The sequence below is a fragment of the Lupinus angustifolius genome, chromosome LG06 (assembly GCF_001865875.1).
Source record: "Lupinus angustifolius cultivar Tanjil chromosome LG06, LupAngTanjil_v1.0, whole genome shotgun sequence".
NCBI classification, from domain to species: Eukaryota; Viridiplantae; Streptophyta; class Magnoliopsida; order Fabales; family Fabaceae; genus Lupinus; species Lupinus angustifolius.
The window spans coordinates 4465375-4521751 of record NC_032014.1 but is presented as its reverse complement, the minus strand read 5'-3'; the positions used below and the strand labels follow the sequence as shown (position 1 = coordinate 4521751).

General features: G+C 32.2%; 1 protein-coding gene across 2 annotated transcripts; it reads right to left on the bottom strand.

Moving 5' to 3' along the window:
- On the bottom strand, positions 17001-23514 carry LOC109349120 (protein FIZZY-RELATED 2-like). Of its 2 annotated transcripts, XR_002107922.1 has the most exons (11): positions 22869-23514; positions 22538-22660; positions 22344-22448; positions 20122-20301; positions 19970-20032; positions 19680-19874; positions 18438-18539; positions 18289-18351; positions 18107-18175; positions 17518-17695; positions 17001-17365 (listed from the first exon to the last, which is right to left on the bottom strand). XR_002107922.1 is itself a non-coding variant. In XM_019589804.1 (10 exons), the coding sequence occupies exons 1-10, from the start codon at positions 23328-23330 to the stop codon at positions 17642-17644; spliced, it is 1416 nt and encodes a 471-aa protein (XP_019445349.1). In that variant the 5' UTR covers positions 23331-23514; the 3' UTR covers positions 17001-17641. The 2 variants fall into 2 exon arrangements, 1 of the variants encoding a protein (XP_019445349.1); XM_019589804.1 differs by having other exon boundaries at positions 17001-17695.

Here is a 56377-nt window from a genome sequence, read left to right as displayed (position 1 = left end):
GGTCTTTCCCAAGGGTAAATACACTTCACACTCAAGCTAGGGCTATTGCCTAAGCAATCAAACAATTGCAATCAGTCAAAAATATTGTTTGTCTTTCGCCCAAGCGAGAGATTGTCGCTCAAGCGACCAATTCATCAAAACAGACTCAATTTCATGCATGGTTCTCGCTCGAGCGAGGGGACTGTCGCTCAAGCTAAACATCCATAAAAAACTGGTCAAAATATCTGCTTGGACTTGCCCGAGCGAGGTACGGTTGCTCGGGCGCCAAAAACGCCCAAAACAGGCTGTTTGGCCCTCGCCCAAGCTCTACTTGGAACCATTCTTCTCTGTTTCTCCATCGCCCGGGCAAGGCTGGCTCACCCGGGGGAGGTGGTCCGGTTACCAAGACCATTTTCCTCTCCTTTTGGGCTACCAGATCGAAACTCTCTGCTGTTTTTGATCCCAATGCATTTTAGTTTCTCGAGTGGTGTTCCTTCATGGATAGCCGCCACAATACTTGATATTTTAAGCTATCCTAATCATACAAATTAAGAAAGTATCCGTAAAAAATCCAGGCACGCAAAATAATTGATTAAGTACTGGTTTTCTTAATACATAAATATAACTCCAAACTTTTGAGATAGTTTAGGAGATCCGGGTATCATATTCAGACACCACTATGTCACGATATATTCTCCCTCACCTTAGATTTTCGTGCTTGATTTTCTGTACGAGAGAATAGGTTGGTTGTCCGACTTTGAATGCTTCGAAACTAAACACACGAAAATAATTTAGTGTTTCACGAATTAGATTTTTACATGATAACCCTAAGGTAAAAACATTGTTTTAACTCATTTATGAACTCAAACACTTTCATCCATCTGGTCCAAGATTCATATTTTTGAACCATCATTTATCCTCGAAAGTCTCGTTCCCGATTTCCAACATTTTCAAGGTAAGATTTTCATAAAGTTTATACTTTTATCTCAACCTAAATTTATACTTTCATGAAGACTTTTTAAGCCATACTTCACCATTTCAAGGTAAGTTTCTTAATCAAAGTCCACACTTTTTAAATCAATATCTTCTAAGTTGATCTTACCACTTTAAAGTAAGTCATCTTAAGTAGAATCCATAATTTATACAATAGTTTCCCATGGTCATTTCAACACATTCTTGTTAGTGTTGATCTCATACTTAAACAACTTTTTAACTCAAAATTTCCTAAGCTACACTTTCTCACAACAACTCATCCACAAACATTTTGGATTTCAAAGTTAGAAACTAAACTTTTCCTAAACACATATATGTCATGATTTTGACCTAATGCTAAGGAAAGTTTTGATCTTTCAACTTATCATTAAACACTTTAAAGGTTCCTTTGATAACAAAATCATCCCCTTTGAAACACAACCAAACCTCATCATTAAAAATATACTATTCTAAACTTGTCCAATGCCATGGTTTTTCAAGCCAAAAACAAGTGAAAATAATCCAAACTTTGCATGGTTAGAAAACTCCTCAAAGGTTCCTTTGATGTAAATATCATCACTTTTAACTGTGTTCCACTACAACATTTATTTCTATCATCAAATCCAAAAAACAACTATTTTGCATTTGTTCAAGGCTATGGTTTCTCAAGCCAAAAACAAATGAAAAGTTTCAAACTTTACATGGTTCTAAACTTTTTAAAGGCTCCTTTCAAAATCATCACTTTTAACTCAAATCAACAAAAATACAACTTTTTAAACCTTAAAAACAGCCCCATGAACACAAAGAGTTCATGGTTTCAAAATAACTTTCTAAGCTCAAGAAAATATATATTTAGAGTTTTGAACATAACAAGAGTTAGCAAGATTTTTAGAACATTTCAACGGTTGAAAATGTTCATAACATACATATAAACATCATACTAAAATTTCATAAACATCTAATGGTTAGATCTTAAGAAGATGAAGAATCAAATGAAGAAGAAAATGAAGAACAAAGAAGAACTACATTAAGAGTTCTTAAAATTCTAAAGTGTGGAGAGAAAATGTCAAGGGTTTCCTCCTAAGCTAGGTGTTGGATTTTAAGGACAAGAAATCAAATTTGAGAGTGGGTAAAGACCAATGGGTTCTTCCAAAAAGTAGACGTGTAAGAGGTAGATGGGTGATTTAAGGAATTTTGTGTAAGAGGATATCTACTTTTGCTTGTTCCACAAGCAAGCCTCTTACTTGAAAGTGATGTGATCTTTTTTCAGAAACATTCAAAAATAAACCATGCTCGATTATTGTTGGCTAATACTCTGTCGGATATTAAAAATCTTCCGACTTCGGTTTACGGTTAGAACTTCGAAACACAGAATTCAGAGTGAAAAATACTTAGAAATGTGTTATGGACAAACTTTATGTCTATCTTGACTCGAAATAATATTTCGAAGCCAATGGCACATTCATAATTCGATTCTGAGTTACAGAACTCAAAAACACGTTATTGGGCCGAATACAGACGAATTTGGGTCCGCCAGCAGCTCAAAAACTTTCTGTCACAGAAAATTACGAAAATTTACCACAAAATAATAAATCACAAAACAAGACTAACACTCAACTACAGTTTAGTCTAATTCAATACCTATTAATTTATAAAATTAATCGTTGTTAAAATAAATAATTAATAAAACATACACATAAAATTCATGGTGTTACAATACCCTCTATGCGCTGGCCAATAGCCGAGTACCACATCAGCAGTCACCAGACTCTATAAATAGAGAGCCTCACATAAGGAGTATAATTAATTCTCATTCTCTCATTTATTGCTACACTTATTGCTTTTGCTCTAACTTCTCTCTTATTTACTTCCATTCTCTCTCTAAAAACACTTTAGTGACTTGATTGTTGGAGAATCTTTTCAGATACCTCCTTCAGCGGGTCCAGACGATATTCCGTCCAATACTTCCTACTATCTCCAATCTTTCGGGCATCCGATATCGACCATCCCCTTGGAATACCAAAGATCACCCACTATACAAGCTCATTCAAATAATTAATTGTATGATAGATAAATCACTACGCCAGAGTTGCCATTCAACAACACTTATTTTAGATGTATAACAATGCTTTCAGACACTTTCTGTTTGACCGCAGTAGTATATGGTCATCATTAATAACGCTTCACAAACGTTGTTGTATTGATTATATACCACAAAACAACACACAAAAAGCGCTGTCATATAGTGTAACAATACAACAACGCATCATCCACAAAGCGCGTCATATAGTGCATCAATACAACATCGCATCGTCCATAAAGCGCTGTCATATAATCTTACATAAACAACACATTTTATAGGTCTTATTAACAATGCGTATTTTTGCGCTGTTGGAGTTCATATATTTAACAATACAATGACAGAAAAGCATTGTTGTATTATTTATAAATTTTCTCAAACATCACCTTAATATAACAACGCATCACACATATAGTGCTGTTGTATTAATAATGTACAACAATGCTTTATATGAAAAGCGTTGTTGTAGTTATCTTTTACAATAGCGCATGTCAGGGCTTCCCCTAATATTCACTGTTAATTTGTATAAATTAATACATTAATTAGCAGAATAGACATTCTCAATAGAACATACATTTATACATTCTGAAAAACACATACACATCAATACAAGCTAGAAGTTTGTTTTATTACTAGTGAACAAATTCTTGCTAGTGAACCTTCCACAAGTACTGCACAACCATCTTCCATTCCTCTTCCATTTTTCTCCAAGAGCCATTCAAAGTAAGAGGATGGAAGAGGTAGACAAGGAAATGTTGGACACATTTAGAAAGATAGAGGTGAACATACCTTTACTTGATGCAATCAAATAAATTCCAAGATATGCTAAAATTCTAAAGGAGTTGTGCATTCACAAGAGGAGGCTCAAAGGTAATAAGAGGATCAGCTTGGGCAGATATGTTTTCGCACTAATAGGTAATCTAGTTCCTCACATTCCTGAAAAATGTAAGGACTCAGGTACATTTGTTGTACCTTGCATAATAGGTAATAGCAAATTTGAGAATGCCATGCTTGATCTAGGTGCTTCGATTAATGTTATACCTATGTATATTTTCATGCCTCTTTCACTTGGACCTATGCGACCCACTAGGATAGTGATTCAATTAGCAAACAGGAGTATTGCCTACCCTACTGGTTTGATAGAGGATGTATTGGTTCGGGTTGGTAAACTTATTTTTCCTGCTAATTTTTATATTCTTGATATGGAAGAGAGATCCTCTCGTAACACAGTTCCTATCATTTTGGGGAGGCCATTTTTTAGAACAGTCTGAACTAAGATAGATGTCCATGCTGGAACATTATCTATGGAGGTTGGTGATATTGTGATCCAGTATAATATTTTTGATCTATGAAGCATCTATATGAGGACCATTATGTGTTTCATATTGATTTACTTGATGAGTTAACTAATGAGCATATTTGTGATTTTCTTAATGATTTTGATTCTATGTCATTGATAGACTCATACACTTGTCATACATGCACTGATTCTAAAATGTGTAATTCTTGTATTGATGAGTTTCTACATATTTCTGTTGATTCAAATGTTGTAGAATCAGATTGCACTAACCCAATTGCTGCAGACATCATACAGCAATTTGATTTACTTGTCCAGGTGCAAGCTATAGAATCTATGTCTGCTACTTTGGTTCCACCTGTATTGGAGCTTAAACCTTTGCCTGAAAACCTCAAGAATACTTACTTAGAGGATGATGAGAAGCTTCTTGTTATTGTTTCCACCTCCATTGACGCTGATCAAGAGGAGAAGTTGTTGCAAGTACTGAAGAAGCATAAGAAGGCAATTGGTTGGACCTTAGCTGATATTCCTGGTATTAGGCCATCTATCTGCATGCATAGGATACTCTTGGAAGATGGAGCTAAACCAGTGAGACAACCACAAAGGAGACTCAATCCAGTCATCCTTGAGGTTGTGAAGAAAGAGGTCACAAAGCTTTTACAAGCTGGGATTATATATCCCATTTATGAGAGTCATTGGGTAAGCCCAGTTCAGGTGGTTCCAAAGAAGACAGGAATTATAGCGGTGAGATATGATAGAGTTGAGTTGATTCCTACGAGAGTGCAGAACAGTTGAAGAGTCTGCATTAATTATAGGAGGCTCAACCAAGCAACAAGAAATAATCACTTTCCTTTGCCATTTATTGATCAGATGTTTGAGTGCTTAGCAGGTAAATCTCATTACTATTTTCTTGATTCCAGATCCATATTGCTCCTGAGGATTAGGAGAAGACCATGTTCACCTACCCCTTTAGCACTTTTGCTTATAGGAGGATGCCTTTTGGCCTATGCAATGCCCCTGGTACATTCCAGCGGTGTGTGGTGAGCATTTGTCAGTGAATTTTTAGAGAATTGCATAGAGGTGTTTATGGGTGATTTTAAAGTTTATGGATCTTCATTGGATGCATATTTGGATAGTCTGGATAGAGTTCTTCATAAATGCATCGAAACTAACCTTGTTCTGAATTACGAAAAATGTCATTTCATGGTAGAGCAAGGCTTAGTTTTAGGGCATGTGATCTCAAATAGGGGAATCGGGGTAGACCTTGCCAAGATAGATGTTATTTCATAATTGCCTTACTCCTCTTGCATGCGAGAGGTTCGTTCTTTTCTTGGTCATGCAGGTTTTTATCGTAGTTTCATTAAAGATTTTAGCAAGAAGGCTCTTCCACTATCCAACCTGTTGCAAAAGGAGGTGGTCTTTGATTTTGATGAGAGATGTATGGAGGCATTTGATTGCCTCAAGACAGCCTTGATCATCACACCTATTATCCAGACACCTAATTGGACAGTCCCTTTTGAGCTGATGTGTGATGCTTCTAATTATGCATTAGGGGTTGTCCTTGCTCAAAAAGTGGACAAACTGCCTAGGGTAATTTATTATGCTTCTAGGATTTTAGATGTTGCACAAGCAAATTACACCATAACTGAAAAAGAGCTTTTAGATATTGTATTTGCTCAGGATAAGTTTAGGTCTTATTTGCTTGGTTCTAGAATTGTTGTTTTCACTGACCATGCAACTTTGAAGTTCCCATCGAAGAAAGCTGATTCCAAACCAAGGTTGATTAGATGGATGCTCTTGCTCCAAGATTTTGATTTGGAGATCCGTGACAGGAGTGGAGCATAATATTTGGTGTCTGAGCACTTGAGTAGGATTGAGGGAGTTGTTGATATGATGCCTATCAGAGATGATTTTCCTGATGAACAACTTTTGAATATTTTTGTTTCTTTCCTCACCCATTGGTTTGCCAATGTTGTAAATTATTTAGTTGTATCTGTTTTTCCTCCACTTGCATCTAGAGCTCAAAATGATAAACTTAAGAGTGATGCTAAATATTATGTTTGGGATGATCCCTATTTGTGGAGATTGTGTACTGACTAGGTTACTAGAAGATGCATTCCATATCATGAGATTGAGTCAGTCCTTCAGTTTTGCCATTTTTCTACAGTGGGTGGCCATTTTGGTACCCAAAGGACAACACGAAAAGTGTTTGACTCTGGATTTTATTGGCCCACCATCTTCAAAGATGCATGGAGGATTTGTAGCACTTGTGAGCAGTGTTAGTGAGCAGGTGGTACCCTTTCTTGGAGACAAGAGATGCCTCATCAACCTATGTTGTTTTGTGAGGTGTTTGATGTCTGGGGTATTGATTTCATGGGACCATTTCCTGTTTCTTTTGGCTTTTACTATATTCTGCTTTCTGTTGATTATGTTTCTAAATGGGTGGAAGCTTAGGCCACCAGGGCTAATGATGCTCGGGTTGTTATGGATTTTGTTATGTCTCACATTTTTTGCAGGTTTGGCATACCCAGAGCCATTGTTAGTGACCCAGGCACCCACTTTTGCAATAGATCCATGAAAGTTATGCTCAATAAATATGGGGTTGTTCATAGAGTTTCCATACCTTATCAGCCCCAATGTAATGGGCAAGCTGAGATTTCAAATAGAGAGATAAAGAGGATTTTGGAGAAGATGGTAAAGCCTAACAGAAAGAATTGGAGCAACAGACTTAAGGATGCTATTCGGGCACATAGGACTGCTTACAAGGAATCCATAGGGATGTCCCCTTATCAGGTTGTCTTTGGTAAAGCATGTCATCTTCCTGTGGAGATAGAACATCGTGCATATTGGGCTGTGAAAACTTGTAAGTTAGCTCTTGATCAAGCTGGTAAAGAAAGAAAGCTCCAATTGAATGAACACGATAAGATCCGCTTAGAAGCCTATGAGAACTCTAAGTTTTATAAAGAGAATACCAAAAGATTCCATGATAACTTGATTTCTAGAAAGGAATTGTTGGTTGGTCAAAAAATATTGTTGTACAACTCTAGGCTTGGACTCATGAGTGGTAAGCTTCGTTCTAGGTGGATTGATCATTTTGTTGTTACTAATTTGTTTTCTTATGGTGCTGTAGAAATCAAAAGTGAATCCACAGATAAGAGCTTCAAGTGTAATGGGCATCGCCTCATTGGTTGAACCCACTTTCCTCCCTCCACGAATCATGGAGTTTTCCTTTCTCTTCTCTACTTTTTATTGCACTTGTCCAATTCCATTGATTGATATGTACGTCTGGATTTTCTAATTGTGCTATATTGGGACAATGTGTAGTTTAAGATGTTGAAACAATTGTGATAGACTTGTCCATTGTGAGAATTTGAGCCTTAATTGTGGATGGATTGCTTTGGGCATTTTCTCCCATACTTTCATTCACTTAAGTCTTGATATCTTGTGGTGTGAGTCCATGCATTTCTGTATGTCAAGTTGCTTTTGAGAATTAAGAGGTTGAAACAATTGTGATAGACTTGTCCCTTGTGAGAATTTGAGCCTTAATTATGGACGGATTGTTGTATGCCATCTAATATTCTTTCACGTGTGATTGCATTTTTGATTACTTGCACTCTAGAACTTGACTTGTTTCTTGTTGATACTTGATATTCACATGCACATATTGAAGTGATCTAGGCATTTATTTTGAATAAGCCACTTAGTCATATAAGCCTACCTTGAACGAATTTATCCTTTGATAGCGCCTTTGAGACTTTTACCTCTTTCATTGTTATTTAGCTCATTACAAGCTTATAAGTGAAAAATCATGATTGTCCAAACCTTAGGGAATTTTGGAGCTTTGAAATTGTTTTGGAAATGAGTATTAAGTAAGAAATTGTGCATTGTTCTTCAAATCTTGTGGATTCTTGGTTACGTCTTAATGATGGTTAATACAATTGTATACATAAGTGTTCATAAAAAAAGAAAATAAAAAAGAAAAACAACAAAAAGAGAAATAAAAGTGATAAAAAAGGTTGAGTAAGGCAAAGAAGATTGGAATTAGAGATTTGGTCTTATTTTGGGTTGATTTTTGCTTACTTTTTTCTTATTCCCCATTGCTCCTCTATTCCATTTGGTTTTACCTATATATCCCATATTTATCCTACCTTGTCCTTGGCCCCATTACAACCTTGAAAAGTCATTTTGATCTTTATGTGCATGTGCTTATGATGTGGATGTTAGAGGCTTATCAAGCCTATGGTTGTGTTTGTTTTCATGAAGTGCTTTGAGTGTAAATACTTGCAACCTAAGATATATGAGTGTAAACACTTTAGAGAGTATATCTTGTGAGATTCTATCATTGTTATGGCTCGTCTTCTGGTTTGATTCTATCATTGTTCATGGATATCTTGATTTGATTCTTTTACTCTTGTGTGTTTAATTTTTCACATTTCATTGCAGTTCCTAGATTTCATTGTGAAGTATGTGATTTTCTTAGGTTTCTAGTTTTTGTGATCTTCTTGCATGACTCACTTTGGTGCATATTGGTCGTTAGCATAGCCTTATTTCTTGATTTTGCTCACGAGTGCAAAAGGTTAAGTGTGGGGATATTTGATGAGCAATATATTACACACTATTCATAACCTTAATTTAGCATGATTGATGATTCTTGGTGCCTAATTGACTTTGTTTCACATGGTTTAGTGTTTTAGACTTTATTGGACTAATATTCCTAACATGAGTTAATTTGGGAATATTTGGCCTGATTAAATCTATTATCATTTTTATATCACATTTGGCACCAGTGACATTTTAGACATTTTATGCATTAGGCATTATGGAGTTCTTGTATTGTAATTTAGCTTTGGGCCCAATTCAGTTTATGTGTGTTGGAGGGGTTAAATTCGGATTCCCCACTCCAAACACACATACTTCATTTTTCCCTCATTTTGAAATATACTACATTTCCATTTCCCCCTCTTTTTGCTCTGCTAGGGTTTCACTTCTTCTTCATTTGTCATTTTTAGTTTGTTCTTTCGTTGCCATGGAAGGCTAAATTTTTGGACTAAGTTCCTTTGGTAATGTATAGCAACTCTTGAGGTTTTGTTATTAATGCATTTTCGGTTTCTTTATTGTTGATTTCTTCTATATTATTTCTGAATATAGTTTGCTTAATTCCATTTCTTAGAAACTAGTTGGTTGAATTTATCTTCACTTAGTTAATTTACTCTCTCTAGTGCATGAATGTTTTGTTTGTGTGAATTTGTTAATCGTTTCATGCTTATACTGATTTTGCCTAGTTACACGTTTAGGTTTTGGAATTTGAATTGATTATCGCTTAGTTAATTTATTCTCAACAAATTCGGAAGTTAATGGTTGGAATCTCAAAATAATCTTTTGAAACTGAGGATTGAGTTGTGAACAAACGAACTAAAGGGATTTAGCCATTTTATTACATCGCTTAACTACTGTTTCTGAGTTTGATTTATGTTCATACTCTCCAACAACAAAAACCCCCTTGTGTGTGTGTAAGTATAGGGTGTTTGAAGTTTTTCTTGAAAGATAATCCTTGGGAAACGACCTAGGAGTCACTTCCTAGTACTGCAGTTTTAATTGTGATATTATTTGTATCGGGTACGGCCTCTATCAGTGAATTGGTCACCTGTCAACGGCAAAGGAGCACGACCTTCTTCATTGTTTCCATCAAATGCTTTTCTCCATTGCTGATAGTGATGATTTGAAGCCAAAACTCTATGATGACCAAGTAAGACATTCTTCTTATAGTGTTCCAACCTCATTGAATGAGTATTGTCTCCACATACAAGACATGCAAAATGTCATTTTGTACTATATCTAGACAGATTACCATATGTAAGGAAATCACCGATTGTGCCGAACAACAAAGCCCTCAACTTGAAGCTTTCTTCCCTATACGAATCATATACATTTATGCATGTCTCCCACATTTTCTTGAAGTCTTCAATTAATGGAGCCAAATATATGTCTACGTCATTTCCTGGTTGTTTAGGTTCAGAAATTAACATAGATAACATTATATATTTGTGCTTCATGCATAGAGAAGGAGGTAGGTTATATATCACCAACATCACTGACCATGTACTATGAGAGCGACTTTGAACACCATGTGGGTTAATTCCATCCGTTGACAATGCAAGGCGTAGATTTCTTGATTCTTGACCAAAACTAGGATAGTCGTGATCAATTTTTCTCCATTGAGGAGAATCAACAAGATGCTGAAGCTTGCCATCTTTAATCATTTCTTCATCATGTCATGTCAACTTCTTTGCATCTTTAGCATTGCTAAACATACTCTTGAATCTTGCTTTGATGAGAAAATACCATAAAACCTTTTTGGGAATTGAGTTTTCCTTCTTATATTGTGATGCATTATATTTAGGACAAAACTTTAATGAAGCATACTCATTAAAAAATAAGATGCAATCATTTTCACAAGCATGTATCCTAGTGTAGCCCATGCTTATGGAGCGTAACATTTGTTGTGCATCATATGTTCGAGAATGGAACACATTATCTTCCGGCAACATATCCTTCAGAAGTGCAAGCAAGTTAGTGAAACTCTTATCAGTCCATCCATTAACAAATTTCAACTTATACAACCTTGATACTGCTTCCAATCTTGTGAATTTAGTACAACCATTATATAATGGTTTCTCAGCATCACTTATCAACCACTGAAACATTTCAGGACAATCCTGAAGATCATATTTGATAACGCTTGCCATTTCCTCGAAATGATCGTCTTCATATGCATTTGTGTAGTTCTCTTTCATATGCATCTCATCAACACAATCGATAACGTCTCTCGTCTCACCATGTCTTGTCCAACATGTATAACTTTGATCAACACCGTGACACATTAAATTAACTTTTAACTCATTTGGAGTAATTCAGTTTAAGTAACAACATCTTAAGCAATGACATATAATTCTATTAGGGTTTTCAGCATTCTCAATTTCAAACCTAACAAATGATTTCACTCTTTCATCATACTCATTCATCAATCGATTGACACTTATCCATTTTCGATCCATTTTCTATTAAGAAAAAAATATAATGAGCATAAATCCCTAAAGCTTGGAGTTAAGCTCACCAAGCAGAGCAAATGCATTATTATGTAATTAAAAATGGGAGAACCCTAACTCATAATGTAAGCTAAATGAGTCGAAACTCGGAAACTCCAACTCAATACAAGCTAAATATAATGTAATTAAAAAGGCAAATAACTACATCAAAAACTCACTTTCAATTCGGTGTTGAATGCGTGAATGATGATTTTGAGGTTAAACGAGTGAAATATTTTTGAAATCGGTGTTGATTGATTTTTGTTTAAAATGAGTGAATGATATTCGGTTTTGAATGAGTGAATGATTTTTGAGGTTGATTTTGAGAGTAAACGTGTTTTGCTGCTGAGTAAATGAGTGTTGGGATTGCTGATGAATGTGTGAGAATGCGTGAATATTTTAATTTTTTAGGGTCTGATAGTATCTTCAACAATGCATAAATATGATGCCGCTGTGAATGATACAAAATCAACAGCACATAGTGAAGATGAAGCTGTCAATGATACCTAATCAACATCACAACCTTAAGGTAACGTTGTAAAAGAACTCCCCATTCGAATTTAAAGAAGGTAAGTGTTCCACAACGCAATCTTAAGGAAATGTTTTGGAAGATATAATAATTTTTTTACAAATTCATTTCTTTAATGAAATTAAAATTAGTAATTACATTATGACATTCAATTAGTGACAATTAATTAATTATACAGAACAATTAATAATGACAATATATAACATTCAAACAATTAATCGATTAAGCATCGTGTTAAGCGATTAAGTGTAGAGGAAATAGTTTTGTTGATAATATCGATAATGCTTCTTACCGAATGCGTTGTTCTATAGCTAAAAGAGAATAAATGAGAGATAAGTATTCAACAACATTTTTTGGTGAATGCGTTGTTAAATGCAACGTAATGAACAATGCTTTTTGGTGAATGCACTGTTGAATGCAACGTAATCAACAACACATTGTTAAAAAAACATTGTTGTATGGTTATAACGACAACGCATTCACAAAAACGTGTTGTCGAAGACCATTATTCCTAATTCTACACAGTTACGCACTCAATAGAAAATAACCTAAATGCATACAGAAACAGAACATAACAACAAAATGAATATATGAACACAACTGAATTTATATATTGAACATTAATTACACTATAATGTTTAAATTGAATTGAATTTCCTAAGGTACAATTTGTGCTACAATTTGTGCTACATTAATTGAATTACATTAATTACATAAACCAACTCATATACATTACATTGAATTCCCTAAACTATAATTTGTGCAAAACTAACCTACTATACATTTAGCTATGATTTGTTAACAGTAATAAGTACAAAGTTTGACCATTGTTCTCTAATTTAGTTGACTTTGTCATCTGTATATGATTTGCCATCAATCTTGATTGTATTAGTTGGTCATTGCTGAATGACCCCCTTCACAAATTTCAGCACGTAATAGTCGCAATCTATCTGGTTTGTTTGGCAAGGGGTCTACAATTAAAATGAAGTAAACATATAAGTATAACATTAGTTTGTCATTACACATATAATTGTTTGGGATGATTTGTGTCAATACCTTTATACGAGTTCATTAATAACCGGCCGTTTTGATCCTTTGGAACAACTAGATGAATTTAGTAGATCTTTTTAGGAGGCTCAAATGACCATAGATAGGACCTATCCAATTTTTACAGTACGATGGTTGGCTGTTCACGGACTAGCGGTACCCATCGTTTCTTTTTTGGGATCAATATCCGCAATGCAGTTCATCCAACGATAAACCTAATCCGAATTATAGAGCTACGACACAATCAAACCCAAACGAACAAAATGTTGAATTGAATCGTACCAGTCTCTACTGGGGTTTATTACTAATTTTTGTACTTGCTGTTTTATTTTCAAATTATTTCTTCAATTAATAGAAGAAAAGGAAATAGTAAGAATTATCTTATCCCAGTCGGAAAGATATCATTTCATAATTATCTATGACTGTTTATGTCTCTAGCATGACTACTTAATAAAATGTGGAGGAAAGTGGGATAAATGGCCGATACTACTGGAAGGATTCCTCTTTGGATAATAGGTACTGTAACTGGTATTGCTGTGATCGGTTTAATTGGTATTTTCTTTTATGGTTCATATTCCGGATTGGGCTCATCCCTGTAGTAATTGGATGAATTGAGTTTTCGAAATGAAAGTGTAAGAACTCAACAGGGATCCACCCTTTCTTTGACAAATTCGAGGGGGTCCCGTTGAGTTCTTAATAATTAAAATATTTTTTGTTCGTACAAATGACTCACTAGATATTAGATTGCTTTTTGCGATTAAAAAAAAAACTCCATTTATTTCATTGTTTTTGATGATGTTTTTGAAAAATCAACTTCATTAATTGATTCAAAACATCTTTTACGGAATAATATCTGTCAATACTTTTTATTTAAAATTGAAAGAAAGATAAAGTAAAAAAAAAGAAAGAATAAAAGGAATCGCTTGATTTACTTTTTCTGGGTGGTGCAATATAAATATAATGAATTCTATTGTATTATATTGGAATACATTCTTAATTATATTCTATATATTTATCGATCAAATATCATGTGAACCTAACCTTTCTTAAGTATCCTAATCGAATCTTACTCTAAATCGATTTTATTTTAGTATCTAATAGTATCGAATCATGATTGAATTCTTTTTTCTAAACAAGTTAATTGAAGACGTTTTGTATTTGGTCAATAAAATTCCCTCTCTTTTTTGTGTTTGTCCACTACTCCACCACATATTATATGTCATAAACATAAAAGTTCTAAGTTGGAAAAAATCGAAACTAAGAATAGGATTCTTTTAGGAAGGGGATCCAGAAGTATTATTTTCTTAAAATTTTGTAGAATATTTCGATACAAGCAAGAATGAATCGGACGGACTCTAGGAAAAGAAAAATAATCCCTCCTAGAATCCCGTTTTCCCCATTTCGAATTCTACTGTGCTTAATATGCTCTGCCTATTTATTTATTTTTTATCGAGCCGAATTTTCGTATATTAGAATAGAAATCTATTAATAGATTTCTATTCTAATATACGAAAATTCGGCTCGATAAAAAATAAATAAATAGGCAGAGCATATTAAGCACAGTAGAATTCGAAATGGGGAAAACGGGATTCTAGGAGGGATTATTTTTCTTTTCCTAGAGTCCGTCCGATTCATTCTTGCTTGTATCGAAATATTCTACAAAATTTTAAGAAAATAATACTTCTGGATCCCCTTCCTAAAAGAATCCTATTCTTAGTTTCGATTTTTTCCAACTTAGAACTTTTATGTTTATGACATATAATATGTGGTGGAGTAGTGGACAAACACAAAAAAGAGAGGGAATTTTATTGACCAAATACAAAACGTCTTCAATTAACTTGTTTAGAAAAAAGAATTCAATCATGATTCGATACTATTAGATACTAAAATAAAATCGATTTAGAGTAAGATTCGATTAGGATACTTAAGAAAGGTTAGGTTCACATGATATTTGATCGATAAATATATAGAATATAATTAAGAATGTATTCCAATATAATACAATAGAATTCATTATATTTATATTGCACCACCCAGAAAAAGTAAATCAAGCGATTCCTTTTATTCTTTCTTTTTTTTTACTTTATCTTTCTTTCAATTTTAAATAAAAAGTATTGACAGATATTATTCCGTAAAAGATGTTTTGAATCAATTAATGAAGTTGATTTTTCAAAAACATCATCAAAAACAATGAAATAAATGGAGTTTTTTTTTTAATCGCAAAAAGCAATCTAATATCTAGTGAGTCATTTGTACGAACAAAAAATATTTTAATTATTAAGAACTCAACGGGACCCCCTCGAATTTGTCAAAGAAAGGGTGGATCCCTGTTGAGTTCTTACACTTTCATTTCGAAAACTCAATTCATCCAATTACTACAGGGATGAGCCCAATCCGGAATATGAACCATAAAAGAAAATACCAATTAAACCGATCACAGCAATACCAGTTACAGTACCTATTATCCAAAGAGGAATCCTTCCAGTAGTATCGGCCATTTATCCCACTTTCCTCCACATTTTATTAAGTAGTCATGCTAGAGACATAAACAGTCATAGATAATTATGAAATGATATCTTTCCGACTGGGATAAGATAATTCTTACTATTTCCTTTTCTTCTATTAATTGAAGAAATAATTTGAAAATAAAACAGCAAGTACAAAAATTAGTAATAAACCCCAGTAGAGACTGGTACGATTCAATTCAACATTTTGTTCGTTTGGGTTTGATTGTGTCGTAGCTCTATAATTCGGATTAGGTTTATCGTTGGATGAACTGCATTGCTGATATTGATCCCAAAAAAGAAACGGTGGGTACCGCTAGTCCGTGAACAGCCAACCATCGTACTGTAAAAATTGGATAGGTCCTATCTATGGTCATTTGAGCCTCCTAAAAAGATCTACTAAATTCATCGAGTTGTTCCAAAGGATCAAAACGGCCGGTTATTAATGGAATTCCTTGTCGGCTCTCTGTAAAATACTCGTTTGGGCGGGGACTTCCAAATACATCGTAAGCTAAACCCGTGCTGACAAATAGCCACCCCGCAATGAATAGGGAGGGTATAGTAATGCTATGAATAATCCAGTATCGAATACTGGTAATAATATCAGCAAAAGAACGTTCTCCTGTGCTTCCAGACATGTCGAACTCCACATATTCTTGTACAGTAAAAAGGGGGTCGATTCCATAAAAGATGAAATCATCAGTAAGTAGAAATTTACTGAAATTTAATCTTTGTTAGATCGTCAATATTGTACCAAGGGTGTCTTTCGAGTATACCGAACCAGTATAGCTATCCTTCTTCTGATACAGCAATTCAATTTCACAATAAGTGGCGAGATTAAGGACTAGATAATTTTTTTCTTCTTTGCTTGTTGGTTTGGTTGTCTCGATGTACTGTACTAAATGAGAGTATAAGAATTTTTTTATACTCTAAAATTAGGGTTCTCGACATTATTCTATTATTATTAGTTTCGCACTATACTCGAAACTGAGAATCAATTAAAATGGTAATCCGACCGATTGGTTTCTAATAATTCAGGAAGGAAATTATCATATTTCTACAATTCAATTAGATGTGAAATCTAGAAATATACTTTTTTGTGATTGTCAAAGATGTTTTTTTTGTTGGAACCTACTCCCTTTTATTTAATTTTAAAGAGTGGAATTGGTTAGTCGTTCAGTAACTATATATATATATATATAGAATTTGTTGGGTAACCATGGGTTTGAGTAATGAGATACCAGAACTCATTCAAGAATGACTTTCAAAATCTTCAGTCTCGACTACCTGCATGTCCAAAAATATAGACACAGACCCGACCCGTTACAGGTATTACCAGCGAATACTGGTGAGTCCGGGTACCTAATGCCATCCTACCAGCAAGGAGAAACTGACCTCATGACCATTATATTACTAAGCAACAACCTTAACGTTACGAGTTAAAGTTACTCTCAAATTTTTGTAATTCATTTTCAATGTTTATTTACATCTAGAGATGCACACATTATACTGGTATGAAGAGACAATAAAATAATAAACAAATGTGAAACCATATGTTTAAATACGTTGTACAAATAGAACTCATTAATTAGGCAAAATTTGAAAGTAGAGAGAAAGAACTGGGGCAGATAATTTTCATCCACAACCCAGTCAGAGAGGGTCCTCACTAATACTAATGTAAAGGAAAAAGAATCGTATTTTTATGTATTTGGCTGGAATACCTTAAATTTTGTTCTCAACTGAAGCCCACACATCCTAGAGATTTTTCACTACATAACTGGTTCAACTCCATGTCTGATCTTTGTCCAGGAAAAGAGATTTTTACCTGAGTTTCAACTTCACCTGATCCTTGCACTTGCGTTTCAACTATAACTCCCTTTATATATAAATCTAAGACAATAAAATAGCCCTTTTGTATTCTTCTTTTCAATTGAAATGATGATCACATGGATAGGATAGATATCATTGGCAGACATTATAACTTCTATAGCTTTTTGCAAGTCTCTCCAATGTGTGAAGCTTACCACTGTGATTGTCTTTTCATATGTGATGTTTTTCCACCATGCTGTTCTCAGTTACGAAATTTCTTTCTGCACAACAAAAAACTTTGAAATATGGCACATGATTGGGTCGAAATGCCATGAGCAGTCACCTAATGGTAGTTCTTCCGAGAGATGATGCTCCAATTTCAGTGTCGCTATTCTGCATCAGTGGTGACATCCATATTAACAATCAATTACAACATAAACAATGAATAAACCAGAATATCATAGTCACATACTGGCTACTACATATATATTTGTAAATTATCTTCTAACATTCTGAATTATGTTACTTGCACACAACATTTGCTTCACATATATAATGAGATGACCAGCCTCAAATATATTTAACTAATAATATATCTAAGTATAACCAATAAATTTAAAATGAATGGACAGGAAATTTGCGATTCAAATTTGTGGGTATATTATTAGTTAAACTAGTATTTGATGGCTTAGCAATTGAAAGTTCATGTCTTTCTATAAGAAAAATGACAAAAAATAAGAGCGAAAGATACTGCAGGGCTGCGGATAGCACACTTTTTCCTCCATCTCTCGATGAATAATTTACCTGCGATTTAGGGGAAGGGAACACATTCCAAAACCTGAGTGTTTCATCTCCAGCTCCAGTTACAATAGTCTGAAACAGCAGAAGTCATCACAATCAGAAACATAGCGAAGATAATAAAAATATCATTTTCATAATCATGGCTACTAAGTCATTTTGAAATAAGAAAAGGACAGCTGAAATACCTGTCCATCAGGAGAAATGGCAAGATAGAGAACTCTATAGGTATGACCTGTAAGAGTGGCTAACTGCATCACAGGACAGAAAAATGGTAAATGAGTTTAAATTAAGTAAAAATCAAAGAAATACACTTCATAACATAAATTATGTTTACCTTTGTCATGGTGGGGTATCTCCAAACAATTATTTGGTTCTGGGAGTATCCATGAGTGCTTACCAATTCATTGACATTTTTAGACCAGACAAGATTGCAAACCTGCCATATTTTAAGGTTGAAAATCATTTTATTCATGTTAAAAAGAGAAAAAAAGAGAGCAGGAAGACACCTTTGTCCTTCTCTCAATATGTGAAGGCAAATGCTACAAAATCTGAGAACAATTTAGAAACTGAAAGAATAGCTTTTGCAGTTATGAATGATCAGTAAGACCTACTTAATGCAGTTTTATTTGGGGATTTCTTGACAGCCTTATAATAGTGCCAATCGCTATTTGCTTTATCATTGTATACAAAGCGACACAGACTTGGAAAATAGATTCAGCCTAGCGTTTCTAACAACATATGGACCGGGTGTCTAAGTTGATGATGAACCACCTCCATTTAAGAGGGGAAGCTAGGTAGATTTTGAACCTTAGTGGAGGGCGAATTTTCCCTCATCGGGCCTTTATTCACTCTGCCCCCAGAGTTATAATAACAATATGATGAAACCTTATTCCACTATAAGAGTTTAAGCTTTTAAGGAGAGTTGGTCCTTCACATGGTCTCAAAGTTTCTTTGACTAAGTGGTCAGGAATTTGATCATTGTCGTCTCCACTCTTCCAAATAAAAGTTGAATTTTCACATATGGTAAAATTATTCAAAAGCCTTTACTGAATTGCTTAAACTTTTTGGTCCTTGACAAATAATTAAAGTTAACATGGTCGTAATCTATATGCAGATATTGAGCGAATATCATACAGAAAAATTCAGATTACTCATGAAAAAATAGGAAATAAAAATACTATTGCAAGGCAGAGTGAACAATTGTTTCATATCTATGAAGAATGCACTAACAAAGAGTCGTTTCTATCTTGAGGTCCATTGTTAATGTACCAAGTCACTAATCCATTGCCCTATTCTAATCCTTTCTTGACCCTCTATCATTTTTCATCAGCATATTTGAAGTAATTCTTCAAGGGGTGTTTTATTCTTCTCACATTCCATTGAGTATATTTTGGTTTAACAATTATTCTTTTATGTTTTAAGTGGGTTACCAAAATTACCCTTCAACAAGGGGAACATGCATTTTCCAACTAGTCAGGCTAGTTCCCAACCAATTACCACCCTTGTATGTGACAAAATATTAAGATGGAGTGAATTTGACATTAAATTATAAACAGGTTAAGGCAAGTATTTTCACCTGACTTCCAGTGTCCATACAGCTTAAGTGCGAGTTTGTCGTTGTATTCCAGAAACGAATACATCGGTCAGCAGTTCCTCCCCCAGACGCAAGAAGTCCATGGAGATGAGGAGACCATGCAATAGCTTTAACAGCTGCTGTATGCTCACAGTACTTCAAGACAGGCTGGGTTGAGTGTTGATTCCAGACAAACAACTGCAAAAATATGTAACAAATTATTACTATCAATGCAGAAGAATAACAATGCAGTTGAATAGTTCAGAAAAATACTAAAGTTTGCAATTGCATACTCTGTTGTCATTTCCTCCAGATGCTAACTCACGGTTATCATATGACCACTTGAGTCCACAAACCTTTGAAGAAAAAAAGAGGAAAATTAAAAAATCAATACCATGATTTAATTTGACCAGATGAAGCTGGAAAAAATAAGAACTAGTCTGACCTCTGATTTGTGCCCTGACAATTTACTAACAAAATCTTCCTGTGCACGTATATCTCGTTGATAAATATTCTTATCCCGTCCTCCAGAAGACAAAAGGGATGAACTCCAGGACAAGGCCCCAACACGTAAACGATGACCCTCCATAGTTCTTATCTTCTTGCATCGAGATGCATCCCAAATCTACATGGGTAACAGTTAGAGCAAGGCATGGGTTAACTTGTGGCTTAGAAACCGAGAACAAAAAATATCATGAAAAAAAGAATAAATTGAACTTAGAAAAATCCAGATGCAGCGGGAAGAGACAGACATAATGCTACAAAACAGTAAAGCAGAAATCAACTGGACACCAAGATTTTTGTGGAGGTAATTCTCAAAAATGAAATCTTTAAGGTAGAAGTGTTGCACTTGCTATTTACCTTCAAAGGAAAACTGAGTAGCCAAGAGCTACTCTGCCCAAATAACGTCACAGATAAATTCTTGCTGCTTACTGTTACATAGTATTGAGGGAAAGTGGGTATGGGTTACAGAACTGATGTTAAGATGCAACCACGCAAGCAAATGAAGTTTCCTAGAAGAATTTTTAGAAGTCTGTATCATGGTTGATAAGATCGAGATAAGCACCAAACTAATGGGAATTACCAAAACCGGAGCAAAGTTGCTTAGATCCACTGTCATGAAAAACGCTATATTTCCTAGATCTAGTAGAATCTCAAAGGTACCGAGTTATGATGATGGGTTATGCAATTCACACACAAACAGTATACTTAATTTTTCCAGCATAACTACGATAAAACAAAAAAAAACTAGTTGACCCATTTATTTAAATAATTTGCTGACACAAGCATGAGTCCCACATCAGCTGGTTGTGACACAGAACTCCCATTCATACTGGAGTCTCTCCCAATCTCCCCTCTAATTAGATTGGTTTCTATTAGTGGATTCTAGTCCACATCAATCATCCTTAAACCCAGTTTCTGCACACCTTAGTCTGGACGTTCTGATTTTTTAACCCATTATGGTTGACACAGGAGCACAAGTCCAACATTGGTCTGATGTGAGACTCATTACTTACTTTACAGTTAAGAGACTCCTCTTTGGCCAGCATGACTTTTTGGAGAGCTCTCCTCTACATAATTAACTTCTACTTGCATTTATTGTACTCAACAGTTGACATGCACAATTGCATGAATAGCAGAATAAGATATTTTTATGATCACATTAATGTGATCTTGAATTGTCAACCAAATGGTCTTAATATTGGGAAGTCAACCCATTAATAATAATTGTATTACAGCCTTGTCAAAATCTAAGCATTAATTCTGGTTTAAATGGGTGCAGTTGGAACCAAATAGAATGTAAAATATGGAAAAGGACCCATCTGAGCCGTGGTTTGGATGTATTATTATGATCAGGGAAGGAAAAATGATACGAAGCATAGATACAGAGAGCCAACAGACACAAGACAAGAAACAACACAAAATGACATGAATGCAGCGAGCCGGCAACATTACAAGATCTAAAATACAAGGACACCACATGGCATAAAATTATATATTAAAGAACATATCAATATACATAATTACATGCAGACATGCACACAAGCAAGTATGAAAATATCATAAATGTAGCCAAAATATGCTTGTTATGTGTTAAAACATTTTTGGAAGGTATTGTGTTAAAACAAAATATATTTTTCATTTCATTCTGTTTCTTAAAATCATTTCCATTTCATTCTGTATATTTTTCACAAACATTAGTTGCTCACAATTTGACTCTCATTTTCTTCTTAACATCTAAGAGCACACCCAGGAAGCTCCCCGCCACATGTGAAGGCTCCATTTACCCACAGGATGTCTAGCAACTAATTGACCACCCTTTGTAACTATCTTCCATTGCTTCCCATCGACTCTAACAAGTTCTTACTAATTCCCTGTTCTTTCATCTCTCCTACCTAAATAAAAGACTTCATCATCGTCTTTACACTTCATTGTGATGCTCCCCTGTCTTCTTGCCATTTATTTTTATCCTTCTTTGCAGACAGTGTAGTTACAAAATAAAATGGGGTTTCATTAAGAACACGAGGGTAACAACATCAGATCAAGTAATCAAAAGAACGGTGCTCTTCCATCACTACGAGAACCCATTGAATACATTCCTTCGGAAACCTCAGGATATGAACAGATAAACATGCATGAACTGTGATGAACATATAAAACTCTTACCTGAACTTTACCATTGCTAGTTCCAACAGCAAGGTGCGTACCACGTTGAGCCCATCCAACTGAACAAACACAATCATCAATCCCCAAGTCACATAATTTAGTCACCTGCATCAATCAAAACGCAATGAATCACAAAAGAAGAATCTTTGAATTACAACATTGACAAATAACTTCGCAAAAATTCAATAACAAACCTTGCTACTACAAGCATTCCACAAATAAACACAGTTACCAAGACCAACAGCCAGCACATTGTGTGAAGACCAATCCACAAGATTCAAATAAAAATCATCTTGCAATGCAGGTGCATCCAGAACCTAACCAAAATATCACAATCAAACCAAAAAAAATTAAAAAATAAACTAAAATTGAAGCATGCAAAGATAAATTAAATGCAAAATAGTGATTTATTCAGATCTTCCAGCTCCACTCCGATCAATCAGAATTCAGAATCAGAATCAGAATCCAATGTTACTTCCAAAATTAAACAAAATAAAAAAAATTATTAAAAAAAAGAAAATCAACCTTATAAGGAGATCGAGAAACTTTCCTCGGAGCCTTAACAGGACTATAATTCACGCCGGGAACGGTCTCATCGGACATGAACGGTTCAAGCGAGTGCATGGACCGGCGAGTCTCCGTCTTATACCGGAAAATGTTCCGACTAGGAATCGACATAGCGAGCGAGTTCCTCTTATCCGGCGAGACTCCACCGGCGGCGTCAGGTCCGAACAACGCGGTACGGAGGAGCGCAGAATAAGCGGTGGAAGCATCTTCTCTCGTCTCCGGCGAAGAATTAATATCAAAGAGAGCAAAATTGGAAGCAGATCTGGTCGGAATAAACCTATCGGAGTAGATTGTTCTAGAAGGTGAAGTGTAGTGATTTGAATTGATCAAACGGGACACGTGGCGAGAATGTGATGATGTGAACGGTGATGGTGTTGATGGAGAAGGAGAAGGAAAAGGAATAATCGTTGAATCTTCCATTACTCTTTGGAATCTGAACAACAATGAATGAATGAAGAATGAAGAATGAAGAAGAAGAAGAAGAAGGTGCTGTTAATTTTTTACCGGCAAAATTAACAGCAAGAAACTATTTTGTTTTATTTATTATTATTATTATTATTATGCATCAGTTTTGGTGATGAATGAAGGAATGGGGATTCAACTTCACTATCTTCTCTTCTTTTTATTTGGATGCTGAGACCTTATTGTATGTTTCAATATTAATAGTCTTATTCACATTTTTAAGAGTTTTATTGGATTCCTCTATTATGTATTCATTTCTCCATAAAATAATTCTTAGCTCAATATTGAAATTAGAGATTGTATTATATCATTTGTCATTCATATTTAATTAATATTCAATCTTCAAAAAACAATAATTGAAATGAGTTATGAATAATATAATAATTATATATAAATTATTACACTCATACTCATTCTTGAAATTATCATAAGAAAAAATGTAGATGTGGATACTATAAGAGTTTGTATTATCAAGTGGGCTATATATATTGAATAATATTACAATGTATATAATGTTTTATCATAAATTATATTTACCTGTAAAGATATTTTTACAATGTCATTATATTGTTCACTTCATATTTAATTATATTATTGACTTATAACTATAAAAGATATAAATGAACAGTATATTATGCATTAATAATTTAATTTAATTATGATGATATATTATCAAATTTGTACACTTAAAAAAAACAGTCATACCCATTAAAAGGAATTGAATATTTACTAAAAGGGTGAGGAAATATTTATAATAATACTACAAAAACATATAATAATTTATGGGGTAGGAAATACTTAGGTTCTACTCATCTCAACTTACAAGCAAAGAACCAGATTCTCCTTTTTAAAGTATTTAATATTTTACATTCCTTTAAGAGCTTCACTCCACTCCAGATCTTTATTGACAATTAATAAATTATTAACTTTGCTTTTACTGCAGAATTATTTTTTTGTTGTTGTTGTGAGAAATAAATAACTAAAATTATTTTGAGCATGTGAAAAATGCACATCAACATTATCCACTTATTGAAGGGTAAGAAGATTATAGGTCCCAAAGCTACGGCAATCTAATGCTTGTTGGTGATTAATTGGTACAGCTAGAAAAATTAGTACTTCCTTCATTTAATTATCTTCATAAAGAAAACTTTGTTCCCAAGTTAAAGCAATAAATAAAGTATTTTGGAAATTGTATATTATAATTGAATGAACACACACAAATTGACTATAATCATTTTTTATACAATCAATTATGGAAAATAATATATATGGAGTTATATTAGTAATATTTAATGAAGAGGTTAAGGAATTATTGCATGCTTTGAAAAGATACCTGTAGCTAAATAAAAAATTATATTAATTAATAGAGAAAATGTCTAAGGGCTCTTGCGTGCTGATTTTAGATTCTGCTTTTAAATAAATAAAAATGCCTTTTTTAAGTTACTTTTTGATGGTCCCATTCTTAGAGCTATTATTAAGTACCAGTAAAGTTTTATTTTGTTTCAATATATCATATCAGATTGTTAGTGTATATATATACATTTCTTATGAGTTTAAGATTAATATATTGGTATTGTAATATTTTATATTATCATATCTATTTTTTATGTAATCAGTAATGTGATATTACCAAAAAATATACTGTCTTTTTTTAAGGGAAAACCTTTTATATAATAAAAATGAATTTAAATTAAATTATTTTCTTTTTACTTTATAGATCATTAAAAGGAAATTTTTATCACATTATTAGAATTGAATTAATATTATTAAATTCTTTTCTTTTAATAAAGTAACAACTTATAGTTAATTATTGGATGAAACTTTACCTTTAGAAAAAAATAGCTAACTTTTTGAGGCATAGTTAGAATGGTATTTTAATTTTTATTAGTTAGAAAATTTATGTATTAATATATATATATGGATTGACTTATTGAGAATAATTCATTTTTGTGAGAAATTAGAATAGTTAATATGGATAATCAGAACTTATTTGAATGATTAAGGTTTAAATAAACATTTAGATGATTATCATATAATCGATAACTATATTTTAATTTTAATCATTTATGATTAATTATAAGACCTAGATTTATTGTTTCAAAGTTTTTATATAAAATTGTTGTTACTTTAATCACTCTGTATATATATTAATTTTATATTTTTTGATTAATAAAAATAAAATAATATATAAAATGATACATATTTTGAGACAGAAAATGTGCATTGTGAATGTATAAAGCCACCTCTTATTTACGGTTTTTCTTATTATTTTTGTTTGGTGCCATTATTTCTTCTCTTGCCGTAGCTGCTAGGTCCACATAAAGCCGTCGTTTCCTATTGGGGAGAGGATTGCACAAGTTTATAGGTGTAGAGATTTTTTTTTTTTTGTATATTACTATGATATTTTTTCACATTTTGGATGAGAAATTAATTCATGTTTGGATTTGTGGTTATCCTTCCCAACAAGTTTTCGCTCCTAGGATTTGAAACTTTGACATTTTGGTCATCTTAAAAATTTAGCAGGATCTTGTACCACTAGATCAATGTCTTGTTGGTAGGTGTTGAGATTAAAAATATACCACGATAATTCATTCTTTGTGTAATTGAAGAATTTATGACTTCCATGAACTTAATTTTAAAATTAATCAATATTTCAAGTTACAATAAACTAATTTATTAATGATATAGAGAGAGTGTATATTAAGGGAGAACATTTGACTATGTTGAGAAATGAGAAAATTGGTCGGTGGTATTAAAGTTTTCTTAATTTAAAAATGTCAATATTTTAATGTATCCTTATCTATTAGAATTGTGGTTGAAAAGCGTTATTTGCATGAAGTTTTGAATTCATCTCATGCAACATGCCTTGTGTTTAGGAAGCAAACTTTTTAACAGAGAGATTTAGTGAGAGTGAGGGGTGGCAATTGGATGGATTTGGATATGGATCCTAATAGATGGATAAAAAATTATTTATCAATTCATATAAATTCATTATATAATATTTTTAAATTATCCAACTTATCCATATCCAATGGATTTCAATCCATCCATTCTATCCATATATCCATTTTAATGAATTGGATGGATGAATATCCAACCCAGTTTTTTCTAATTTGAATAAAACATTTTTAATAAAGCAATTTGAAAAAGAAAAATTCTTTTAAAAATTATTATTTAATAAAATATTTTTAAATATCAATTTTAAAAAAATAATTTTCTTAACAAACACTTTTAAAAATTGTTTTTTTGATAAACACTTTTAAAAAGGTGAATTTCTGAATTTTTTTATAAGCACTCTTTATTGGCAAGAATCTCTGGTGCAACATAATTGGTAGGAGTGTAAAAGTTTGTTTCGATTTTTGACGCAATTCAGTAACCGAACCGAACACAAAGATATGGTTTGGTTCTACTCGATTAACCGCAAATTTTATTTAGAAACCGAACCATACCGTTCATTTATGCTTCGGTTCCGCGGTTTTTCAACTTATTTAAAGAAAATCCTTTATGAAATAGTTGAACAAAATTTGCAAAGTATAGAATCAACTAAATGAATACTAAACGCATCAATAATAAAGTATTTAATACTCTTTCTAGTAAAACAATAATAATTTAACATCTCAACGCACCACAAACTTGAAATTTTAATCCACAAAATATTCGACAATGTCAAACAAAATTTAAGAATGGCAAACTTGGTACCAATTCTTTAGTCCAATCTCAATGGATAATAGAGATAATAGATATTTAGGTTTGTTTACTAATTTGTTTTTTTTATTTGCCTCTTACTTATAGCATATATGTATTAATAATCCTAAATTCTTAATCATATTTTATCTACTAACTTTAAAGCTTAATCATCTAAATATAAAATAAAATTATTTTTTAATATGCGGTTCGGTTCTAATTGATCCAAAATTTACAAAATCATGAACCGAACCGAACATAAATGGTTCCAAATAAAAAAACTGAATTGAACGCAGAACCGAACCACATTTTATTATTGGGACTTCCACAAGTTGTATCTAACAATCCATCATCCTGAAATTTCATTTTGTTATTATATTATCATATTAGTCAATAACCAAAATGATATATTTATACTTTGCATTAAGATGCTGGGGTAAAACACTAAGGCCGAAATCGTTTATACTTTTTTTATAAACACTTTTTAAATCACAATTGCAATTTTTCACTTTTATAATGTGTGTGTCATTATTCTTAAAAAGGTGAAAGAAATTTTTTATATTAATACTTAATTAATTGGAAAAAAATTTGTTTTTAACTTAATTTTTTGGATGGATTGGGTATCCATCCAAATAGATATACCCATGGATATCCATTGGATATAATGGATGTATTTGAATCCATCAATTATCAATATTATTCATTGGATTATATCCATTTAAATTCATTAGTTCTAACAGAAGGATTTGAATGAATTTTGGATTATGGATAATTTTGCCACCCCTAGTGAGAGTATCAATGTTATTCAACTACTTTACATATTTTTTTTATTGATGTTTTAATTTTTTTTCATTTTATTCTAATTTTTTACACTTTAAAAGCTCAATACATATTTATATTTTAATTTCCAACTATACCTTTATTTTTTATTTTTTATTTTTTATTTTTTATTTTTCACCTTATATTTCCCAATTTTTTTAACCAGTTTCCAATGTGAATTAAAAGAAGATATTTAAGCCAAATTTTATTCATTTTTTATATTATTTATTAACTTTTTAAATTTATATAGAATATTAAATATCAAAAAATCTAGAATGGTGGAGTATAAGGTAAATTTGTATTTTTATATGCTTGACAAACATAGAGAATGTTTAAAAAGAATTGTTTTTATATATTCTTTCTCCTAAAAATGGCAACTTTTTAATATTTTTCTTTATACTATTTTCTATTTTTTATGAAACAGATATATAATAAATTAATAATAATAATATATATTTATATAATTATTTTTTATAATAATTTTTTTGAATCAACTAAAAAGAGAAGTAAATGAGATTAGCCAAATATAAGTCATAATTATTTTTTAACAACTCAACTTTATATTAGTAAAGGCAAAATTACACACTCTACGCATTTAGTTTGTGGACGTTTGATGTCCACAAATCAAAAGTAGGTTCAAATTAGCTCGTTTTATTTTACCAAAAAATACCATATCCTGTCTATTTTTAAATGGACTAATAGACTTTAATATATAAAATATGGAGGAATACACTGCAAAACATGTGGTTGACCATGTATACTTGAGTCTTTTATACCTTGGTGGCTGAAATGCAAAAGCATAGTTATAAAAACCATATCGTACCGGCCGGTTCAACCGGAAAATCGGTGAACTGGGCTCCTAACCGGTACGGTACAAGTGTTGAACTGGCCAAGTATTAAAACCGGTCAAAACTGGTGACCGGCCGGTATTTTACTAAACCGACTGGTTTATACACATATTTTTTTTTAAAAAAAAACTTAAAAACTTAAAAACCCATTACAATGGGACCCATCTTTCCAACTCCTCTTCAACACTTCAAGGCACATGCTTCCAATGGATATTTAGATTACACATTTTGGTTCGTAACATTCGTGTGTAATCTCAGTGACATTTGTGTAATCTTAGAGTACTGTCTGAAGATAGGATTTGGTAGAAAAGTATAATATTCATATAAGACAACTTTGACTCGTTGGTGTTAAATGTTAAAACTTCAAATATATTTGTTTTATAGAGTGAGTTGTAAACTTATGTCATTTATTTATATTTTGCGGTTGTTAAGTGATATTTTTAGATTGATATATGTTTTTTAATTTAGACTTTGAATTTGTTAAAGACTTAAAGTTGTTTATTTATATGAATTTTGAGTAGATTATAAATATGGATTATAAATTTGAGTATCTACCTATTTGATTTTTTGTTATAGGTTTATATATATATATATATATATAAATATAAGTAGGTATATCCTGTTTAACCGACATGCGGTTTAATTACTAAATCACTGGTTGAACCACTGTACTACTATACTAGTACCCTGTCCGGTTTGATAACTGGTACGGTTTTAACAACACTGTGCAAAAAGACTCAAAGTTTATCTAACATTTTGTGGCTTTCAAGTGTACATGAACACACATAAGAATTGTTAATGTCAAAAAGTAGTGGGTTTGTTACTCTAGTGTAGAATATGTAAAACAAAGAAAAATAGGCAAAAATACTATTTTGGTTTATAAGGTTAATTTACCTTTTTCAATTGATTTTTTTTTCTCATTAGTCCCTCAACTATGGTAATGCTTTCACGTTAGTCCTTCCTACAATCAATTTGTTGATGCTGGTAAAAATCGTCTTATATGTGTAATTGGAGTTAAAACTTAGAAAATATATTGTCTGATTACAAAGATAGATAGACAAGATCCTTAAAATGAGTATGAAGTGAATGTTCTTTGTAAGCTTAGGACCAGTGGCGGATCTTGAACTTTAGTTTAGGAGGGACAATAATATTAAATTATAATTTATAATTAAAATTAGTTGAATAACAAAAATATAAAGAAAAATAGACAATTGTTTCAATGTTTCAAAATGTACAAAAAATAATAATTAAAAATAATAATTAAAAACATTAAATAAAAATATACATTCATTTAAAGTGTTGCTCTTAGTTAAAGACTTCAATTTATCGAAGATTGAATTAAGAGTAAAATTTTCAGATATTTACATTTCAATATAAATTATCATGTTATGTACAAGAAATTCATCTTCTATTTTACAACATAAGTTTATTTGATTGTGTTCGTTACTAAAAATGATCTTCCTATAGTAGTTGAACCAGAATATTTAAGATAAACCGAATAACTTAATCAAACAAATTATATGCATTCACTTTTACTTTATCATCAAAGTTGTAATTAATTTAGATATGATTGATATTTTTTTCAAACATGAATTACTAACGACATCAATAATAAAAGGTTGAAATTGAAATCTCAAATAAATAATTTCTTACTCGCATTAAAGTTTATAGGTATAATTTTTGCATAAAAATACTTATGTTATAAATATTAAATGATTTATAAAAATACATAGGTTTTTAGGACTTTTGTTGTAAAAGTTTGACAAAGATAATTTATGATCTTATAATATTTTCTTAAGTGCAAAATCATTATGAACTAAAATGAAGTAAATATTATAAACAATATCTATATTTATACATGTAAAAAACTTTATCTATATCTATAATTTTTAGAAGGAAGGTCTAATTTGTATAAGCTAAAAATATATATTAAAATAAATAAATAATTTTTGTTTAAAAATTAGAAAAAAAAAAATTCAGGGGGGCAGTTGCCCCCACCTGCCCTAAAGAAGCTCCTCCTCTGCTTACGACTAATGTTTACCTTCTTAGTGTCAATTACTTTCCTAAGTGGAGATTTCTTTTTAGGTTATTTTGAAATAATAATGGTTGTTAGGAAATTGTGACACGAGATAATAATATTGTATATGATTAAGTACATGAAAATTGTTCTAGAAGGCATGGTGTAGTTGGATTGATAAAGAAGTCTATGTGACGAAAATGAGTTTAGATTCTCTCTATTGTTAGAGAGGTTGATATTAAACTAGTATTGTGACACATGACAAATTCAATTTTTAACAATAAGAAATTTAAAATATGAAACAATATATTTTTAAATAAATTAATTCAAAAATACGTTCTTACTTTTCTACACTACAAAACCTAAACCACCTGCGACAAATACATCTCAACAAATTTTCTCTCACCACTTTCTTTAATTTTATTCTAGTCTTGAATAAAAAATATGACACCTGTGCTTCCCTAATAATACTGCAAAATACATTTCACAATTTTCTTCTCATCACTTTCATTAATTTTGTTGCTCCACTATTAAATTTGTTTTCATTTAGAGGAATGAGTTAAAAGAAGGACAAATAATTATCTTACTCATATGGGGACATAGCATAATTAGGGTGGCGTGGAAATTCTTTGATGTAGGGCGTAGTGGCTAGACATTGAATGTGGTCAATGGAAGAGAGAAGGCTTTCTTGTGGTAAGATAATTTTATGGAAGAAGATAGGAGCATAAACTTTTTTTTTGCAATTTATTTAATTTCTAATTAGAATAATTTTCATTGTAAAACCTAAGCATCAATTTGTCACAATTTTAATATTAATCTCTCAAGTATATGAGAGGATGTAGACTCATTTAGAATAGGATGATATAAACTGGGCGGATCTTCCCTTGGGCACATGGGGTAGTTGCCCCTCAAATATTTTTAAAAATTATCATAGAGATATATTTTTGGTATATTTTAAAACTTAATATTTTTAGAAATTATCAAAGATATATCTTGTTGGTATATTTCAAAATTTAACAACAAAACTTAAGAACAAGAGTGCAATATCTATGCACGATCAGTGTAAATATACACAACCATTATATCATCCACCATTCATTTGAATTACTTTTTTGAAGAGTTAATGAAGACTAGATATGAATAGTGGATGATGAAGTGATAATATATAAAACTCATATGATGTTAGTGAATTCATTTTTTCCATGAACAATACTTCTACACGACTTATTGGAGAACAAAAAATTCATTATTCTCTTCAAAACTCTCACCCTCTATGAAGCTTCACTCTTGAGTATCACATGACACATTCGTCTCCCCTATCTCTAATATAACTTCTGATAACTCTCCAACTCAAACCCTATTTATTTTTCACCTTAAAAATATCATATTTACTCTTTATGAATCAGTTTTCTTCAATTGCTTTTTTCATAGGCACGTTATCATATGTCTACGAAGTCATAACATGATTACTTATGATTTGTTTATTTCTTGCATCAAATTTCATTCATTTGTGTTGTCATTCTTTGTTAGTGAACTATTTTCTCATTGATTAATTTTAGCAGTGTTATTCCATTTTCTATGTATGTTACTCTTAATTTTGTTATTTCTATCTTTCTATTTTTCTCTCTTTGTAATTTATAATTTTCTTTCAAAAATATTTTTATCAATCTCAAGCATACATTATTCCAATTCTCTATTTGAGAGAATAGAAAAACTAACTTTATCTCAATTTTTTTTTCCATTTTCTATGTATGTTACTCTTAATTTTGTTATTTCTATCTTTCTATTTTTCTCTCTTTATAATTTATAATATTCTTTCAAAAATATTTTTATCAATCTTAAGCATACATTATTCCGATTCTCTATTTGAGAGAATAGAAAAGCTAACTTTATCTCAATTTTTTATTCTTCTGAATTTAAAATACATATAATATTTATAAGAGATAAGGAATTTATTTGTGCTTATGAATATTTGGAATTTCTTCATAGATTTGTTATGTTAAATTTTCTATTATGTTTCTTAGAAATTTAAACATGAGAAAATAACTTATTTTTACATCTAAAATTTATATATAATCTTATAATTATATATATTATTTATATATAAATCATGGTCATGGAGCCTCTAAAATTTTGGTCAAAATATACAATCGGATGTAAGCGTGATAATATTGTTAGAGAAGGAATTCTAGTTGGAATCTGAACAATAAAAGAAGGAAGAAGAGATCGTTATTTTTCACCTCCAAAATTAATAAAGAAAATTATTTTGTTTTATTTATGATTATGTATGATTTTGGTGATGAGTTATATTTTCACGTATAAATTATTATATGATTTAGGAATTATGGTATCAATCATATTTTTATTATCGATTTGAAATAAATTTATTTAAAAAAATATTATCAATTGTGGGTATTTAATTATAACCCATTTATATTTCTTATGACTTTAATATTTTTGGTGCTACTAAGAGTATCTCTTCACCCTTTTGGGTTAGGAATTAATCACTTCTACGATTTTGACTGTTCCTTTCAATAAGTGTCACTCTCAGGAATCAAACTCTTAACATTTTGATCATTTTAGAGATCTAACAGAATCTTATACCACTATATTAACACATTGTTAATGTAATGACTTTAATGTTGATATATTGGTATAGTGAATTTTTTATATTACCAATCAATATTTTACCATATCTATTATTTTTATGTAATTATTAATAGTATGCTAGTATCACAATACTTTATACTCACTTTTTTTAAGGAAAAAACCCTTTTATATATTAAAATAATTTAAATTAAATCATTTTCTTATAACTTTATAGATCATTGAAAGGGAAATAATTCTCAAATAATTAGAATCGAATTATTATTCTATTAAATTCCTTTCTTTTAAAAACATAACAACCCATATTTAATTATTGAATGATCATGTTCCTTTACAAATATTTATTAGCCTTTCTCTTGGTGAAGCACTAGCTAGGTTGGTGTGGCCTCTCATTGTTCAAGTTGGTCTCTTGTCTACTCAACCATCTTCTCATTGTTCTTTGGTGTCATTATTTCATCTCTTATCGTGGCTGCTAAGTCTACATCAACCCACTACTCCTATTGGGTGAGTGGTTTGCACAACCATATAGTTGGAGAGATTAATAATGTGCTTTGAATGAGTGAAAAATAAGAGAATTCCAAAATGTTTATTGTTGGATTCTCAAGAATTAATTGTTAAAGGATACTTGTCAATTTCTTTGAGCCATTCACTTTTTTGAAAAATACATAACTAGAAGTTACTTTCTTATTTATAGGAAGAAGATATATCATTTGTTAAAAAAATTCATGTGGAGATTGAAAACTTCTCTCTATAAAGGTGCATGCATGCAACACTCTAATTTTTGTTTGATTAAGAAGTGAAAACCCCTTTTTTAGCACAAGAACCACATCCATCACAACAACCCACATCATCTTCATGGAGGAACTACATTTGATGGTTGTGAAGGGCATGTTTCCCCACATAAATTATTAGAAGTTATAACATGTATATTTTTATCTTTATTGCATGTTCATATATATATATATATATATATATATATATATATATATATATATTAATGTATTTGGTTTGGAAGTCATTTTTTATATTAATGGTGAAAACTAGGTTTTTTTCCGGATAAAAATAAAAAAAAGAGTAAATATATGTTTCAGTTATTCATGTTTTTTGACTTTACTAATTTGGTTCCTTAAAAATTGAAAACCCAAAATAGTCTCAAATATTTTTAAACGTGGGTTAAATTAGTCATGTTTATCATGTTTTACAACACCTGAAAAACTAATTTGACTCTAAAAATGACTCATTTGATCGTCATTTGAAAATTTTAGGGACCATTTTGAGATTTTCAATTTTTGAGGGGCCAAACTGGTAAGGTCGAAAAACATGAGGGGCTCTAAAAAAATAGATACAAAATTATTCAAGATATGAATTATTGAAAGATTATTTGATTACTTATATGAAAATATATATTTTTGTAACGTTGAAAATAAAAAATATATTATTTAACATTATAAAATTTCATCATTATACAATACTACTATGACAAAAAAAAAATTCCTATGGTTTACATGTGTATGAATTGAATGTTCACAATACTTCACACTTTTGATTAATATGTATGTTTATAAAAAATGTTATATTTTTTAATGGGATAGATTATGTATTTATGACCTAACTACTTAAAAAATTTCAATCCCCCACTCACTCCCAATGACTCTCCATATGAAAAAACTTGTAACTATCTGTTGAATTTATTTAAGTATGAAATCCGGATATGAAGAGAGGAGTAAAATAATTTATAAGTAGAAAATGTTCTTGGAATTAACATTATAAGGTTTTGTTTCAAAACATAGTGTTTTACTTGTGTCTATCAACTCTTTTTATACCCCGATAATAATGGAACTCTTTGATGGTTGGAGGCTCTCTGATCACAGTCTGGTCTAACACCGTCACCTTCATAATCACCACTAACACTACCATGACTTCCACCTAGGTTTTTCATTCCATTATTGCCACCAAATTGTTATTCAATACAGTCACCACTTCAAACAAGGACATTACTAATGTTTTCTTAATAAGGGTCTTCAAAGAAGGACATAAGCATGTGATGTTCTCTTGAGATAGAGAGGAGGTGATGGAATAGTGTAGGTGATGAAGCAAAGATAAAAGGGTAAAAAGAAAGATAATAAGGATTGATGTGAATATCATATCAAGGATAAAAAGGGAATTAATTTTCACAAGTTAAGCAAACAAAAAATTATAATGTTGTTGTAACAAAGTACTAGCCTACATAAATATAAATATATATTGACAAAAGGTGCAAGAATATAAACCAAATTTTATTATCAATTCATTGATTGAGTATAATTATTTCAACCATTCATCATATTTAGGAGCATAAATTAGTAGACATTAAGCAACATGTACATTAGGATTCAAGCTCCTCTCCTACAGAATTCAGTATTTGATTACAATGCAAAAAAAAATTTATATTTATTTTCGTAAAAATTAATTTAAAATTAGTATCGTTAAATATTTATGTGTACCACATGTTTTCATCTTAGTTCATAATTGGCCACTCCAATATCAAGGATAATTTTTTCTCTTATAGCATAACTTATACATGAAGGATCATTTTATAGTATATATATATATATATATATATATATATATATATATATAATTTCATGGCTTACACTATATTAGTAACTGGAAATGAGATTGTCTAATGATATGTACTTCCAACCATGCTGCATGCTTTTATTTTCCAGAGTCCTCTTTCCTTAAACCATTAAAAATTAAATAGTTTCGGGATCCAATTCCTAATTTCCAATCATTAGAACCTATTTAAAAATTCTTAAATAGTTTAAGAATTTGTAGAAAAATTTGACACTTTAAAAATATTTGTTTTGTTTACATGTTCTTATCCAACCATTTTCTATGAACTTTATTAAACAACGTATTATTGTATTTATCTTGGTGGTAATACAAAGACCAATTGAAGGGTCAAAAAAATTCATTTTGGAGCCTGGATCGAAGAGAAACAACTTGAAGTGAAGGCACCAAATACACTCAAGCCGTGCTTGGGCCCATGTGTAAATGCAAACGTCCATCAGTGAGCAAATTGTATATGCAAGCATGCATCACATGGATTTTGATGAAGACAAAGGTACAAAGGTTGATGAAATAAAGATTGAAGACAAAGATTGACAAAGACAAATGTTGCATATCAAGGATAAGCTTGAAGGCATGAACAAATCAACAAACAACAAAGTCAAAAGTCAAGACTCAAGTTCACACAAGCTAAAACATTCAAGAAGATCTAGAGGCTAAGTATTTTTATATCTTTATTAGGTCTTAAGATGTTTGCTTAGAAAAAGTCTAGGCTAAGATGAACCTTAATGAAAGTGTCACAAGCTAAAATCAATCATAACTAAAATGAGACTTACATGCATACATACATGATTTACATGTATATGCATAAATACATGATCATATGATTTTGATGCATTTAAAAATAGTTTTAAATCATACATCATTCAAAGTCATGCATCATACTTTTACAAATCATACAGGAGGTTCATATCATATTTAAATATCTTTTTCGAAAAACCATTAAACGATTAAGAGTTATTTAATCGATTAAGCATTGAAACTTTGGGAACCTGTTAATCGATTAAGTATGAGTTTAATCGATTAAGGGTAGTTACAATGTCTGATTTCTTGAATTTTGAAGAATCGTTAATCGATTAGATTTAGTGATAATCGATTATCTGCACCAGAAAACATAATTGTATATTCAAGTTTTTCCATTTTGCGTAGGATAGAACACTCACAATGAAAAACACACATATTACAATATTTTTGAAAATCACAATACTCTTACATTTTCATATCCATAGAGAGATTTTCAAAGTATTCTTTTGAAAAATAGAGAAAAATGAGAATCTTTATGAATCTTTAGAAAAATTTCCAAAGAAGCTTAATTGTCATGTTTTGAGAAGAAACCTTGCATATCACATTTTCTATATTTTAGTTTTGAGAGATTTGTAGAAGGGTTCTTAGATTATAGAAGAGTGAATAGTCAACACACTTAGGTGCATCAACAACTTGATAAGTTTTTAAACATTGGCATAAACATATTCTCTTGGTGTGTTTAGTATCACCATTGATAATGAATTGGTTTGGGAAAATCCTAGTTGCGGTTAGGTAGGTGACTTCACGAGAACAAGAGGTCTTGGATAGAGCAAGAAATCGGCTGGGGCCAGAATCGCGAAAGGTTTTGGTATTCGAGTAGGCGAGTTGAGTGGTCAAACCGAGTTTAGGGCTCAACGACTCCAAGAAGGGAGTTCTTGCTTGCTGTATTGGAAGTGTGATTGTAAGAAACAATTATATTCCATAGTGAAGAAAAATCTCCCAAGATCATAATGTGAGGCCTAGATGTAGTTTGCAATTGGACCTGCAAACGAACCAAGATAAAAGTTGTGTCTCATTCTTCTCAACCCTTAACTCTTTACATTTCCATATTACTTGATTTACTTAACTTGACATGAATAATATTCTAAGTTATTTACATATTCCATTATGTGCATTTACTGTTCTTAATCATCTTAAGAGTACATATAAGTTTAGTTGAATCTTCATAATCTTAGAGATCAAAGAAAACTATTTTCAAAGATCAAGAACTGAGTAATCGATTAGGTTCTTTAGTTAATCGATTATCTGCAGAACGAGTTAATCGATTATATCTATTGTTAATCGATTAAATAGTAAGGGAATTTGTAATATTTGTTTGTTAATCGAGCAATTGTAACTGTATATTGAATCACCTATTCACCCCCTATAGGTGAGTTACAGAGCTCTGTGGGACCCAACAAGTGGTACTAGAGCTAGTACGATTATACTAGCTTAACCGCTTAGATCATTGATCTTAGGTACTTTTACCCAGTGTTGTTAAAGCCGTACCGGTTATCAAACCGGTCAGGATACTGGTATAGTGGTACAATGGTTCAACCGATGGTTCAATAATTAAACTGCATGCCGGTTAATCCAGACATACCTTATATATATATATATAAACCTATAACAAAAAAAATTCCAAATAGGTAGATACTCAAATTTATAATTCATACTTATAATCTACTCAAAATTCACATAAACAAACAACTTTAAGTCTTTACCAAATTCAAAGTCTAAATTACAAAACATATATCAATCCAAAAGTATCATTAAACAACCGCATAATATAAATAAATGACACAAGTTCACAACTCACTCTACAAAATAAATAAATTTGGAGTTTTAACATTTAATACCAAGGAGTCAAAGTTGTCTCATATCAATATTATATTTTCCACAAAATCCTATTTCCAATACTCCAAGATTACACAAATGTCACTGAGATTACACACAAATGTTAGGAACCAAAATGTGTAATCTAAGTATGGCTTGGAAGCATATGCCTTGAAGTGTTGAAGAAGGGTTGGAAAGATGGGTCACCTTGTAATGTGTTTTGAAGTTTTGTTTTCAAAAAAAAATATATGTGTATAAACCGGCCGGTACGAAATGGTTTTTAAAACATTGCTTTTACCATGGGCTCTTCCAACCCTTTTGGTGGCGATGGCACATCCATCAACTGCCCTCCATTTTTTAGTGGTGAGGGGTACACCTACTGGAAAATCCGAATGTTGATCTTTATTGAGGCCATTGCTACAACTATTTGGGATGTTGTAGAACATGGACCATTCGTTCCACTATACATGGTGGAAGGAGAAACCAAAAAGTCTCTTGACCAACGAGGAAAAGAGAAAAGTGCAGCTTTATTTAAAAGTAAAAAAATATTATTACCTCTGCACTTTCATACGATGAGTTCTTTAAGATTTCTCAATGTTATAGTGTCAAGGATATGTGGGACACTTTACAAGTAACCCACAAAGGCACTAGTGAGGTAAAACTGTCTGGAATAAATACTTTGATACATGAGCATGAGTTATTTTGCATGTTTCCACGATAATTATTTACCGTATCACCTATTCGCCCCCTCTAGGTGAGTTACAGAGCTCTATGGGACCCAACGTAGTACCAAAGCTTGTACAATCGTGTTAGCTTAATCGCTTAGATCGTTGATCTAGGCACTTTTACCATGGGCTCTTCCAACCCTTTTGGCGGCGATGGCATATCCATCAATCACCCTCTGATTTTCAGTGGCAATGGGTATAACTACTGGAAAATCCAAATGATGATCTTTATTGAGGCCATTTTTATAGATATGTCTAATGGCTCAAAAGCTGAATTCTTGCGAAATAAGTAAGCAAGATGAGTCTAGTGATGTAAACTCTTTCAATTCTAGTTCAAATTCTGATATTTTTCCTACGTATGATATAATTTACGATGCTTATATTGAAATGCATGAAGAACATGAAAAGTTAGCTAAAAAGTATGTGGATAAAAAAAGGTTGGGTTTAGAATATGAAAAGAAAATTTGTGAATTGCAAAGTTTTATCGATGAACTTAAAATTGAAAGTGAAACCTTAGATGTTAAATATTCTAACTACTCATGTGATTGTACTACTAAGTTAAACGTGATATCTACTTGTGAAAATTGCACCCTCTTAGAAAAAGGAAATAATATCTTAAAAGATAAAGTTGCTAAACTCACAACTAGTAGTCACAAATTAAACAACTTACTTGCTACATATAAAAATGTTGGGATTAGATCCAGTTTGGGATATATGCATACAAAGAATACATTTCACAAGAAACGGGTAGATGTTTTGAAAATGTCATATCTTAAATTCCCTACTTGCATTTACTGTGGAATGCATGGTCATACTTTGAGTACATGTAATATTAGAATTCATGATGTTCCAAATAAAAAATGTATGTGGATCGCTAAGGGACAAAATCCCCAAGCAACTAACATCAAGGGACCCAAGATTATTTGGGTACCCAAGATATGCAAGTAAACTTGTTTTGTACGTGTGTCTAAGGACATATGAACATGAAATTGCATATGGACAACAAGTGTTCTAGACATATGGTAGGTGAGAAGATCAAGTTTCATTGACTTATCACCAAAGAAAAATGACTATGACACTTATGAACAAAAATGTCAACTCAAATGCTTGAAGTTTGGAAGTGTTGTGCTATAAAGGTAATTAAGTATCTTTTCTAAACTTCAACTGTTACATACTTTCAGTGTTATAAATAAATTCTTTCATGAAATCCTAGTTAGGCCATATTTTCAAGAATAAGTGGTATGATAAGTATAATTTCAAGAAAATTCCCCAAAATCACTTTTAGGCAAAATGCAATATGTTTCTCGTTTACATGCTCTTAAATGCAAACATTTCATTGTTGAACAATTATAAGATCTTTTAACAATGTTCAATTCATAAGTAAATGTAGAAATACTATCTAGGATATTTCAATCATGATAAAGCACAATAAGTCATATTTCATATTAAGGTAAATGACCAAAATTATTTTTTGAAAAGCCTATAAAAATTTAATATTCGATAAGCCATCTCCAAAAGAGGAGAAGAAATGTATGCTTAATATTTTGTAGGTAATCATGACGATGCACATTTAATGGATTAAAGTGCTATGCAAGAAAAGAAAGACAAGAATTAAGAAATTGTAGAAAGGCCAAAGAAGAATTCAAATATGGCAACCTTATAATATTTTGATAAGGATGAGGTAAAACATAAGAGGTAACTATATATCGAGGCATGTTCTGTTTTGTATTGTCTTATCACATGTTCTACACGATATTATGCCTAAGTGTTTGAATGTATGCTAGATGACTAGGCAATCCTAAATAATCGCACTTATTGCCAATACATGCATGTATTCTTATTTGTATATCGTATTCTTGATTGTATATACTTTCATGTGTTTTGGCTATGAAATAACTGTGTATTAAGTGTTTAGGATAGGTCGTTTCTATTGAAGTCTTAACATACCTCTAAACTAATCCAAATTGTGCCATAATATATCTTAGTGACTTATTTAATCAGTTGTTTTGTGTTATAATTGATTATCTGGGCATTTTCCAAGTAATATAATTGACTATTAGTCCTTATAATCGATTACCTATGCCAAAAATGTTTTAAATATATAATCGATTAATTTAGAACATAATCAATTATTTGGTTTAAAAATTCAATCTTGTTAATCGATTAACACATAGGTTAATCGATTAAGTGAAGTCACAAAACATATTCAAACACAGATATGGGTTCAGTTTCTTCAAATCCTAAACCTCGCGTATTCTGTCTTCCTCACCCAAATTCATCTTGAAATTCACCCTCAAACTCAAATTCGAGCTACCCAATCTCTATTTCTTTCCTCCTCTTAAACTCTAACCCATCAATTTGGTTGAAATTGAGTGACCATGGATTACCCCCTTTCTAAAACCTAATTCGGCTTTCCTATCCAATCGATTATCCATCTCTATTTCTGCCAAAATGAACAATGAAAGATCCAAGAGAGTGAAACATACCGCTGAAATGAACCATTCTCATTGTCACCCGGGACGTACAAGAAATTTAGACACTGGAGGGTCTTCTTCAAATGCTGGGCAGAATCCATCCTTGGGTTTGGACCCATTCTATGGTCCTTCTCTTCAAGCACAAAGGCTGGCGAGATTCATCAGTCGAAAACCTACATATATTCGTTAAGCCAACACAACATGGATGGTGAAGCAAGGATTTTAGTTCCCGCATGAATTAGAGGTACAAGGGATTTTACAGTTTCTAGAGCTAAATGGCAGTATATATCCATCTCTGGTTCAGGAGTTTTATGCGAACATTCAATATAAGGATGATGGTTATTGAAGCATGGTACAAGGGAGGTTGATTCTTATGAATGGTGAATTGTTTATGGTTATTGGAGGCTTGGCGTGTGATGGTGGACCTCTTAGTGTCTGTAATGATGAAAAATGAAATGCGTACAACTCCACAAAAATGAATAAGTCATGCTTGATAGGACCGCATCACTTTATCCAAGGTGAGCTTACTAAAGTTAGTTCGTTAATTTGTTGAGAATAGGCTGCTGCATTACTTGATTTCCTATATTCTGGTTCAGCACAACACAAATCACTTGCAACCATTGGTGAATGATTTGAACTTAATGTCTTCTATCAAGGAAGGTATTCTGATAAGGTAGCCTGATGAGATTTTGAAGGTTATGTATGACATTGCATCGTCTCCCTCGAGATTGCAAGCGTATGAGATATTTATCTCCCGTGTCATTGATCATATTGGGATCGACACATCTGGTATGGAGATTATTATTGTGAATCCTATAGAGCATATGGTCAATGAGAATATCATTCACAAGATGAGTATTTACAAATACGGAGGTGAATGAATGTACCAAGAGGACCATAAGACTATTTTTAATTTGGATATACCTGATGAAGAAGAAGGCGATGGGCAAGGTGAGAAAAACCAAGAGCAAAAAAATGACGAGGCTTCTAATATGCCTCATCGACCTTCGTTTGGTTTGGCTCATCTAGAGGATAGGCAATCTCATGGCAGAGTTTTGTAGACAAGAAGAAGATAACCAAAATCGTTTTGAGCAGCTTCACTTTATGTGTAGAACCTTCGGTGGCTTTTCGCAAACACCTCCTAGTTAGTCTAGCTTAGGGTATCTAGTGTGTCCTAGTTTGGTTCTGCTTTTGGAGGTTATAGTCTATGTATCTTTTGTCGTTGCATTTTAACCTCAAACTTGTTATTTTATGCTTTGAATTGTACACACATGACATGCTATAATTGTATTTTTGTGCTTTCACTTGAATTAAGTACATGATATCCTTCTCTTGTAATTGTTTGATCAATAAATGAATGCTTAGTTGTTTTAAATTTGTTGCATTGATATTATTGTTTGTTATCTATATAAAACAAGTGGATATTAAGTGACATAAAATTCTGCAAACAACATGTAATCTGCAGTGTATTTTGTCATTTCAATAATGTTAATCAATTAAGAGTAGACATAATCAATTAAATGCAATATAAAATGCATTTATCTTAAAATTTGAATTATATTTAATCGATTAAGGAGTGATATAATCAATTAATAGTAGGAGAAATGACATTGTTTTCCTTTCTTTTAGCAATAAGCTTTTATATATCACATTGTTTTTTTATCATGCCAAAAGGGGGAGAAAAGTTGTTATTTATGTTTTGCACGAGGAGAAAAGATGAGGCTTTCACAAGCAAATGATAAACCAGCCTATGCTAAAATTGAGGGGGAGCAAGAGGGAGAATTGTGCATCAACTTTCAACAAGGCAAATTGCAAAATAAGTTGATTATCATCAAGCAGATCCAGCAAAGAGTTGTAAGATCCGACAATTGTTTGTCATCATCAAAAAAGGGAGATTGTAAATGCAAGCATGCACCAATGAGGAGATTGTATATGTAAGCATACATCACATAGCTTTTGATAAAGACAAAGGTATAAAAGTTGATGAAAATAAAGATTTAAGACAAAGATTGATAAAGACAAAGGTTGCATATCAAGGACAAGCATGAATGCATGAACAAATCAACAAACAACAAAGTCAAAAGTCAAGACTCAAGTTCACACAAGCTAAAGCAGGCAAGTAGATCTAGAGGCTAAGTGTTTTTATATCTTTATTAGGTCTTAAGATGTTGCTTAGAAAGAGTCTAGGCTGAGATGAACCCTAATGGAAGTCTAACAAGCTAAAATCAATCATAACTAAAATGAGACTTACATGCATACATACATGATTTACATGCACATGCATAAATACATTATCATATGATTTTGATGCATTTAAAAAGAGTTTTAAATCATACATCATTCAAAGTCATACATCATACTTTTACAAATCATGTAGGAGGTTCATATCACATTGAATTATCTTTTTCGAAAAACCATTAATCGATTAAGAGTTATTTAATCCATTAAGCATTTAAACTTTGGGAACCCATTAATCGATTAAGTATGGGTTTAATCGACTAAGGATAGTTACAATTTCTAGTTTCTTGAATTTTAAAGAATCGTTAATCGATTAGATTTAGTGATAATCGATTATTTGCACCAGAAAACAAAATGGTATATTTACCAAAGGTTTTTCATTTTGAATAGGATAGAACACTCATAATGCAAGACACACAGATTATAATATTTCTGAAAATCACATCACTCTTACACTTTCATATGCATAGAGAGATTTTCAAAGTGTTCTTTTGAAAAAGAGAGAAAAAGGAGAATCTTTATGAATCTTTAGAAAGATTTCCAAAGAAACCTTGCATCTCACATTTTATATATTCTAGTTTTGTGACATTTGTAGAAGGGTTCTTAGATTCTAGAAGAGTGAATATTCAGCACACATAGGTGCATATACAACTTGATAAGTTTATAGACATTGACATAGACATATTCTCTTGATGTGTTTAGTATTACCATTGATAGAGAATTTGTTTGGAAATTCTAGCTGCGGTTAGGTAAGTGTCTTCACGAGGGCAAGAGGTCTTTGATAGAGCGAGAAATTGGTTGTGGAGAAAATCACGAAAGGTGTTGGTATCCGAGTAGTCGAGTTAAGTGGTCATACCGGGTTTAGGGCTCAACGTATCCAAGAAGGGAATTCTTGCTTGTTGTATTGGAAGTGTGATTGTAAGAAACAATTATATTCCATAGTGAAGAAAAATCTCCCAAGATCAGAATGGGATGTAGTTTGCAATGGACCCTTAAACGAACCAGGAAAAAGCCGTGTCTCATTATGCTCAACCCTTAATTCTTTACATTTTCGTATTACTTGATTTACTTAACTTGACATGCAATTATTTGAGTTATTTGCATATTCTGTTCTGCGCATTTACTATTCTTAATCATCTGTAAGAGTGCGTATAAGTTTAGTTGAATCTTGATAATCTTGGAGATCAAAGAAAACTGTTTTTCAAAGAAGAAGAACTGAATAATCGATGAGATTCTTTAGTTAATCGATTATCTGCCGAACGAGTTAATCAATTATATTTGTTGTTAATGGATTAAATAGTAAGGGAATTTGTAATATTTGTTTGTTAATCGAGTAACGGTAACTGTATACCGAATCACATGTGGGATCAATAGTTTTTTACTTGATAACATAATCATGCACTTGAGCTTTGCCCTATAAGAAATAAATGCTTATATCAACAATGAACGTAAGGGTCCTACATGTGATTTTGATTTCCAAACTATGCACACTAATTCGGAACACGCATTCCTCCCTCCATCCTATTCTTCATTCAACCCTTTTATGGAACATGAGGGAAGTAATGGAAATCCTAACCAACCAACTCAAGATTTTTAAAAAAATCTATGCGTAGTTGAAGTGCATCAAGAACAATGAGAAACCATAAAGAATGATCAATTGTTAGAAACACAACTAGTCTCAAGTGGACCTGGAAATAATCATCTTTATCGACTAGAGGCGGAGTTTGATCTTGATTATCCCCATCCACCTTAACTTCTTAATGGTAGAGTTTAGTAATTTCAAAGTTCTCTCCTAGAATATAAGGAGGGCTTGAAGCAACAAAGCAAAGAGACATGTGAAGGATATTATCAATAGATTTCATCCTCCATTAATTTTCATAATGGAGATCCATATTTCTTTTTAAAAAACCAAGTCCTTTTAGCACATGGTGGATTATCAACCAATATACATAATTGAAGCTCACAAGCATTCTAGTGGTGTTTGGGCTCTTAGTGAGGTAGACAATATATATTCATTCAGCCCCATATTATCTTGTAATTTTTCTGTTACTATTAATGTTTGCTTGGGATCGAGAAAGTAGATATGTACACGTCCTTATGCAAGTCCAACAACACGTCCTTAAGGATTCTTGGATTGGATAAAAAGATTAAGAGAATATGGTTAGGCATGCATGGACCTCTTTCTCTTCTAATGTTCTATTGGCACACACAAAGGTTAGAGATGAGTCAAACATTTTCAACAAGGATGTTTTTGACAACGTCTTCAGATGCAAAAGATGTCTAGAGGTTATACTTAAGAAAATTAAAATACCACTTGAAGAGATGCACACATATCACAAATCTCAAGAAAATTGGGTGAAATTTGGCAATAGAAACACTAGGGTTTTCTAACTCAAGAAAACATTAGGATAAGGAGAAACATAATTCAACCCCTCACACTTCCTTCTGGTATCCCTGCTCAGAATAAGGTGTCTTGAAGGTTGAAGCAATTAAATATTTCAAAAATATTTTCCGCCACTATTAGAGCCACCAAAGACCTCTCTTCGCTACTCCAAACATGACAAAACTAACTCAGGACTAGGGCATTAATCTTGATCAGCCTGTTATGAAAGAAAAGGTCTACCATGCTCTAAAATCCATGAGTTCCTTTAAATCCATCGAGCATGATGAATTTCAAGTCACTTTTTAAGATGGAATCACCATTCTCTAGAAACTTTGATCATCAAAATTTTGTAACAAGTGGAAGATATTCAAGAATTCCTTTTTATTCGGCCTTTTCTCACTTGTCTACAACCAATCATCTCCATTTTATTTGTACTCTATTTTTTACCTCTCTCATGCTCTAAAATCCATGAGTTCCTTTAAATCCATCGAGCATGATGAATTTCAAGTCACTTTTTAAGATGGAATCACCATTCTCTAGAAACTTTGATCATCAAAATTTTGTAACAAGTGGAAGATATTCAAGAATTCCTTTTTATTCGGCCTTTTCTCACTTGTCTACAACCAATCATCTCCATTTTATTTGTACTCTATTTTTTACCTCTCTCATGCTCTAAAATCCATGAGTTCCTTTAAATCCATCGAGCATGATGAATTTCAAGTCACTTTTTAAGATGGAATCATCATTTTCTAGAAACTTTGATCATCAAAATTTTGTAACAAGTGGAAGATATTGAAGAATTCCTTTTTATTCGGCCTTTTCTCACTTGTCTACAACCAATCACCTCCATTTTATTTGTACTCTATTTTTTACCTCTCTCATGCTCTAAAATCCATGAGTTCCTTTAAATCCATCGAGCATGATGAATTTCAAGTCACTTTTTAAGATGGAATCATCATTTTCTAGAAACTTTGATCATCAAAATTTTGTAACAAGTGGAAGATATTCAAGAATTCCTTTTTATTCGGCCTTTTCTCACTTGTCTACAACCAATCACCTCCATTTTATTTGTACTCTATTTTTTACCTCTCTCATACACACAACGTCATCATAGCATGTATTTTACATCATTGAATCAACATATTAAGATCAAGATTCAAATCCATTTGTCTCTTTTTCATTCATTAGAGTTGGTTTGCTTCTATGAATTAGATGGTTAAACATTGGATGATTAAGCTTATGTCAAATAAATGGTTAAGTGGTGGATGAAATTGCTTCTGCCAAGGATGGTTAAGCGTCATTATTGCTTCATATTCAGATTTAAAGATTGGGAGATAAGGATTCACTCACCAACTAGAGGATGTATTATAATATATCATTATATTCATCACAATCATTTCAAGCTTGGAATGCATGATACATTCCATCTTGCGGGAATGTTAAAATAGTTGCAATTTTGTTTTTAGTGTTTTTTCTATTTTCCTTCTCATTTGGTAGATGTAGTATATAAATGGTGATTCTTATACCTTTGTAATCACAATAAGAATAATGAGAAATGCCATTCATTTCAATAGAGGCTTTGATTCATTATTCTTTCTCATTCTTCCTTCTTCAAGCTTTTCTTTCTCATTCATATATTTTCTCATCTTTCTTATTTCATCAAGAAGATTGTTCATGGCTCATACCACATTATAACAGAAACGTGATTCACTGTTGAAAGATAAGGTAAGTAGAAACATGTGGAGGGGAATGCAAAGGTTTATTCTCTTTTATCTTCTTCTTATCTTTGTCTAGAAATCTTTTGTAGACAACAACATCATCATATTAGTTACCTTATTTTGTTTCTTATATGTGTCTGTGAGACTTTTGAGAATGTGACTGTGAATTTTGCCGATTAAAAATATGCTATAACATTCAACGTGTGCATGGGGTTCTATTGTGTTGGTTCTATATCCTCCATGGGTTTTTACTCACATAGATGAAGATGAGTCCCACACAATATTTAATTTTTTGAGCCAGGATCCTCTATGAGACAGTGACAAAGGTAAGTAGTACAAAAACAAAGAAGAAAATAATATGGTATGATACTTTAAACTTTTTGAAATTGCAATAAAATAATATTTTTGCCATTGAATTCCAATAAAAAACAAGACTGGAGAGGAACATTTTCCTAGTTTTTTCCTAGTTTATACAGGAAAATTTAGGTTATATAAATAGTATCACAATTTTACTACTCCTATAGTATAATTTTTTTTATTGCCAAGATACTTTTTAGATAAATGGTGTTACTGTTTATGGTTTTGTACTTTTGTTATGTTTATTTGTTGTAAAAAAGTAGGGTCAAATGTAGCTATTTAAATAATATTGATGTCCAATGAATGAAGAAGTGATGTATTTAGTTGCTTGTTTATGCACTTTATGTATAGGATAGAGGAGGGATGTTTAGTATTATGTGTGAATACCCAATTTCGTCTGAGGTCTTTTTTTTAAATTTTAAGGAAGTTCAGAGACTGAGTCATAATTAAAAACACTTACACGACTATGTAGTAATTACCTTAAGACTCTTCATTAAACCCAACTCCAAATCTAAGTGAGACTATAAATAAACCCACTTAGCACTAACCAGGGGAGAATATTTTTTCAAAGTATAACATTATCCCTAAACACTCACTCTAAGCAGCTATATCCTAACACACAAAAAACTCAGCCCTACCTCATTTTTTAACACAGTTTCAGCAGCCTTTTTTTTCAAAAAGAAAGAAAGAAACAAAGGATAAGGAAAAGCAGAGAACTCATCTCCTTTGTGAGAGTCATTCTCCATTGGAAAAGCAACATCACTAGATCTTCTTCTTGCTTAAACTCTATTTGGTATTGTTGTTGTTGTTTATTTGTTGAAATCATTTGCCATATATATACATTTCTTGTTCATACCATGACATCTCTACCCATTTAATCTCCTACAACATTTTAACATTGTAAATATAAATAAATAAAAAGTCGTCAATAATTAATATGTCATATTTATTTGAACCATCAATAAATAAGATACTCCCTTTTTTGAAATTATGTTGAATATTTGAATTAAGAGTCGCAATCATTAATATGATATGATATGAGTTTTTTAAAATAACCGAGAGTCACAATCATTAGTATTTTATGACATGAATCTTTGAAATAATCGAGAGTTACAATCATTAGTATCTTATGATGTAAACCTTTTGAAATAATAATTTTTTATAAAATTAATTAAATAAGAGAGAGAGAAAACATTTTTCAAGTGCAAAAGTTAGAGAAAGAGTAGCAACTTGAGTATTATTTTATTATCCTATTAATAGGCAAGTGGTGAGCGGCTATCGTACTACCTCTTCTTTCTCTCTAATATGGATAAGACAATATATACCAAGCTCTTATCTCATTACCCTATTTAGTTAAAAGCGATGAGCGGTTGTCGTACTACCTCTTCTTTTATTTTAAAATGGGTAAAGTGATGTAGGGCAAAGTTGTACCTCTCTCCTTAACCTTATCAATTGACAATTTAAGTCCTCTTTTATTACCATGTTAGTAAGAAAGCGGTGAGTGACTGTCATACTACCTCTTCTTTCTCGCTAATATGGATAAGACAATATAAGTCAAACCCTTATTTGAGTATCATATTTAATTAAAAGCGGTGAATGGTTGCCGTACTGTCCCTTCTTCTTAAGGTAAAAAATGTTACGGGGTAAAATTTATCGTCATCTTTAACCAAATCTACCTACAATCGTCTCACAAATTTTTAAACCACTTTTCATTAACTAAAATCAATCAACACACAAATATTTTCTATCTAAGAACTACGTAAATCTTGATTTCCTTATTGCACCCAGGGATACGTAGGAGCATGATGAACTCTTGTCAGACACAAAAATAAAAAAAAATAAAACTTTTTTTGTAAATAATTAATTGATTTAACAAGCTTTAGGGTATATCTAGTTCCATGCGATTATTGTGGGTACCGTTTGATAACGGGCGAACGGGGTGCTTATACCTTCCCCGATTTAGATTTCCCTATTGCACCCAGGGATACGTAGGAGCAGGACGAACTCTTGTCAGACACAAAAATAAAAAAATAAAAACTTTTTTTGTAAATAATTAATAGATTTAACAAGCTTTAGGTTATATCTAGTTCCATGCGATTATTATGGGTACCGTTGGATAATGGGCGAACGGGGTGCTAATACCTTCCCCGATTCGTAACCGACTCCCGAGTCCAGAGATCTAGTTCAAAGGCAAGTCTTTCCAATATTTGGGTGTCGAAAGGGTTTTCTACGATTTGACTGCAAAAACGTGGTGGCGACTCCAAATCAGTCATGTGACCGGTTTCGGCCAAAATCGGGGCGCGACATTATGCATTCCAAAGATGCGCTTTCTAGTACTATTAGGGATGTAAACAAGCCATACCACCTATCAGGGGCATATTACCTAACCTATAATAGACTAGGTCAGATCAAAAAATTTCATGAACACGTCATGCTTAGGTTTTTTGAAAAGCCTATTTCGTTTAACAAGACAGGCTTTAGGCCATCCAAAAAATCTATAGACTGGCTTATTTAGTTATATTATGCAATAATGTTCATATTATACAATTTTAATATAAATAATTTATTATATATGTAATTTTAATATAAAAATGTATATAAAAATATAATTTAATTGTTAGGTTTAGAAGAGTCTATTTAAAAATATACATATTAGTCTATTTAAATATAGAAATGATGACCTATTTCAAGATTATACAATATAATAGGCCTTTAAACAAATTAACACGTCAGACCAGACTTTTAAATAGGTGAAACATATATGCTTTGATTTTTTTTAAATAGATTAATAGGTCAGACCTAGGCATCTATATAAGCTCGATCTATTTAAAGCAAAGTCTGGTCTGACCTTTTTCCACCCTTTAGTATTATACATTTCTATTTGTACTTTATAGTACTATCATAGTCCAAATGTGAAAAATAGTTTATAGAAGTAAAGACTAGTGAATGACCACACATTTTATCTCAAGGAATATGTTGGATTTTACCCTTCAAATGTTTCTTGATAAGGATAGAAATTACTATTGTATTGTATTTACTACTATAAGGTAGGTAGATACATATAATACATTGTTTCCCTTTGTTATGGTCTAGTGAGCATTAAAAGATTGACTATATGGCCTTTTATTTTTTGGTCTTTTTCATAGCATTTCCTTGTCAATCTATTTAAAAGCATTTGGAATAGATTGAATGACTATTAATATGACTTTATAGCAAGAATTTATTGAGGGCAACTATATGTCATGGGAATTGATGAACCTCTTTGATGGTTGTTGGGCTCCTCATCTATAGTAAAACTTTCTATTTGTTAAGATTGACTTGAATCCCTCTAAATGTTAACATGAATCATAAAAAATTTCCAATCTTTCAAGATGTTATTGATTTCCCTTTGATAAGTGGGCTAAACATTTTTTGGTTCCAAGGACACATATCTTCACCTTTTGCAAAAATTTCCCGCTTAAAACGTCTCACTGCTTAATGTGCAACTTCACACAGACAATAAAAGACATCATTTTCCAATTGTTTCAAGATAACTCATTAATAACAATTATAATAATAATAATAACATAACATATAATAATGTAAATAAAAGTGACCAGCAATTTAATTAATAACGTAATCATTGCATCAACAACACAAAAAACTTCCATTCATATTCATTTGAAATCAGGATGAAGGTAGTAGTCTGAAAATAATGTTCTGCATTTTGTCTTCCATGTGATGCAGGTCTCATTTCGTTGTCTTGTCCCTTCGCTTCACCAACTTTTCCTTCACATTGATTGTTATTAGTTGCAAACCAAGGAACTCTTTGGTCGTCGGTTTAGCTTTACTATCATCAACCTTTACACGTGTAACCATCTCTTTATTCTTCAACTAATGGCTTCTGGAATCATCTCTCCAGTTTTCATCATTGGGGCAAATTTTTTCTCTCTCAATCGTACATGTCACACTTTTGTTTGGTCATCTATGAAGTGTTGCTATGTGATGTCCATAGCACATATGCCAAGACAAGCAGAAGTCATGTATACCTATATATGTGACACCAACTCTCCTTTCTTTATATTGTTAAAGGATATTGGGATAAGAAAGAATAATTTGTACTCGGTTGTTTAAGCTTTATTTTTTCATTATGCATTTGGAAGATCATTTTCCCCCTTTCCTTTCATTTTGTTGTTATGTTTGTAACTATTTTACTTCAAATTTTGTTTACACTTTGTTTTGATTTCATGTATATATTGGTCTTTGCTATTCATTCACTTTAATGTTACGAAATATTATTTGATGGTTAAAAAACTAATCGGTTTAATGTTACCAAACATTATTTACTTCTATTCTTTGAGGGAATGATGAAACTTGTCCTATTTTCGCCTTATTTCACTAACTTTTTATCCTATATTTTATATTGTGATTTTTGGCTCATGATGTGTATGTCCATCTCTATATATTATTATATTATTTGACTATTTTACTTTATTAGGCACGTTACATAGCTTATTTGTTATCCTGACTTTCACATTTTCTTACCTTTTTTTGTTTCAATCTTACATTTAATTTGATAATTTTTTTCCTTTTATTGAGATTGTTTCACCAATTTCTTACCATGTCATTTTCATTATTCATCTTGCCTCTTTGCGTTGTTATTATTTGATCATTATATGTTATTTTCTATAATGGTTACTATATTTATAACCTTCAATGTTTGTTACTATTTATTTTACTAACTTTTTAGTCTGTAGTTTTTATTGTTATTCTTGACTCTTGATGTGCATGTTCGTCTCTTTTTGTTGTTATATCTTACATGTTTTATTTGTTATATCTTCACTTTGGTCATAACCTTCAATGATTTGTTACTGTTACTATTTATTTTAATTTTATAAATGTGTTCTTTTCTCCCCATAATATTTTTGCCCATCCTGTTTGCCCTTCTTTAGATAGCAGATTAGTTTTTTACTCTAGCTTTTATAATTACTGTTTATTTTATATTGAATTTTTGTTATTGTTTTAATGAAAAAATTATTTAGTACTTATCCTAAAGGTGGGGGTTACTAGTCTTTGACATGTGGATCAATCTTCATTTTCTTTTATTCCCATTTTGCAGTGTGATTTACAAGTGGTTACAATTTCAGGTACATGTTGGAACTTGGTTTGTTGAAAGCCATTATTGAGAACTTTTGGGTATGAAATCTAAGAAAATTTGATGTCCCACATAGAAGAGTTTTGAAAACACAACTCCTAAGTCCCACATTGGAGAGATGAGGAACTTGAAAAAAATCCTGTTATAAATAGAGGTCTTGTCCCCTCATTATAACTCGCCCGAAGTTGAATGCGCTTTCATTCAACTTTTTATGTCTCCCTCATATTTTTCGCCGATACATTTTTGGCAAACTTCTCCCACTTTCTTTTCGTGGTACTAAGAATTGTCACAAACAGCCAAATTGCGGGAATTTCGAGAACTGACATTGATAGTCAGTATTGAAGAAAAAATTGGCACGAAAGAATTGGCACGAGCAACCATTTTGTGGGCAATTGGAGAACTGATACTAGTAGTCAGATTGTGGGAACAGAATTGGCACGGGTAGCCATACTGTGAGAATTTCGAGAATTCGCACCAATAACCATATTGTGGTGGGTGTATTCGAGATCGTTTCTTTAATGCAGTAAGAATTCGATAACAGAGATTTGGGTTGTTTTATCCTGTGGATGGCGTGATTGATAGGATTCTTGCACATTTTGAGTAGTGTCACAAAATATCTTAAAGAGAGCGACTTGGTCGTGACTCAGCCAATAAGTATTATTTCGTGTCATTTATAATTGTTGTAAGCTACAATAACAACAATACATACCTACAATAGCAACATGTAGTGGAAGTCGCAGAAGCGTGAGGGTTTATATACCCAAGCATCGATATATGTCACTAAAGAACATGACAAAGTCCATCAATGTTCTCAAGGGCTCCACTTTACAAGAAGGTAGAGGCCTAATTAATTTGGGTAAGTTCTATTGTGCATTTCTCTTTGTCATCTAGGTTTGATTAATTCATGTTGTGTTCCTTTAGATTTCAACGCAATTTGAGCTTAACTGTAGAAATAAAGGAAGAGCAAGACAAAGAATCGAAACATGAATAAAAATTTCCAGTTGACTTTAGAGGTATGGTGTTGAATAATGTCATATGTCAAGTATTTAAACCGACACATTGCTTTGGGAAATATGAGTTATTTGAGAGGAAAAATTGTTTTGGTGTTAATATGGCATGTTTGGTAAATCAGCTTAGATGATATCCCTCTCCCAAAATGTTGGTAAAAGTGTTTCAACTTACACAATCCATACATAAACATGTTTAGCTTACAATCAAATACATATAATTAGGGATGAGTAGGACCCAACCCTACCCGCTCACTCGATATCATGATCATGATCAAACCCGGATAGGATCAGGTCTCATTGGATCTAAGGTCAGGTTTGGGTTCCAAAACTAGACCCAGATTGGGTAGGGAATGTAACGCCCCGAAAAATACTTCTCAAAAACATTGCGGAAAAATGTGTAATTTTTTTTTAAAATTGGTGATATAAAATTATTTACTTTTCAACCCTTTTCCGGGACATCACTTTTAAGTAACTCGAATGCGGAAAATCAACTTATCATTATCGAATGATAACTTAACCTGATTCACAATTTCCTGAATAACATAATGCATATAATCGGTTAAGTCAGAATTAGTTCATACAAACTAAGTCAACAAGGCGGAAACTACATCACCACTAACATATACAAAACTCAAAAAGAAACACAACCCCCCACCAAAAACAAAAGGGGACATCGACGAGCCCACAAGCTGACTCAGAAGATTCCAGGAATGCTGGACCCCTCACTCGGGTCCTCCTCCTCTTCCGAGTCAGACACGAGGTTGATCACCTCCACCGAGCTCTCTACATTTACGAGCTCAACAACCTCGTCCTCCTCTTCCTCCACTTCATTATGCCATAACCCAATGGCATAATTCGGAGGGGATGACATCCTCAACACCAGAGTCTTCTTGCAGGGACCTCCTCCAAGAACCCGACTCCTCTCGGCTCTACTGGATGACGGAGCATCCAAACAATTTGACCACGTCCTCCGACCGTGGGAAGGAATAGTGCCATCACACCTGACTGGCGGGTATCCAAATCCAAACTCCGGAGACATCGGCCTCTTTGGCGGCAGGGTGAAAGAAGCATCAATGTAGGTGTCAGGTTGAGGAATCATCGTCGATGACCCATTGCACATCATGTGCAACGACAGGCCGCAAGGGCCTGTGTATGTGTATCTGTACCCATCACTATTCCATTATCCCATCGGGGACATGGTGAAGTGATAACCTCGAACATGATTGTTGCTGCTGGACATCTGCATAGCGAATATACACAAACAAGAACAATACAACAGAGAGAGTAAGACATCTAATGAACATAAATTCATTGACGGCGTAGACTTACTCAGAATATCACACTCAGACATGAAATATATTTTAGCATGTAATTCATCAATTATCATAAACATCATGAAGTAATACATAACTTACCATTTATTTTCAACATTACCAATATATCCATTAATATAATCAACATTCTACTCATAATCATATCACCTACATAAACATAGGAATATACAATGCTTGTAGTTCATATGTGGGAATTCACTTCCACCATAGTAATGTATGCATGATATGTCATGATTATCCTCCTTACACCAATATCAATCCAACATCCTAATCGGAAATAATCGAGAGTGCAGGTCCCGTACCAAGCCGCTTTGTACGCACCCGAAATAACATATCCTCGCAAGGAAGTAAAAAAATAGATCGATCGGTTCCCTCAGGAACAGTCCTACCCGGACCTAGGTCGTACAAACGCTTTTAGGGCATCCCTC

Coding starts and splice junctions, on each gene's coding strand:
- LOC109349120 (XM_019589804.1), bottom strand. CDS start 23,330: ATGGAAGATTCAACGATTATTCCTTTTCCTTCTCCTTCTCCATCAACA. Junction 20,033..20,121: donor TGTCAGGGCACAAATCAGAG/GTCAGACTAGTT, acceptor TTTTCTTCAAAG/GTTTGTGGACTCAAGTGGTC. Junction 17,696..18,106: donor TCCCTTCCCCTAAATCGCAG/GTAAATTATTCA, acceptor CCACTGATGCAG/AATAGCGACACTGAAATTGG.